At 39.7% G+C, this 72,089-nt stretch overlaps 2 protein-coding genes and 1 long non-coding RNA gene across 7 annotated transcripts in view; 1 reads left to right on the plus strand and 2 right to left on the minus strand.

The window, feature by feature from the left end:
* Window positions 1-4,861: 4,861 nt before the first annotated feature.
* GPAM (glycerol-3-phosphate acyltransferase, mitochondrial) lies at window positions 4,862-33,619 on the minus strand. 5 transcript variants are annotated; one of them, XM_068198041.1, is made up of 21 exons: window positions 33,429-33,619; window positions 31,897-32,004; window positions 29,884-30,006; window positions 26,885-26,958; window positions 23,906-24,019; window positions 22,527-22,676; window positions 21,708-21,804; window positions 20,587-20,723; window positions 19,228-19,327; window positions 18,307-18,519; window positions 17,813-17,926; window positions 15,789-15,874; window positions 14,738-14,853; window positions 13,874-13,944; window positions 12,491-12,755; window positions 11,843-11,985; window positions 10,190-10,267; window positions 9,279-9,419; window positions 8,344-8,533; window positions 8,188-8,246; window positions 4,862-7,009 (listed from the first exon to the last, which is right to left on the minus strand). In XM_068198041.1, the coding sequence occupies exons 2-21, from the start codon at window positions 31,939-31,941 to the stop codon at window positions 6,893-6,895; spliced, it is 2,433 nt and encodes an 810-aa protein (XP_068054142.1). In that variant the 5' UTR covers window positions 31,942-32,004; window positions 33,429-33,619; the 3' UTR covers window positions 4,862-6,892. The 5 variants fall into 5 exon arrangements, with proteins under 5 accessions (XP_068054142.1, XP_068054138.1, XP_068054140.1 ...); XM_068198037.1 differs by having other exon boundaries at window positions 31,874-32,004; window positions 33,429-33,617; XM_068198039.1 differs by having other exon boundaries at window positions 9,279-9,416; window positions 31,874-32,004; window positions 33,429-33,616.
* A 12,816-nt stretch (window positions 33,620-46,435) lies between these two features.
* LOC137478301 (uncharacterized) lies at window positions 46,436-64,212 on the minus strand. The gene is made up of 4 exons (XR_011001497.1): window positions 62,511-64,212; window positions 61,542-62,375; window positions 50,659-50,742; window positions 46,436-46,554 (listed from the first exon to the last, which is right to left on the minus strand). It is a non-coding gene; the product is annotated as an uncharacterized lncRNA (long non-coding RNA).
* Window positions 62,202-72,089, plus strand: part of TECTB (tectorin beta) — a 12,547-nt gene continuing 2,659 nt past the window's right edge. Inside the window, exons 1-9 of the mRNA XM_068198043.1 lie at window positions 62,202-62,366; window positions 65,535-65,705; window positions 66,579-66,667; window positions 68,436-68,626; window positions 69,035-69,177; window positions 69,258-69,330; window positions 70,599-70,702; window positions 70,782-70,865; window positions 71,065-71,227. Coding sequence (XP_068054144.1) covers window positions 66,592-66,667; window positions 68,436-68,626; window positions 69,035-69,177; window positions 69,258-69,330; window positions 70,599-70,702; window positions 70,782-70,865; window positions 71,065-71,227 — 834 coding nt within the window. The 5' untranslated portion in view covers window positions 62,202-62,366; window positions 65,535-65,705; window positions 66,579-66,591. The remainder of the gene's footprint in view (window positions 62,367-65,534; window positions 65,706-66,578; window positions 66,668-68,435; window positions 68,627-69,034; window positions 69,178-69,257; window positions 69,331-70,598; window positions 70,703-70,781; window positions 70,866-71,064; window positions 71,228-72,089) is intronic.

Consider the following 72,089-nt stretch of genomic DNA (forward strand, 5'->3'; position numbering starts at 1 on the left):
ATTTATTTTAGGGGATTAAAAAACATTTTTCCAAGGATACACTAAGGAAACTGGAGGCTATAAATGGCCATCCAGCCAGCAAGACAAAGTGAGAGATTTGCAGGCAAAGGTGCTGAACTATGGTAATTTAGTTAAATGAAGGGGAAATATAAACACAGAAAAAGGCTTTTGCTGCCTTCCGACAGGTAGTAGTTTAATTGGCCTTCTCCATCCTGCAGAGACAAGAGGAAGTCTGATTTCAAAAGAGCTGAACACCAGGTTAAAATTAGGCTTCAGCTAAATTTTAAAAAAAGTACATAAACACAGCCATAAGGTGAACCCCTGAAACTGTCCACAGATATGCAAAATGTTTAACTGGGAACAAAACCTCAGCCCTTCCTCAGTCTCATCAGCAGAGGGACACCAAGTCAAAGGTGTGACACTGGTTTTACAGACACGCCGCAGTGAGCAGTTAACAAACCATCCCAGGTACCAATTACACAGCACAGAGCTCTCTCAAAGAGGCTGCTTAAGTACTTTTGGGAGGATCCTGGAAACTCTTCCAATGAAAATGCATTAAAAGAGTGCCATTGTCAATTCTGTGGCATTTATAAATGTTGTTTTCTTTGTGTAGATACAATCATTAGGGCCTGAACTCCTGAGATAATGCAATAGTCAAACCAGCAGTAAACCCAAAGCTCAGGAAATATCACTTGGCTTTCAGTATTTCCAAAGCAGTACCAGAGTTAAACTGTAAACTGTTAACAGATTACAGGGTTAATTTTTAATTTATTATTGTTATCTGCCAGGAACACTCTGGAAGATGAAAATGCCAGGGGCAGGATTCCTTGCCCCTTTTCCAGTCACCAGGGATTTTACTACTGGCTGAGGTAGGAGACTCCTACACTTCTCTCTATGAAAAGGCTCACAGAGCACAGTAAGATAATGTGATGTCTGATTTCTTCTCCAGTCCTTTCCTGCTCCCTGCAGGCACTCCATCTGTTTTTTGACCAGTAGAAACACTAAGAAAAGATTTTTACAGAACAACCTTAATAAAACCCTCATATATTTTACTCCTCGATTACAGGGACAAGAAGAATAATTCATACTACAGCTACTCCTGGTCTCAAACACAAAGAATCAGCCTGACCACCAGCCAAAGCAGCCTGACCAAACTGTTTCTGTACAAACCCATTTCTACTTTGCCCAGGAAAGATGCCCAGACCTGGAAGGCAGAGCTTCACCTGTCTGTTCTTCTGACCACCACACAGCAAGGTCCAACCAACAGGGACAGGGACCCAGTGTTTCCCAGGAAAAGGAAACAGCAGCCCTCCCAGGCCATCTATCTCAGCACCTGGCTCACAGTAAAAAATTTTTACATGATCTACCCTGGTTCTTTTCAGTGCAACTGAAGACTAAATTCACCCATATTTTATGCAATCTGGGTACTCCCATAGCCACGGTATAATCCAAACACTTTTCTTCTCTGTGCAGAGGGCTGAAGTGAAGACCTTTTTTTTCCCCTTCCATCTTGCCTGTAGCATCCTTCAAACAGAGCATGGTATCCCAGCTGAGACCTTATGGACAGCAAAGTTTTGCCCTGTATTTGTCATTCATGTGCAGGAATAAGGGTATCATTACATGACACCTGCCCTTTCCATGGCAGCAGGACCCTTCTCAGTAACTTTCTGCTTGTGGACTGCCAGTAAAGTGGAGTTTTCTCTAAAGAACTGCTACGCAGCTGGTTTATTTTCTCTCCTGTGCCTGTACATCAGCTGGTCCTTTCTCAGATGTAATGCACTGTACTTCCCTGGCTGGAATGGCTTTCTTCTTTCTGCTTTCAGATCTTTCCAAAACTTATCTTTAACCCTGGGATCATGATGTCCTCCACTGGACTACCTGGCTGTCCCAGATCTTATTGCCTACAAATGTAAAGAGCAAATTCTCTTCCATTCCTAAGGTCATTAATGAAGATACTGAACAGACAAGACTCAGAACAGATCTAAAATCATGTCCACTCCTAACAGTAATCCTTCAACTCCAAAATTCTTTCATTCTGGCTGTGATTTGTGTTTCAAGGAGAGGAAAAAATCCACTTCATATCTGTACACATGCAGTTCCTCAAATTACTTCCTAATGAAAATAGAAAACAGCGTCAGAAGTGATGTGTCAAAGGCCATGCATGGGTTCAGTGAATCTTTGAGCCCAATTTACATCATCTGATCTCCATATCTGGGTTTCCTCACATCTCAGGGACTGTCACTCTGGAAAACATTTGGGATCAAGACATTGAAAATACTATCAGTTTAACAACCAACGTAATTACTGTGCTGGAGAACATTTTCATGCAAATTACTCACAGCAATTACGCTATGTGTCTTTTACTGAAATTTTGCACTGCGTAATTACATGCACATAGATTTATATAACTAATAGTTACTCAGCAATTAATTAAATAGCTTTTGTTTCTCTAACTGCCAATGCTTTACGACAGATGAAAGCTGAAAATCTTTTTGGGTTTATGGTCTCTCAGGCCTAAGCTCTGGTACAACACACAGTGATGAACATTTCCTACACGTTTCTTTAGAAAAGACAGAGTCGCTTATTCTAAAGATAGCATCAACTATGATAATACCTTTTGGATAATTACATTAACAGGTTGGCCAACTTACAGGAGAATAAATAAGGATAATAATTCTCACCCAGCAGTGCAAAACACAGGGAACATCTATAAATAAAGACCGAAAAGAAAATGTTTCAAGCAGCAACTCGATCAATGTGGATCTTACCTTGAAAACACAGGGCTACTGAAAACATGATGTACCATAAGAGAACAAAGCAGAGAGCTCAAAGCAATGATCCTTCTAAATAAGCCTGACAAGCTTTTATTATAGAAAAACTGAATTAAGCAAAAACTAGAGATAAGTGCTGTATCTGACACTTGGGATTTCAAAATACTGAGAAATAGGAAGACATTTACAGAAATGATATATAAGGTCATCCCCAACAAGAATTGGGTTTAATTCAAGATACTGACAATAATTGAATTCTAAATTTCCTGCTTCAGCCTAGAGTTGTCAATTAATTGAGCCTTGCTTGCATGTGAACATTGCTAGAGGCCCCTTACAGAATCAGCTGATTATAGCTTTTTTTTTTTCCTGAAGAGTGAAGCGGCATCCCTCCTTCTCAATTTAGGTAATGATCATCTATGCAGGTTTTATTATATTAAAGCCCCATTCCAATTAATTCACATTTGCCAGATGCTGCCACAATTGCTGACAGATGTTTCTTACACTCCAGGTCAGCCTGAAATCAGCATAAGAAGTTTGCAGCATCAGAGCCATCCCAGGCTCCTGAATGACACACAAACACCCCCATGAGGAGAAAGGAACTGTGAAAGAACTCCAGGTGCAACAACCTTGTGGGGATGGGAGAACAGAGAGGCAAAATGGCATCTCCACTGTGCAACAAAACAGTGGCTTAGGAGTTGGGATGTTACTTCAACCTGCTTTTTAAGTGCCTCTGCACCAGCTCATACACTGGTAGAGATAATTTTATTATCTCATCTACGATGAGATATTTTAATGGTTTAATTTCAGAAACTACCTGCAGTGGGACAAAGTTATTGAATGAATTATCCCAGCAAGTTATTTAAAAAAACCACAACAACAACAAAAAAAAAATCAAAAGAACACTAGAAGAGCTTGTTAAATGTCATATTAGCAAACAGTTTAATTTATTAAAATGACTCCAGTACACCTCTGTGCTTCTACAACAAACACGCATTACACATAACAGGTAAAACACAGTAACATTCTCCAGTCAGCAGTTCCCGGCTCATCAGCACAGAAACACAAAAACAACAGTATCTCACATCACCTCCCAGCTCAACCTTCTTCCACATGGTGCTTGGGGCACTTCTCTGAGGAGCAGGCAGGCAGCTGAACGCAAGTGTGTGTCTATGCTTCCTGATCAGAGGTGGTGAGTGCAGCCCTGTGCTGCCCAGGGCACAGAGCCAACGCGCTGCCCAGACTGTGCACACAGGCAGTGAACTCATGGAACACGGGGAGTGCAGCCCCACATTTCCATCTCTCTAAAAACAGGACATCTACAGGATGGGCGTGGAGAGGTTAAATTTCTCACAGCATGAAAAGACACTGGCCCAAAAAGATTTGCACACCTGAGTATTATGTTCATAAGAGTTACGAGACTCATGTAAGTCTTTATAAAGTCTTAAAATACAGTTGTGGTAATTCAGGGCCAGTCCTTTCTCTTTTACTGGTTAACTTCACTGAAATCAACTCAACCTGGAATTCTAACAGCAAAGCAAACATGAAAAGTTAATAAGATCAGAAGACACTGAAGGTGTAAATACAGTGCAAGTGTTGGTTTTAGTCTTTTTGACTGTTACAGCCTGATAATTTTACATTCTGTGCTTTAATTTCAGGGAAAAGCATAGATGTTGTGTGTCAGAACATACATACTAGCAAATATACATGTATACATCATACACACTTGCTGCAGAATGCAAGGGCTTCCAGTGGCATATGATTCATAGTACCAATCTATGACATGCAGGTTTTTTTTTTCATACGAAACCAAAACAGTTTTAGAGGTGCCCCTCCCCCTGCATATATAAGTATCCATTAATGTGTATGCACATGCATTATTACCCACTCATTGATTTATGTTAACCAGATTTATTTTTTAAATTTCTTTCAACGTAAGCTATAAATTATTTTAGTTGCAACACCTAGCCAGAACACTCCAGTGACCACAGTACTCCTGGGTTTTATGGTAACTAATACCTCCATTGGCAAAACATTCTTAATAAAATGACTCAAGTTTTGTTTGCTTCATATTGCTTCATTTAAAAAAAAAAAAAGTATAAACTTTGCTGTTAGTACACTTCAGATTTGCTGAAGTGCAGTAAACTATAAGAGCTCGTTATTCAGAAGCACCTAGACTTTTTTTGATATTAAATGGAAGCCATCAGCAACAAATATTGTATGGAGAATTCATTAGGTGGATGAACAGTGCACATCAGTGAGTATGAGATGAAACTGTTTTCTAAACAGCTGGTAGCCTTCACAAAACAAATTATGTGTGATGTAGTCAGTCCTGCTGAGACAGCAGAAGGACATAACAAGTGACTCAAGGGTCAGTGTTTATCCATATTAATGTAGCTTTGGTTCAGAAATTCTTTAAGTGTTGTAGAGCACCTGGTTTAGTGACAAAACACATGCATCTCACAGTGCTAACAGTATAATGCTAATAAACTATAAACTGCAGCTTTCAAATATGAATAGCATTTAGTAAAAAAATTTACAGAAATATTCTTGTTGACAAATGTGCAGTACAAATGTAAGCTCCTTGGCCACAAACTCTAATTGTGTGCATCAGTTTTGTGCTGGCATAACAGTGCAAGTGCTGAGATTCCAGTATGATTTTCCGTGTTTATGTTAAGCAACAGAGATTACATGATGAAGTTTGGGGGATTTTCTGCTCACAAGGCCAGGATGTGAGAATCAAGCAAAGCAATGCAGCAAAGGAAATATTTAATTTCCCTCATCTAGAAGGCATAAAGGAGGGAAAACACATTTCACAAGCAAACCAGCTTCACATACTACCAAGTTATTGCTTCAGCTAAATCAGCTGTACTAAAATACAGGACTAGAAGTTGCAATCTAATCTGCCCTCACATGAAGAGAAGATGAAATCTACAGTGCAAGTCCTCCATGAAAAAGGATCAAATTGCAACACCAGAGTCCTGTTTCATAGGACAGAATTTATTCATCATTCAGTTTTGCCTGTGAATTAATTTTATTTGTAAATCAGTTAGATCACAGTCTAAAATACATTGTTTATATTTCTGTATTTCTAGAGGTACTACTTCATGCCAATTCAGGTCTGCTCAACAACAGAATATAATACGAACACTTGTTTCCAAAGAATTGACAAAATTATTGCTGAAATTTTTAGGGTCAAAATTAAAACTTATTTCACCAAATCAAGTCTTTACTCCACTTAAAAAAATCTGACATCCTACTAATTAAAAAAAAAAACAACAAAACAGAAACAAAACAAAAAAAACCCCCTGAACTTATTAGGGTTTTTTCAATTAAATAATAATCTAAGATTTTACAAGATATTCACATTCAGGCAACTGTCTCCTGACTTACCTGGCTGAATGACAGATGCTACAATAAAAGCAAGAATACTACTCTCACATTCTTCCTGACAGCAGTGATTAGTGCAGTTTACCACTGCACTACACAGTTTTAATAGTGCAAGGTGTGCCTGCTGACATTTCTCACAATCACCTGCCACATGATCGTTATTCTCAGATGTCTGTACCTGCAATTTTCATTAGAATTTTGGCATTTATGTTAACACTTATGAAAAACTATGGCTTTATCCATGAAGTATATAGCCTACCTAAGCAAAATTTTTGAACCATTTATTAAAACAATAAAACAGAATTGGAATGCAAGTTACTCGGTCAAGCCATAAGCTGTGTTGCCACTAAACTCAAGATCTCAGGGCTAGCTACAGAACACCAATATGTGTACTTGTGCATCTGTTACAGTCTTTAGAAGTTTATTTAAAATATAACACTGATAAAACTTTTTTTTACATCTAAGTCTGATAATTTATCTTATTTTTTGCAACATGTTAAATTACTTGTATCGAAAGTGTCATCTGAGTATCGCGGTATTACAACAGGACTGGGACTGTAAGAAACCCTTAAATGCACACATAAGAAGGCACTTGTCTTCCAGTAGTTCAAGTCAGAGAAGGCCTTACCCAGACAGTGGCACCTTATACTTTGAAGGATTAGCAAATGTCCCCAGGCTTTGCCACAGTCTCAAAACCTGTCCTCGTGTCCCTGGACAAAGGTGCTGTGTGTGGTCTATAACACCATGAAGCTCATGACAAATTCCAGTAGTTTCTGCCTGTTGCTCTGAGGTAGGAATGTAGTGCCAAGCTCCAAAATGGTGTCTTTCCTTTGCTGAGTCTGCTTGAAAACCTGAAACACAGCATGAACACATGTAAGCATCACCACGTTAAAGGAATCTCCTTTCTTCTGAGATGAAAATGTAATGGTCTATACTAAGTTTTCTCTCGTTTAAAAGACTTCTTTCTTTTCATTTCTTGAAGGCTTAGATGGCAATGCCTTTAGGTATTATTACAATTCACTCAGTGTTGAAGCCCTTCAGGGGTTATGGAAGAAAAGAAATGGAGAAATAAGTACAGTGAGTGATAAACAGCCAAATCTTAACAGTGAGGAACAAAACAACCAATCAAAGGCATCCAATTGAAAGTGTAAACACTTTAAAAACAAGAATTCAGATGCTATGCTACAGAAGATGCTCAGGAAACATTATCTAGTTTCACTTTGCATTATAGCTTATCCTACTGTTGGAAAATGATGGATCCAGCTGTGCTTTCCTCACAGCTATTCAGAGTCTACAGAAAGATACCTTTACTAGGCCAACTATTGTTGGATTATTCAATATATCAGAATTTAAAGGCAAAGACTTCAAAACCCATACCCAGCAACATTTTTCCTAAATGTCAATACTTTCCAAATTATAATGCTGCAACTTATCTGGCATTCAGGAAGTCATGCCAGTCTGATGAAAGAAAAACACTTCACTTGCAAAATCTAGATGGGTGATTTATGATTTAAATACTAGTGGTAAAGTACAAAACTGAATGTTTATCTTAAAGAAGACCTGTATCCTCATGGTGAACACTGAAGGTGTATAAGGATGGTTCTTCTGGAGCATCAATCACCGCTAAGCCAAAATTCAATAACTAATGCTTTTCTAAAGATTTAAGTAGACTTCAAAATTAAATTTAGCTGTTACTGAGCACAGATCATGCTCTCAGCTTTTCAATATGTTTCAACAGGGACACAGAGTAGAACAGAGGGACTTCATTTGCTGTGAATAAAAATGTCTAGTCACCCATCCATCCAGACAGGCCTTCCCAGAGACAAGAAGTGCCCTTTTCTACAGCTTGTGGTCTCTGTTACAGCCCTCAGCCAAAAGGAAACCAAAATGCTGCAAACCCACAATACATTTTCACAGATACAATCACTGATTTTAAAATAACACTGAACAGATTTCTTGAAATGTCCAAATTGTGCTCATTATTGAAATGAAACTTAACAGTTGCCAGCTCTGAGCACCAAACACTTACTCCAATTTCCTTGAAGACTTTCACTGCATTTTTCACATGACTGTAGGTGGCACTCTCAGCTGCAAGAGAGAAAACCCAGAGATAAACAAACTGAAATTCAATTTGGGCTACCTTGTGGTAGAAAGAACAGAATGAATCAAACCCAGTTTAACGTACCATACACAGCAACATTCCTCTCTGTCCTGCTTATTAAGTGCCTGTGTAGCTTCTGAATATATTCAGACTCTAAAACAGGACCACTAAAATTGTGCACAAAGATGACAGCAGAGCTGTATGCCTCCAGTAATGGTGCCAGTAACCTCTGCAGGAAGGTGATGTATTGCTGGTGCTCTTGAGACTGGCTCACCTAAGAAAAGGCAATAAAAGGTTCAGTGACAGAGTGGAAACCAGAACGACCTGCAAGGCATAACATGTCCAAACAGCAACCAAAATAAAAACAAAAGCACAAAAACCTATACAAAAAGAAGTGTGGGGCCACAGCACAATAGGGGAGCATAGCAAAAAGAGAGGTTTATCACGAGGGACAAAACAGGCAGTGAACATCAGAGACCAATGCTATTTTTTCCTCCTCCAGAGTATTACTATTTTCCCAAGGTAAAATTAAAGACATCATGCTGTTCTGCAGCCAACAGAAGGGCTGCCCTACATTCACAGAGACAGACAGACGTTTTCAAGTGTTAACAAGATATCCTAAAGAGTGTTTGTGTCAGCTCTGAGAAAACTAGTAATATCTAAAGTCAACATAAGCAATCTATGAAGCGAAACATAGGCTGAATATAAACACCAGCTGGATGTGCCCCTTTCAGACTGCATTTAAAGAATAAAACCAAGGTACTTGAGTCTTTATCAGTTTTCAGGACTCTAAACATTGCTCTTCCACCTCCCTGTAAAGATTGTTTATGTTTCTTCAGCTATTTTCCTTATGTGAAGGAGACAAATGGACTGTACAAAAATATTAACATTGCAAACCAACAAAACCTCACCCCCCACCTCCACCCCGCAAAAAATGATCATTACCTGTCCTGAATAAACAAAGTCATTTATATCTCTCACAAGAGGGTTCAACATTAGTAGCCTAAGGAAAATATTACCTTCAGGTAGCAATCTCTCTGCTCCTCTCCAAAATCACTGTCTTCATCTTCCTCATCACTTCTCCAAGATAATGGCTCAGGGAGTTTTTTATTCCACTGCTGTTCTGTAAGACTGGGGCTAACATCCTCCTGATCATCCTGCTTAAATTTCAAAAACAAGGTGGTAAATAGGTAAAACTCCAAATCCAGGCAAGCAATAGGTTTATTTTATAATCTCATCTGACTTAATGCATTTATCAACCAATATTTAATGGATGCAGGTGAGACTTAATTATAGGTACCATTGAGAAAAGGAGAGAGAAGAGACATTTGGTGAAAAAGACTGGGCTTTTTTCTTGCTTCCTTCTGGGTGCCCACGTTTGTTTACTGTGCACAAAAAGAAGTTTATGAAGCAAAGATATGCTGAATCAGCTGCCACTCCTAAGATTTTCTTTGCACTGTGCACCTCTGGCAAACTGCACCATACAGCGACTCCCCTACAGCCCTGAAACTGCAAGCTGAGGAGTTTTACAGTAATTCTGAGATAAATACAAAGGAAATTAAAGAATGACTAAAGGTCTGGACTCCTGACTCCTGCAGAGTAGAAAGTAAAAAAATCCACGTAACTATGCTACGTTTGAAACAGCTTCAACAATAAAATAAATCCCAAGTTTCAAGACAGTACAAAAATACATGTCTTCCTTAGTAGCTTTACTGGTAAAATGAAATTACAAAAAGAGTCATGAAGCATCACAGGCTGACTGTACCCAACTGTCTGGTGCTTAGGAACAGAGGAATGAAGCAGTCTCAGTCCTGGGCACGTTGTTACAAGCTTTCAGTAACAACATATACTTAGAACAAGTCTCACAGCTAAGGAGCACAAACCACCCGTAGTACAGTACACCACTCCTACAGCATCTCTGCCTCTTTACCTCAGCCACCAGGAGAATGCCATACTGGATCAGCCTTTCCACAGACTCATGGCAAACTTGATAAACCACCTGGCAAGGCTGCACAACACAAAAGGAATGCAGTGAAAAAGTCACATCCATTACACCATTACAGCAATGTCATTCCCCGTTCAGTATGAATGTTTTAGATACAGCAGTATTATTTCTTTTATGCAAACTGTTAAACTTTTATCAGCATAATCCCACTGCACCACTCTTGTGTTTATCCTGGCAGACATTAAAAAAATTATAGTGAAATAGGATATTTAAAACATGTGCAAGATTTTTCCAAAATGCATTACCACTGGTAGAAAGCCACATTAAATATTATCCCTTTTTAACAGCCTCCAACCTAATTTTAGTTTGTTAACAGTTCCAGAACAAAATCATCATAAAATCAAAATTATTGAAACTCATAAAAGTGATCTATTTGGAATTTAAAGGAAACTACACTTCCAAGAAACTCTCTTACGTGTTTTGAAACTGAATTTAAAGAATCCAACTTCTTTTACATAATATAATAAATAAATATATAATATATATATTATATTTATTTATAATACATATATTATAATTATATATTATAATATGTGTTGTATTATATACAACATATTATAATCTATAAAATATTATATTATAATATTATAATATATTATAGATTATAATAGATATATAGATAGATTATAATAGATATATATTATAGATTATAATATATTATATTATAATATTATATTTTTATATAATAAATAAATACGTACGTAAATAATAATTTAGGAAATATTTTCTTAGTTAAAAAATAATAATCAATTATTAACTCTGAAAGCAGACGGATATTATTACTAAAGAACTCCAGTATATGAGCTAACATTACTACCCAGACAAAAGTACTAAATTTGGCTTACGCTTCCATAAAAACGCACACATCAAATATGAGTACAAATGTAAGAACTAATTGAAGAATCTCTAGAATTTTAAGTAACTTCTACACATAAGAAAAAATAACATCTAGCACTTAAAACTGGAAGTACGCAGTGTCTGAAAAGTGAGATAACATCAGCTCTTGTCAGTGTTTTGTAACAACAAAAACTCAAGTCAGGCCATGTTTAAAATTTCCACTAAGTACTAGGTATGGCACAACACGAGTACTGCACTCCTATGGAAATAAGGAATATTTTTAGAATATGGAGCCTTACTTCCCAACACAATTTCAGTTGTCTGTGCAAACTCATAGGAGCTGGGTACTTACAATGACTTCTGTTTCTTTAGGTAAAAAAAAAAAAAAATAGTTTGGGCAGAATGCAAATACAGCTGTGATGATCTAAGACAGGAATAACACAAAATCTATTAGAGAAGCTGCTCTTTCAGCTTCCCACAACTCGAGGTGGGCTTCTTAACACTGCCTTTCTCAGAAAAGGCCTAAACACAGCAGAAATGTCCCCGGCCCAGCCCAGCGTGAGCCACTTCAGCACTTGCAGGAGCAGCAGGTGGCACTCAGTGTGTGACAGCCATTGATACCCATCACCATCACACTGCACTGACAGTGAACAGACCAGAGCTGTGACACTTGTAGAAAGCATCCTGTAATTTTAAAGTAACAAGCAGAAGAAAAACTGGACAATTAATGCAATTACTTACCAAAGACACAGTGAATTCATGAGAAAGCAAGTAGCACAAGCTGGCGGCTTTTCGGACCAGGTGTTCTTGACTGATTAAACTGGGAGAAGCACCACTGGTGCCATTTCTGTACCTCCTGCTCTGAATCGCGTGAAGACTGCAGGCTGGAGCAGAAACAAACACAGGCAAAGTTTAATTTTCCTAAGAGCTTTATGGCAAAGGAAACATCAAACTTCTGTTTTGTCCACTTCTGGGGCTAAAAGCAGTCAAACATTACACACATGCCATTCAAGAATAAAGACAGACTTAACCACTCTTTTGTGTCCAGTAATGTCAGATCAAAAGAAAATCTCATAAAAATACTGCTCACCAAAACAAAGGCTTTGCCATGTTGGCTCAGAACTCTGATAGTGCCTTGCCTATGGCAGTGACCAATATACAAATACTTCCAAGAAAGATAAAGGATGAGGGGAAAAAAGAATGGGAACATTACTCAAACAAAATACAAGTTTGCTTTAAAACTGTTTGTTAAGGTAAACATGAGTTGAAACAGGAAGTGAAAAACTGTATTACAGTAAATAACACAAGAAACTGATGGGGACTTTTGTGCAGATACTTTGACTTCAAGGATTACAAGAAAGTCTTCCCCTGATAACCCCCAAAACATACCAATAACAGCCTCTTTAATGAATACATGAAGTATTCCATTGCTGTAGAAGTTGAGCTCAAAGACAGCAGGTATTGTGATGCTGGGCGTGACAAAGAACTCATTGTTTCTGCTCGTGTTTGTGATATTTACACAGTTCCCCAACAAGTGGATGGCATGCATAACAACATCATCTGAGTTCCCTGAAAATCCCAAGTCAAAGTCACGGGCAAGGACCTCCTCCTTCATAGAGAAGAAATCTTCTACCAGTCTGGAAAGATCAGTTCCCTACAAATAAACACAGAATCACACCGTTAAAACAATCTTTCTGCACAGGAATCTATCAGTAAACCCCATAATCAGGTATATATCAAACACAATACACTAACCGCCAATAATCCAAAGCACGACAGTCTTATCAGAAAAAGTGATTTTCACTGAGGCTTTGATGAAGTAGTTCCACATGTTTTGAACTATATGCAATTATATTTTACAGCCATGGAACTATTTGGGATTGCAAGGTTTTTCTTTGCTTCTTGGTTTATTTCACAGCCACACCTGAATACCTCAAGATACCTCAAGAACATGTCAGAAGCACTATATTTCCATTACCTATGATATAAAGTGAATGATCAATTAGCTGGGAATATCACACTTAATAGAAGGGAACAATTGGTGTGGAACATGAGGAAAAGTGTTTCTTCAGGCACCTCCTTTTCCTGTTTTCTGCCAAAAGGGAGTCAGATCACATTGTAAAATGCTTCTTTGATTCCACTATTTTAGGAAATTGGAAAGACTGGACTGATGAGAATGGTAACACTTCCTTCACAAGCAGGACTAGACAAGTGACCAATATTTTTCCATTTGTTCTCAATTTGTGTGCAATAAAAGCTTCAGATTTTAAGGACTTTTAGAAAAAATACAAAACAAACTCGTAGGAGGAAAAAAAAAAATTCTCCAACTTTCATGCACAAGACTTCAGGTAAACATTAGTATCATTCTACCATTGTGATATAGCATTTTAGTACTGAGGAACAGTAAAATCAGTTTGGAAATTAATGGTACAGTTTCTAGAGTATTCAGTAGTGAATGTGTTTTGAGATCTAAAAAACAACCCTAATACAATAAATGAAACCCATGCAATCTTTAAAAAAAGCATAACATTTTGAATTACAAAGATCTATTTCCACATGAGCATTTATTATCATCCCATCAATAATGGCTTGTGTTCAAGCACCCACTGCTAACTAAAATATCAGCACTCAGACTACCTGAAATCCACTTTAATTTAAATGCATCTTTTTTTAAATCAGTATCATGCAATAGTAAAATCCATACTTTCTTTAAAAAATAAGTTAACAAGGCCAAAGCAATGTTTGGCTATTTAAGCAACACAGAAGCCTTACCTGCCTGTGTCTGTACAGCAACAAACAGGCAACAATGTGGGTAGACATCACAGCACAGGACTTGTCAGCAGCTAGAGGTGAACAAGATAAACTTGCTGAGCATCTGAGACATTCCAAACATCATTACAAATGAAAGAGTACCCACTATTTAAAAAATAGTAACATTGATGTGGGCACAGAACTGTAACCACCAAATGAAATACAAAGTGTATTATGTCTGTCCAGAAACAATATTAAAGTAATCAAATTAAAGTAACTGGGACTAAGAAGGCCAAATAAAGCTTAGATATTTACCAAGGTAAGTACTGTTTCCTGTGTATCTCTGGTACCACAAACCACAGACCTACTGACTGAAGCATATAGCACATAACCTATAAAACCTGGCAACACTGATCTGTGCAGCTAGATGAGTTCATGTATGATCTTAAATAATGCCATTAAGACACTCCAATGGCTCCTTACATGAAGAGATAAGCAATGAGTGTATCAATAAGAAAATCAAGCACTTCAAAGTACAGAAAGTTTAGTGTACTAGTCCAACTAATAGAATAAAAATTTACTTGATCAGAAAAAGAGTTTATTAAATTTTGAAGAGAACGGAGGGAGACAAAAGATGGAGAATCGTCAAGATTATGTAATCTTGACAATGAAATGATCACCTGAATGGAGACAATTAGGAAGTGTGACATTACCAGACAGAAAATTCATGCTGTCAGCAAAACCAAACAGGCAGCTGACAGCAACCTGCTCCAGTGGAAGGTGTCACTGCCCATGGCAGGGGGGTCGAAATGAGATGATCTTCAAGGTCCCTTCCTATCCACACCACTCTGTGATTTTGTGGTAGTGACACTCTTCAACACTTACTGAACAAAACGTGCTCAGCCAAGTTGGCTATCAGCTCTCTTCTGAAGGGTTCACTGGTGATATCCCTGGAGTTGGGCAGCGAGGCTTCTGCACCTCCATCCACAGTATCGTTAGGTCTGAATACAGAATAAAATTTAACATGATGACATTTAGATTCTGATCAAAATGTAAAATAATATAAACTGATTTTTTTATGTACACTTAACTGAACCACAGCACAAAATACCATTACAGTCTGGTAAGGGCTGAAAATGTTATCACCAAAAAGCTCTACCAACTTTTCCTGATTTTTTTCTTTGCACTGCACAACAATAAGACTACTAGAAGAAAAACTGCAAGCTCTTTCTATGGCTACTCATGACTTGGCTCTAACACCAATTGCTCTTTTTCCTTCAATGAATATGGACAACAGTAGAAAAAACAAATTTGCCTAAAAGACAGAGCCCAGTTTCTCTACAAACTAGAAACGGTCTTTTGTACGGACTCACAACTTTCTAAAGGTACAGGACTGACATTGCCCCCACCAGGACCACAGAGGTTTGTATAACTCCTGAAAAAAACAGCTAAAATTTGTATCTATGTAACAAATGCAGAACTAACCCTTGAGCAGTTTTGCAGCTCTGACAGTCACCTCCTTGAAAATAAGGGGTACTCACTCAAAGGTCCTATTTGCTTTGAAACTATTCCAAAAACCTTGTAAAATGTTTATGAGGTTTAAAAACAAATCCTTTACTTTTCCCTAAGCATGTAATTTTCCCCCCTAAAATATTCCATAACATTTATAAACAAACCAGCAGAGGTTACTGAAAAAAACAAAGGAAAAAAGTCTACTTGAATTTATTTGAACAGAGCTCATCAGGAAGAATGTAACTCTTTTAATAAATTGCAGTTAGAATTGCCTAAGTTTTGCAGTTTTCTATAAACAATTAGATTATCCATGGGGAGTTCAAGCACTGCTTGGAATGTAATGCAGAACACTAAAAAGATAAACAAACAAACAAATCCCAACTTGTCCTCCCTTTTCAACAGCACCCAAAAAAAAAATCTCTACCTTGATGGAAGTATAGCTGGTAACAAAGCTTGTTCCAAAGAAAAAGGAGCAGGCACAGGTTTTTGGCTTTGGCTGTTTACATATTCCTGTTAAAAAAAAGGCTCATTAATTTTGTACTTTTTCTCCCTTATTCTTGCATTCAGCTGATAATGCTATTACAGGAAAAAGGCATTATTCAAAAATGCAACTGACTAAAAATAGCTCCCACTAAAAAGCAGTAGTAAGGTCAGAGATATTAAAAGTTTTCAACAGCTTATTCACTTTTGACTTTATATGCAAAAAGTAGACTTCCCACAGCAAGCAATCTGTACTTCATAAAAAAACTTGCAATGAAAACAACACATAACCTCTGTCATCATCCTGCTGTGAACAACTCCTTTGAGATGAGTTCTACAATTAAATTAATAAGAACTGCCTCATTAACATGAATGAGAGCAAAACCTAGCACCCATTCAGAACCAGCATGGAAACTGTAATTATTGCTTACTCCTGCCTTCCTCAAATGCCAGGAGAGAGAACTTCTAAGGGAAAACACTGCTGTACAAAACTCCAGTTGCAAGACACAAACTAAAGCCCCCAGGAAGCAGGCAGGGTACTGCATGCTTGGAATTCCTGAATCCCAAATTTCTCAAAAGCCAAACTCCTCTCCTCATAGGTTAAAATTTACACTATTCTGTTTTCAGGACGCTGTGTTCCCTCAGTTTCTGTAAAGAATGGGAAACTAAAGAGCCACTTAACCTGCTGGTCAGGAAAACAGCTCTCTCCCAGGAAAGCTGCTTAAAAGACTTCACAGCCTCTTTCACTCTCTCTTCTGCTTCCAAGCCTGTGCTCATAGAGCTGCCGATGCTCAAAATTAACCCCCAAAGCTCATCTGCTTTAGAAAAACCTGCAGTGACACAACTACAGTTACACTTCTGCAAATGTGAGCTAAGGCACACTTTAACAATTTATGTCATTTGTCACTATTCTAGAGTACAATAAGGAACACAGGTACAAACGAGACCTGACAGAGGCTGCTGGGAAGGTACAGAGTGATTAGCATTTCACTAGATTAAGAGGGCAGATAACCCTCTTTTCCTTACACTGATCCAGGAAGAGTTGTTAACTCCCTACCAAGAATAGCCCAAGCCTTCTCCTTCTCCATCTCCTCCCTACTACACTAATTATAATGCAATGCAGCTGGTCACAATAATTTCATGCTGTGGTAACTGAACCCTCCAAAGCTCTCCAACCCTACTGCTTTTTCTGAGAGAAGTAGGGCAGAAAGAAGAACATCTAATTAATTTGAATAATGTTCTAGTAAGTTACTGTTACAGAGCTTAATCTTATTAAAGTCACACTAAAAATAAGGTATACTGTGGCAAAATACAGATTAGTGAAATGTAGATTAGTACCAGCAGATTCTGCAAAGAGATCTGAGAAAATTCAGATAAAGGCAGATACTGCCACACTACCCCATTCTCTGAGAAACTACAGAACAGTAGAGAGTGAAGTACTGTAGGTAACAGTTGTGAACCAATAATGAATGATGATTTTCAAAGAAAATACAGATTTTAATTATGTATTACCCATGACACTTTTATAGCTACTAATTTGCTTAGCAATTTTAAAAATCCAGCGAGATAAATGCCCTTCCTCAACCATTGCAGATGTCATTAAATTAAACTGGAAAACAGTATTCAGCTTCCTTCAAATCCATATGTCTCTACAAGGTAAAGAAATACTAGACAGTATAAGGATCATTTTAAAGATTGCTTGTTAAACAAAGAACCCCACCAGTAAGAATACTTACACTGTTTCAAAACCAATATATCAACTCTGAGACTATTTCAGCTTAAAACAAAAGTGTCCAAAGATTCAAACATTCATCAAAAACAGGGATACTTTTGTCCTGCTAGAATGGACTGCAGCAGATAATGCTAGTGATGATAACCAACAATGAGAAAATCAAAATAAATGTGTCCCACTATTGAAACACCAAAAATGTTAAACCTTCAAAAAGACATTCAAGATATCAAACTTACTTTTAAGGAAAATGGTTGTGCAAAATCTACTCTGACACACCCATAATTCTTCCGCAGCATTCTGAAGACTCCTCTAGCTATACTCCAAAGACTTTCATTCTTCTTAGGCTTGCCCTAGAAAACGTAAGTGGTTGTTTTGCTTTTCTTCCACTTTGCAATTAAAAGGTTATGTTTAAAATTAAAATGCATGCAACAGCAGACAAAGCAAGCCCAAAGCTTTTGACACACCTTATAACTTCAAGTTCATCTAGAGAACTATTTTTCTCTGTAGATATCCCCTTGAACATATTACTTGTCATGTCATGAATTTGCATTTAGAAGTGTGTCACCTGTACCTCAGCACTCCCAGTCACAGACATTTTGTGATTCATGGCTCGACAGGAACCCTGAGTCCATGGAACAGAGGACTAGCACAGCCTTTAACTGTGTAACACGTTTTCCTGCACATAAGCAGAAAATCCCCCAGGCAAAACAAGTTGTTTGATTGCTCTTACCAGCTGTTCACTGTTATAGTGACCTTCAATTATGCGATCATAGGAGATTCCCACAGGTATAATTAGGACATCAGGAGTAGCATTTGAGAAGAGAGCATCCACCACCACAGACAGAAGACCCGCTCTAGCTCCAGATGTCTTTCCACTTCGAGACCGTGTGCCTTCCAAGAATATTTCTAGAAACTGCTGCTGCCTCAACAATTCTTCTATGTGCTGAATACAAAAAGATTGGAAAAGAGAAAAAATAAGTATCTAATGATATTGGCATACATATATAGAGTAACATACAATTTTATTCAGATATATTGTGGGCAACTATTTCCTTTTAAAAGCATTGGAAGATCATGACTTGGCATGAGTACTTGTGGAAAAAAACCCAGTAATTAATTAATGCCTGACACAAGCCCAGACCTATGTGCAACTGAATTTGCATGAATATACAAGCAGTATAATGACATTTGTTCAAAAAGCATCTCTAGCAATGGTTGATGCAGTTGATTCACATTCATTTCCTTCTGGTTCCCCAGCACACCCCATCTTCCAAGATGCAAATACAGCTACTACACTGAATGGCACAAAGGATTACATTAACCCATCATGAACAGAGACTTCCATTGTGTTAAGTGAATCAGTGTAGAGATGCCTCACAACAAAAGACATCAGTGAAGCAAGCATAAGTTAACTCAGAGAGCATTAATTCCACATTCTTTAATAAGGATTATGCAAGGTGGTTATCTGCTCATCCTCAAAAGGGCTGAGCATGCAGTTTTCTTTATTCTATAGATTCAAACCTTCATACAAAAATGAATCCCCTTTTGCAGTATAAAACTTAAGACAAATTCAAAGAGCGATGGAACCCACATTCCCACTTGCCACCTAAGTGAAACACTGCCTACAGAAAGAAAGACAAGAAATACACACCACATAGAGCAAAGCTCTGTACAGGAAATCCTTACGACCATCAGGGTTCTGATCCAACTTCCGACGGATGAAAAATCCTCCCAGCTTGCGGATCAATGTGCTACACACCAAAGGAGGATTATACTCATTGGTTTCAGTTTGCAGGAAACTACTACATCTCCAACAAATAATTCCTTGCATACAACAGGGATTCAAGTAACTGAAATTCTTAAAGACTAAACTGTATTACACACATGATGGGACTACACAAATATTTCTCTGTTTCACTTAGGAATAGGCTTCTTTGCACTGTCTTGCTCCATTTCACTGCCTTGACAGGCCACTGACCAGAAGATTCTTGCACACTGAGATACTGGTGACCCATGTATGAGTTCACCTGAGCTGGCTCCAGTCTGTGCTGTGCTGCACAGACTGCATGGCCTGCATGCCCATGGTGTGTTGCACACTCCTCCCAGCTGCAGAATCAACTCAGCCAGCTGATTTTAACAGGGAAATCTGCAGGCAGCTCCCCCTTGGCACCAGCAATTACACCACCTGCATAGTCCCACATTTATCCCAGAGAATAATGAATAGGGCTGTTTTCTTGAAAAAAAATCCTTTACTGCCTCAAAAGACCAAACAGGAGTAACCCGTTCTGCAGACAGGATGCTATGCAGGGAAGATGGGCCTGCTGAATGCTGCAGAACTCAGGGTGCCCAGTGCCTAAAGTAATGTTAGATTATCTATGCTAAACTTTCTTTATTCTGCTGGCACTGAGAACTAGCATTTTAAATGTTAATTTATATGAATGCCTTTTTCACTAGGATAATTACAGACCAGCACCTACTGGTGTAAAACAACCTTGAAGTCAAGGCATTCCCCTTCTTTCCTGATCATTTCCTATAATATCCAGTCATTCTTTAGATACCAAATATGCCCAAATTCTGTCTCAGTGGCAAAATATTACCTAAAATACCTCAGGTTCTTCAGCCACCAGAAATATAATTTAAACACAGCTCAAGTGGAATACTTTTCCACAAAGTATTATTCACCCAGTACTGTTGCTGCCCGTTAGCCAGCTCACTAAATTGCATGAAGAGCTGTACATTCACAACTCTTCCTCCTGTATCATCTTTCCTTAGTCATCTAACCACTCTGAGACTCCAAAAAGGAATATCCTTTCTCCTTACCCTACATTAAGGTTGTAACAGAGCTTCTCTGAAGGATGTTGTGATGCTCCCTCTCTAAACACATCATAGGAACCAAAGAAGTTCTGCATGATGGCCCAATTACAGTCAGATAATTTTACACTTACACACTTTGTGCAGTTAGTCAGATCCCACCACCTCAGTCTTTCTTCAAATAAGGAGAGGTTATTACCTGAAGATAGGGATGTTGAGATTGTTCCCTGCAGCTATGTAGGGTGCTTTGATGTTATGGCAGAAAAGAATGAATGTAAGAAGCAGATAGTCAATGTGGGATTTGTGAACAGGCAAAAAGATAAGAGGCAAATTCATCTATGGTGGGGAGAGAAGGAAAAAAGAAACAGGTCAGTTGGTAAGAAACATGGAATATTACTCCTTTTCTTAAATCCACTGTTGAGATTGCTAGCATCATCTTATCTCAGCTGATGGTATTTTCCAGTTACTATAACTGAGTTTCTTTACTCCTGGTTTTCCTTCTGCTGGGACAATGAGAACATTTTAGTCAACTTGTCTTTAGCCTTAGTTTTCATGGACTGTAGTTTTCAATTGTATCCATTACATTAACAATTATTAATACTCCCAGTTTCTTCAGACTCATAGTATTGAGACACCAATCAAACAATTAAAGGGATGTGGAACATCTTCACTGTCACCAAAGTACTGGTATAGAAGTACCAGATAGATATTACCAAGGAGTTATGAATAGTGGGTTTCCCAAACACAATATTCAAAAAACCCAGAAAAGAACAGGACCTTTTTTGGTTTATTTATCTAATCAATATTGCTAAGGTAAATCCTGCAAGGAGAGTTAATTCATTTGAGTGTAAAGAAAATTGTAGCATTCAGGAGTTTGTTTGACCAATTTCAATAAATATTGAAAATCTGGAAATAGATTACTAGTAAGAAATGGGAAAATGTTTTACTTAAAAGTTTTTATGCCAAATCAAAGTAAAAGTGAATAATCCTGACTTGATCTAATTTATTGCTGGCTGCCTCAGCTCAAAAAGCGGAAATGACGTCAGATGCAAGGTTATGTGAGATAATCATTCAGCCTAATAGTTAAAATTTGATCCTGAATCAAAGGTAAACCCAAAGTTCACATAGTATTTCAGGTCACACAACTCTAGGAGCATATATTTAATTATGAACACTATTTCACAGTGTTGTTACTGTAGTTCAGATATAATACAGTTCTACCTACAATTGCATTTCATACAGACTTAGCAGAACTCCTGTAAGTATTATTAGAAATTACTTCAGAAATCTACCTCACTGGATTCTCCCACCTTCCCTTACCTCTGTTGCTGCTTTGACCATTTCTATTTGACCTCTGTGGATCTGGATATTCCAAAAGAAGCTGTTAAACAACTTCAATAACACCCAGCCAGTCAACCTAAGGAAAAAAAAACTCAAAAAGCTTAATTTATTTCTGCCTCTGTTTTGTATTGCTTCTGTATGACTAAAGGCAAAGACGGTCAACCTGATAACTTATATTCAAACAAAATTATTATAAAATAAACAATTTATTTATTAAAAATTTATAAACTATAAATTACTATAAAATCCAATTGCTAAACAAGGTTTTGCCTATGGCTAGTTGCCACATTTCAGCCTCCTGCAGTTATGACACAAATCTTGTATCAACCTCAGTGAAGGCTGTGAACTAGGAACATGACAGAGACAAAATCATCCTTAGCAGTAAATGTAGACACCACAGGAGAAGATTTTATCTAAAATAAGGCTCTCTCTGAGATACTTATATCTACAAATTATATTATTGAACAGGCTAATAGAAAAATTATCTTTCAGTCTATGAAATAGACTAATAGGCTAATGGAAAAATATATTTCAGTCTATGATGCTGCGGATGGCTGTTCTTGCCCATATGAGCCTGAAACAACAAATGATGCCAATACTGATCTAAGCATTAGCACCAAATGGGAGAAAAGGAGAAGTTTGTACTTAATCTTATCATAAGATATATTCTTTGGAAAGGCAGAGGATTTCTGCTGCATCTGAAAATGTAGAATAATTACTATTTTTGTTGGTATTATGCAGAAAGAGCTTGTCCACTCCTTCCACTCACTGACACTATCGATGAGACATTTTTCTTACCTGATTAAAGCAGGCGACACATTTGCTACCATTTCCTGGAGAATTTTCCTAGCTTTTTTCTTCACTTTGTTGATAGCTTTAGGATCCGTCTGAACAAAACTGCCTGGAGTAGCTGGTTCAGAAGCTTCATCTACAATGGCCTTCTGGACTCTAGCATTAAAAAATAAAGTTTATGAGACAACCTCACAACAGAAGAGTCCAAAACACAAACAACAACTCGGAATGAGCTACATATTTACTACAGGAGTAACTTGCAAACAAAAAAAGCATCCACACTGAACTATTGTGTACTCCAAATGCATTAAACTTGATTCAGTTTTATAAGCTCTAATTTAAGAGGCAGGTGATGATTGAATAGGCTCAAAGGTGACTACATGAAACAGTACATAAACAATTCACAGGTACTAATATTAAGTGACTGCCAATTTTCTGAAATGGTTAGTAAAGTTAAAAACTCAGGGGGAACAGGTGCAGTCTTATTTTTGTTAATGTTTCTTTTTCCTGCCACAGCAATTTCACATACCTCATTACACAGATTTATGCAGTTGCTATTTTGAACATCTGGATTATTTTTGCCCTTGAATTCTCAGTTTTACCAAGTCTAACTAAATTTTATAAGGGCTATTTTCCCCCTTTAAAACATACCCAAGAGACAGTAAGTGGCTTTAACACACCCTGACTGTAGCACAACACAGTCTGCTTTACTTTTCAAAAGCAACACTATCATCTTCAGATGTGACTCAAGCTTTAAAAATTCAGAATTAAGAATGTTAATGTAGGCAGTGTGCGCCCTCTGACAAAAGTAGCCTCAAGGAGTGAGCATGCGGTTGAATTTCTTTGTGTCCAAGGAAAACTGATACCTGAACAGCTGATCAGGATCTCAAGATGCCATTTAAAATGAGGCATATAAAACAGAAAACAAGCTCCACAAAGTTAAGGCTGGGTACTCCATACTACAGCCTTTTTTCACTTTTTGCTGCACTCTCCAGGTGTAAACTCAGGGTACTCCAAAATGCTGCTTTCCTAGTATTTCTGAAATACTGACAATTTCTGATGACTCTAGTATGACTTCAGTGGGAATGACTTATATGAATTAGATAAACAGAAGTTTGAAGAGCTGTCATGTAGCAATTTATTTTTCTGTGTACTGTCTGCTGTTCCCCCACTACACACCATTAATTTAGAGACTTGTAATCCTTAAACCCTCTCTTTTACTATTCCAACAGAAATTGCAAGCTACATTCCTGAAAGTCTGTACTAAAGATATTGCATCTTCTAGTTTCTTAAATATTCTGATTTACAAAATTCGCAGTTTCTAAATTAAGGCATATTTTAATGTACTAGAAATTTTAAAAATAGTTAATTTTGTGTTATCTTACCTGCTGCTGTTCAGCACATTTTCTGTCAGATTCTTGGCAAACATACCCTTATGAACATCCCTTTCTTGCACAAAAAGGACGTAGCAAAAGCGTCTCGCAAGCCACCCTCTGTACCTACAAAAACATGAAGGGTATTTCAGTGTGATCCTCAAATATTTTGCTTCCAAAAACAATACCTTTAAATACAAGTAAAAACACAATTAAGAAGCAGAAGTAAGTAAGATTTTATAAATGGCTGTCTAAAAGCTTCCATATCTTCTAGTAAATTGCCAATATCTTCACGTTATGGATGAAACAACTGATGCATAGTACAAAACATCTGAGCCAACATCTGCACCCCTTCAACTCAGGGTCACATTGGCCTGAAAACACCCACAGAATCACAGGAACATAGCAAACAAACCAGCATATACATTTTGCCTGTCCCCTGGAACCAACTTGCCAGCTCAGCGAGGCCAAAAAAGTGATAGTGCTGATTTCCAATTTGGTGCCCCTTTCCACCAAGGAAAGTAAATGCCCAGCTAAGAGGTTTGTCAACTTCTTCAAGGAACACCAAGCCCTCTTGGGAAAGCTGCTCACGTAAGCACAGGGTAAACACTCACAAACACTTTTGAAAATATGTTTGCATTAACCATCAAAACTAAACCCACTTTTTTAGTTAGCTTTCCTTTCTTTACAGTGTTTTCAAGCACCCAGCCCTATGTGTCTTCTCCATACTTTCTCCTAGCAAAGTTTTAGCAAGAGATAACCACAAAATAATCAGTAAATCTCACTACAAATTCAAGTGTCTAGGGTAACTTACGCAGACAGTCTCTTCTTTTTTAAATAACCCTGTCCTCTACTCTCTCAGTCATACAAGCAGAAATCACCTGAGAAAATGTTATTTGAAATATCAAATATCACAGAAGATTCCTGAGACACAGAAATGGCTTACACCCCATCCCCCACAGTGGATATTCATCACTATTCCTCTCCTCACCTCCCTCATTTACTGGACCAGAGTGGACAAGCCACCACTTACACAAACCAAGCACCTAGGACCCCCAAACAGCAGAGCTGATGTGGTGGGGCAGAATTAACAGCTGGATGAAAAATTTAATTCTGGCAATTTCTAAGCCCAGAGCAGTATTATGCAGAACCCCTGTCCTGAGGTCTGCTGGTGCAATGGCTGGCTGCTGCTCCAGTGAGTGTCCCAAACCGAACTGCGGGCAACAAAGCTCACGGTGGTTTCCATGCTGGAGCCCCGCCAACGTCTCACCCGCTGTCATCACTCGAGTTACTGATCTTGGCTGTTAAACCTTCCCAACACACTTCAGTAGATATATACATGTGTTAAAAACAGCAAGGGAAGATGAGACAGAACTTTTACACTGCAAAAGGCCAAAGCCCTAGAGTGCACTGCAATTAAGATGGGTGCACATGCACAAGCCATGGGCACAGAGTGGCATGGAATGATCACACAAATTTTCACACCAGCTATTCAGGCAGTCAGAGAAAAAGACTGGTGACTCTGTTTTAATTGCTTTTTTCCTTTATCCCCTTCTATTTGGAGTTTGAGAACTTTACTGATTTTTCTAGAAAGCAAAGGCAAGGATATGCTTTGTGACAACAATATTTTTTGGTATCTATGAACATATCAGAACAGCACACAGCTATTGCAGGGATCTGTCAAGGTATGAAGGCGGCTACATTCATTTTACAACTACAACATAATGTAGTTTAATTGGAAAAATCTGTTTTCTGATCATGAAGCAATAAGTGAAAACAAAAATTATACAGAATGGACCAGTCAAGACACATTTAAAACTGGCAGTTGTACCTCAGATAAAGGCTGTCAATACAGTTACAGCATGCTGGCAGTTAAAGAGAACCCCTCTTACTTTCTAAAGCCAGGAAACTGTGACTATGTAGCCCCATGAGACATCAGAACTTCATTAAAATTGTCCATTTTCACACTATAATGACACTATATTTCTCACTATTCTGAGATGCATTTATTTCAGAATAATTCATTAAGCCATATTTTTTTTCTCCTCATATTTCTAATTCAAATAACTTTGACCATTCAAAACCATTCAAGCATTAGACTTTTGAAACTGATTTTTTAAAAGTTAAACAGTATTTCTGTTATTTTTCTGTATTCTAAACTACAAGCTGAACTCTTAAAAACCCATAATTAATACAAATTTAATAAAGAACAGCTTCTAACATTAGCTTTCTCCCTCTCAAGCACACACAATGCTGCCTTTCTTTCACTCAGACACTTTGGCTCATTTCTTTCAGGCTGCTGGCCTCTCTTTGTTTGCTCTGACTCTACAACAAACACTGCAGGAACTACTTATGCTAATGATTACTGTAAGAAAAACTTAGCAAGCATTATTAACTTTCCAAAGAACAGAATATTTTTGTGCAATTCCAGTAGCTTCATCCCACAACACAAGATATGATTCTGACAGCACAAAGACACATCTTCATTTTTTAGATTATTTTTCATTTATACCACACTTTTCAGAAGCTGCACTCTGCCACTGAGGCAGAGAAGAGACAAGACATATTCAGGTTAATTGCCATAAGTGGTAATAGTCAACACCTAGATTGTGAGCCAGATCTGCTCAGTAAATTAAAGGGCAGCCTGAAGTCATTCTGCATAAGGGAATAAATCGGGTGCCCTCAATATTATGCTACAGACGCTGCAATTTGCATGAAAGGAGAAAGATTTTTTTTTTGTGAAAAAATTCTGAGTTTTTTGTGAAACAGGTTTGGCCCCTACACTCCTTGTCTATAACCCCAAAGGACTTTGCCCAGTTCCCAAATACACACAGCCAGATTTAACAAGCATGTTACTGAAGTCAGCACCAAATCTCCGCATTTTAGGACCACAATATATATCAACTCAGTCTAGATCATAATAAAGATTTCTCTGTCATAAAATCAGAGCACATTGAATTTTAAAAGCAAAAGAAACACTTGCTACAATACCTGGTATGTGTTTCATTGATATATATGACATTACGTAGACCCAAAGAAGGAATACTAGAATTGAAGAAGTTATCCTGTAAAACCAAGGAAAAAAAAATTGATGGATTATTTCATTACACAAAAATAGCTTTGTCTGTTACATTCATCATAATATTTAAGATAATGCAATGTTTTTCATTTGTCCTGTAATCAAAGCCAAAACCAGAGAAGTGTTGAACCTGCCTATACAGTACACAAACTTCTAAAATGAAAATAGAAATTCTAATCACTATTCCCAAGTCCAATACTCTCACAGCATTCTCTAGGCTTTACTGTGTGGTTGCACTGGTTACGCTCTTCAAGCCACAACATTTCAGCAGATTCTCATGTAATATAAAGCAGGACTTGTCATAATACAGAATTCACCTTTTCTTTATTAAGCCACACTGGGCATTAGTGTAACCACGAGCATTTGATGCTCAGTCTATAGCATCCGATTTGCCAGCAGAACAAGCATCATGTAACAACAGCCCAAGGGTCAGGATATCCATCTATGGTTAGGTGGCAAATCTCCACATTCCTGCTCTGCCTGAACAACAAACTCAGTCCAGCCTTGTAGAGCCTTGTTACAGACTCCACATGCCAAGGTATTAACTGGGCTGAGTTTAGGAGCACTTTCACAACAAATATTCCTCAGCAGGAAGACTTAAATTCTACTCTTCCATAGTCAATGTGAATACCTTGACTAAGATGCTGATTTCTTTCTACCTAAATGATATATATTTATAAAACTGGTACCTTGCCAGCAGTGAACTACAGCTAAAACTACTGGAACTGTGCATGTCAAAGAAGACAAAAAAAAGACAGCAAAGGAGAAAGATGGTCACCAGGAAAAGCAGAGCTGCAAAACAACCTCACCACCAATTCTGCAATGGGAGTAAGAGTCATCTGTTTGTATTTTGTTTAGGACACACCATTTGCCACAAAATTTAAATATATGACTGTCCTATGTTATTTGCAAATCAGGTAGAAATTATGTGCTACAGTGAAAGCAGAGTCTTCTGTTCCCTGCTACAGCACAAGTGTGCTGTACAATAAACCAATTGTTGCTCTAAGGTCTTAAGATGTTAAGCTAATTTCTGGTGATTTTTTGTGGATCTTATAAGCTGATGACATGTTCTGATAAAGAGAAGCAAAATTACTTTTTCTTGGTCTCCCAAACAATCAGCAACAAAGTTAAGTACCACTGAATGCCAGTCTATACCTGCCTATACCAGTGCTCTAAGTGTCAGGTTAAACCTCACTATGAAACTCATCCTCCAGCAGTACTGTCATACTTTAGCTTTTCCTTATTTAACTCCTCTCCAATCCGGTGTCAGGCAGAGCATGTGGTTCTGTGAAACCAACTGAGCCAATACAGGATCTCCCTGCTGGCACAGAGAAGAAGCCCAGCTCCCACCACCACATCCTGGCCTTTCCTGCTTACCTCTATGCCTTACCTCTTAACTTAGAGCACCTCTAGCATTCATTACACCCTTTAATGTTCCAACTTCATGCAGACAAGACAAAAAGCTAAGACAGACTAAATGAATAAAGCAGGTAGTTTTCTGCTTGGTTCGTGAACTTGATCAGCACTCAAGAGAGCAGGAAGGAAAACAAGAGGGAGAAGCAAGACTTTCCACTCTCAGCATTGGCAAGTCGTTAGTATGGTCAGCACACTTAAAGAAATTTGCCTCATTTATTTATTTTTCTTAAGAAAAAAAATGGAAAAGGCAGCTCCAAAAAAGCATTTGGAATCTAATGAGATGCTTATCTTTGTTACTGTCTGTGCAAGGATGGTATTTTTTCCTTATAGCAGAAGGCAACAAAGGGCTTAAAAGGTCATGCTCCTTTCTTAACTGGGATCTCAGTATAGTTAATGAGTCTGTTATTAAATGGACAAAATACAGAACAATATTTTTATTTTTAAAGCATAATTCCCAGTTTGAGAGGACCAGCCTAATTATTAACAGACTAATTACTAAATGTATAAAGCCCTAAGATGAGGATTCATACACACCTTTTTGTAAGTCAAAACACTTGACTTGTCTGCTTGAAGTAGTCTCAGTTTATCTAATTGTTTGTCTTGTTGCTCATATCATACACAGCCTTCACAGTACATTTGGATTTCTATACCACATTTGTATATCATTGCTGCAATTTTCTGATGTGGCAGAGAAACAGAGAGTAATAACTTCTCTCTGGTCAAAGAGGGAAGCAAATTTTCCCTCTAGCCCAGCCAATGAAGGTGTAACTAAATGCAACCTAAAGCCCAGGGTGCACACATAGCAAATTACATGATGAACTGGTTGCAAACTGTATTGTGCCATTTATCAGCATTTTGCATCCTGAGCTTACAGAAAGCCTGCCCAATGCCTTTCAATAAAGTTCACATTTTAAATCAGCTTGCGCAACCTCTCTAGAGCCACCATCCTGACACTGTTCCCAGCAGACAAATATCCCCACTATCGCAACTGGCAGTCCTTGTTTCCAGTCTGGGCAGAGAGGCAAGGAATCAGCCAGGTGTAGAAAACGAACTTGTTCTTCCAAGTACAGGACTCAGCAAGTTGGAAAGGAAGCATACTGCTTAGCTTCCAAACTGTATTTATTCTGTGGATAGAGAATTAAAGTGTCCTAAAAGCAAACTTTCACACTTTTATATGCTCCAAATTCCCATTATTAATTTAACACACCAGATAATTTTGCTATCCCATTTCCTAGTAATAATTCTGAGGAGCTGGAGAGTTTTGTGCAAGGAGTCTGCACTGAGAGGTGGGAGACTAAGCATCAAAACAGGTGTGTACCATCCTTTAATTCCACAACAAATGAAATGTAACCACAAACAACAGTGAAAAACTATAGCACTTAATGAAGTAAAAAACATTGTGACCTTAATTCTGAAAGTAAGGAAACTACTGCAACTTCATTACACTGCAACTATGCATTATTGTCAAACATAATCCATTCCATAATCTTCTTACCCGGCTCTGAGGAGTGCATACATAGCAACATCGTCCCACAAACGGCCTTTTCCTGCTCAGCAGAGCCTCCTTCCATCTTAAAGTGGCAGATCGGAACAGAGTGGGACGAGAGTTACACTCTCCCTGCAGAACAAAACACCACTGTGTAAATATGCAGAAATATGTGTTCTGCTGTGTATGGGAAAGCTTGGAGGAAGAGGAGCTGCCAGACACACACAAAAAATTACCCCTCAATTACGTAAAGCACAATTTTTTCCAACATTTTTCTAAAATTTAAAGAAATAAAAGCAAAATCTCAGTGTTGTATTTATGTAAGCACTGCTGCATGGGACACACAAAATTTTAAAAGGAATGATAACTGTAATTAGAAAACACAAAAGAAACTGCTGAGAAAATTGAAAGAGATTAACAGTATACCACATTCTCAATAATGTAAAGGTGCTTGCAATATGAACAAGGTATTTTAAAATTCAACTGAATATCACCCTGTAAAACTGCAAGAAGACTCAGTGTATCCAAACTATTAACTCCAGGGACTCTGTAGGCACTTTCAGCAGTTTCATGCAGAGTGATATGAAAAAGGAACCCCTGTGCCTTCTCCAAAGTTACACTGTCTATCTGAAGATTACAGAACAAAAAAATGCAAAAATTGTAGTTAAATATATTTTCAAAGACCTTGATTATTTACATTAAAGTCTACCGAATTATTGCTTGCCTGAGAATGAGAACTGAGTTGCCATTTTTAAACCACATATTTTATTGAGAAGAAACTTACTTCCAGTATTAAAAGAGAAGTTACAGAAACAAACCAAACCCAAAATGTTGCTTAAAATAGAACTTTTAAGTGGCAGAGCAGCAGGATAGAACCAAGACTGGAAGACACAAATACAGATCACCACATACTCAGCCCAGTGAGAAACTCCCAAAATGTCAAAAGCCATGCTGAAGATGCTTAAAAACTAAACAGTGCATGTATCACATTTGGCAAGTAGCACAAACAGCAAATATTCCAAGGCTAACTCTTCCATCTGAAATAAACAAGTATCAAGATGCTAAGCCTGCCATAATCCCTCCTCTACCACCTCCTTTAATGCTAACTCCAAACAAACTTTGTAACAATGCCATCTTCCTTCTGCTTGCCTCCAACCCCTGATGCACGTCTCCAGCATTTTCTTACAAAACCTCTTTTCTATCTCTTGTGACTTGCCTGCCCTTATTCCACTTTCTCACAGATCTCTTGGTTACTGCAGCTTGCTGTTCCATGGAACTTAGATCTAGCTAGATAGAAATCCCAGCTGCCAAGACATCTGCCCTTTCCCTCAACTCTGACCATGTTTCCAATTCTTCTCCAGTATCAAGTTCAAGCTCCTCCTCTCCACAGGTCCTCCTGACCTATGCTGCTAAACTATCTACCACCACCCAAGTCCCCATGTGGCTCTTTTGGCTCCACCCAGACCACTCTGCTCACCGCCTCCTTTGTCCCCTCCAAATCCCAAGACTCACTCAATGGAGGACACAGACTTTTAATAGGCTCCTTATTTATATCCACCAATTTTTTTCTGCCTCCTGGACTGCACTCCAGCTCCAGCTTCAATGCTTATATGACTGCAACTTCAGCATCAAGCTCCTTTTCACGTGTACACTTCAAACCACAACACCCAGAAGAGCAACAAGCTTTCCATTTGACTTTCTATTTGACTTTGGCTACTCCAGAATGGGATTCTGTACATTTACTGCTACATCACACCAGACGACTGTAAGACTATCAATAGAGTTTGACAGGATTTTTCTTTTCTAGCAACATTATTCTTTGGCACAGAATTGAACTGTTGGTTCCTCCTCATGTTTCAAGTTAAATTAAAACCAAACTGTATCATGCATGACAGACATAATTCCTTATCTTCACTCTTCATAACAATAAAAAGTCCACCTTCAACTTGAAGAAATAGTAAGATAAATAGGGCCAGTAACATTCCCAATTTTTACTTACCCACTCTTCAGTTGAATGCTTACATCTACTGATGCTGCAGTCTGCTGAGGTGGACAAATAGGAAACATCTATTGTTCCAAGGGACAAAGCAGTTTCATCCATGACACAGAAATGGAACTGAAGATCACAAACTGTAAAATAATATGTGCATATATATATTCTTTTTATCTTCATATATATATATATTCATATAGTAATTAGTATATTCATGTATTTATATGCATGCAGAGAAACACACACCTAATTTCAGTGATGGGCATCTTGCAATAAATTAGCAAACTGGTATTTTTTCACCCTTCAGTAAAAGTTCAGTTCCAAAGATGCTTCCTTGCAGCTAGAAATCGGCATGATTTTAATATGCTAAAAACCCCAGCACATTTGACTTCCAAAAACGCAGCACACCAACCAGCTTCCTGCATGCTTTTCTCTCCATGCTCTTCTTCCCATAACAGGTCACTATAGTCCCCTTGTAATTTTCCACTGTTCTTTACTGCATGGTTTAAACCCTGAAGCCATAAGGATACGCATGTCAGACACTTTCATTAGTTTACTATTCTCTTGCACTCTGACCTTGCTGTTTCATAATTTGCTTCTCAAGGACACCTATGATCTACAAAACTATCATTAATGTTCTCACCTAATCCTATCACAGAGTATATTTGATGTGTCTGGTCTAGCTGTAGTCAAACCAGTTTGCAAACTCCTCAGGAAGAAGGAGTGCTCTACAAAAAAGCACATCTCTAAATGTGAACACACTGCTGACATGTGACATTTCAGTTTTGTGGGATTAAAGAGCAATAAGGAAATCTTAACCCGATTAATTATTTTGAAACTGAAGTTTTGTAGCTCAAATAATGAGCATAGTAAATAATTCTCCCTTGGCCAAAGAAAAAAGGAACAGCAAACATACTAAAATAACTTAGTGTTATACAGTGTATTTTCAAAAGACTACAAATTAAACTGGTTTGTTATTGAGAGCCACTGAAATAGGAATCCCAGCATTTTCACCAACAGAAACTGTAAAGAGGCAATACCTCCTCTTCTGTCTGTCACTGCAAAGAAACTTATATCATGGCCAAGCTGTGGGCCATCAGGAATGAGATTGTTCCCACACAGATTGCTAAACTGACATCTGCAACAGCAAGATCTAAAACTTTAGTCCAACCTTTTTGCCTTTCCTAGTGGCCTCCCCAAGTTGCCACAAACCCATCCCGTAGTAAGTGCACACAGAGAGCTTCCACTAATAAGTGGAGTCCCAGCCAGTAGAACCATGCAGACCATGCATATCCTTGTACAGCACAAGTACCTAAGTCATCCCTTTATCTTTGCTGGCTGTTACATTCAATACGCCTTTTATTTAAATTAGTTCTCGGGCAAATTACTATCCAACCCTCCCAATAAATACAAAAAAATGCCTAGAAACCTCAAACGCTGGAATCGAAATGCGTCCCGCTCAAGGTGACCTTGGCTGCACCGGTATACACAAAAGATGAACTTCAAAAAATACGCAATTAGAAGCCCGTTGGAGCAGCAGCAGCAGCCGCCGCATACCTACCTGTGAGCCAACCCGCCCCCCGAGCGCCCGCTCCCCGCTGCGGCGCTGGCGCTGTTCACCTGCCGGCCACCGCCATCCCCGCGGGCTCCAGCAGCGCTCCGGGCTCACCAGGGCTCCCTCGGCAGCGCTCCGGGCTGCAGCCCCGCCGCTCACCAGACCTGCTATAAATAAAACCGCGGCGCTCAGCGCGGCGGGGGAGCGCAGCGCCCCGGGCACCGCCGCTGCCAAGGGGCCGCCCCGCGCCTCCCCGGCCGCCGCGAGGGGCGGGCGCCGGCCGCGGGCAGCCGCCAGCACCGGCCCGCGGAGCCCCGCGGGGGCGGCCGAGGCTCCCCTCGCCCACCTGGCCCCGCGCCCGCCGCCCGGCCCGCGCCGCCCCTCAGCCGGCCCGCACCGCCGCTCCGCTGCTGCCGCCGCCGCTGCCGCTGCCGCCGCTCCGCCGGCTGCTCCGCGCTGCTCCGCGCTGCCCCGGCCGCGCCGCGCCGCCCCTCCCGCCCCTCCCGCCACGCGGCAGCCGCTGCGCTGCCCCGCCCCGCCGCCGGGGGCAGCACCGCCCGCGCGGCCCGGCCCGCGCCGCCTCCGGCCGCCGCCCGGCCCCTGCGCGCCGGCCCCTGCGCGCCGCCCCCTCCGCTCCGAACCGCTCCGCTCCGCTCCCCTCCGCTCCGAACCGCGCCGCTCCGCACCGCCGGCCCCGGGCCCGCGCTCACCGCCGGCTCCGCTGCTGCCCCAGCCCTCCCGCCGGCGCCGCGCCTGACGCGACTTCCTGAGCGCCCGGCCCGCAGCGCGGCCCTGCCCGGCCCCGGGCCCTGCCGCTGCCCTCCGCCCTCACAGCCCTCGCACCACCGCCGTGCCCAGCCCTGCCCGCGGCCGCTCCGGCCGCCCCGGCCCTGGTGCAGCCGCCGCACGGTTCAACAGCCGCTTCCTCCGCCCCCCTCCCAGCCCAGAGAGAGCAGCGACTCACGGCTGTTTAGCTCTCAAATCTCAGCTACTGAGCAGGAAAACGCTGGACAAGTGATGTGAAGTTGTGTTTAAATGGGTTTGCAGCGATTCAGAGTTGCCGCTGAGAGCAGTCGCGGAAATTTCGGGACAGGTATCGATCTGCCTGCCCGGCCTTGCAGCAGTGCCAGTTTGCCTTTTACTGAGCGCAAAAGTAAATGTTGATTGAGATTGCTGCATGTAACCAGACAAGGGCGACAGTATTTTTTGGCTTTGGCATTCCTGGGCTATTTAAAGGGAGTTTCTCTGTGGCTTGAGTTACAGCCCAGCAGGAAGGCTCGTGCCTACATTTCTTTGAATGTCCAAATCACAGCAGTGCAATACAGGAATCAAGTGACAAAAGATACCGTTTATACTAATGCAGATACTCTACTTACATATTTAAGTAGCACAAGATGTTAGTTTTCCCCTTAAGGTTTTGTTTTGAAATTATTACAAATGAGAATTGTAAGAATTAGAACTGCCTTTCACACGTGAAAGAAAATGCCTAAGATGCGATAGAGATCTAACTGCTGCATGCACAGAACTGCCCTAGTTCCCACAACTGAGTGCCTCCAGGGAATACCACTGGAGTATTAGAGCTGATAGTTTACCAAGAGCATTCTGCAGTTTGTGGGTCAGAAGGGATTTTGAGTCCGAATTTTCCTCCTTTAGCAAGGAAAAATACTTTTTTTCTGTTGCAATATGGATGTTGGAATAAAAGACACCTACTTTTCAAATTAAAAAACACAGTAAGATATGAGCTAGAAATGTACAACTATGAAATGTACAAATATGAAATTTACAACTCATATAAAGTTTGTATTTCTGGGCAATAAGCAGTCCAGCATTTGTGTCTTTGATCTGGTGACCAGCAGCAGGGCCACATCCCACACTCAGGGTTGCGTGGTATTTGACCCAGGGCTGTTGGAAGCATCGAAAGGGGAAGCTCTGAGCTCTGCTCAGTAAAGTGAAATCCAGTGTTACATCCTGTGTTTTTGTAACTCTCTTTGTATAAAGAGAAGCAAAGTCCACAGAAGCAAAGTCCCAATAAAATGCTGCAGCCCACATTCTGATCATTGCTTCCAGCGTGAGTCTATGTGCAATGAGGGGAGTCAGAATTTGAATCATCTTAGAAATGGCATCGGAGGAGATGATTCAAGAGCTGGATTGCATGAAAACTGAATATAACAGAGATGGCAATGAACACTTATATATCGACTCTAGGAAAATGCAGGAAACATAAGGCCTGTAAAATTCTTACTGATGTTGAATAATTTAATTGTTTCACTGCATTTGTGTTGTTATTTGGGAGCTTCTTCGTAGGTACTTTATAAAAGACCCTCAATACTGCTTATACACAACCTTCTCCAGGTGTGGAATCACACTGATTCTTTTCCCTTTCCACTCATAAAAATAGGGGATCAGTGATGGGAATTGTTTTCAGTGTGCTATGGTGTAACTCAGAGCAACCTCTCAACCACTGAGTGTAAAGCCAGCTTGTCTGCTCTGCTTTCCCTCTATAAAAGATGAACTATAGTATATTTAAAACCGAACATGGAGCTTTTGGCATGTTTTTTCATTGTACACTTTTACACTGGTATATTTTTTCTAGTTGCAAAAGAGTTATTACTGTGATATAAGTAACACAAAAATCAGAAGAAAACCCTCAATGGCTTTGTCGTAATTTTGTGCAGTCTCTAGAGTCTGATTTTAGTATCATTTATGAGAAAACTGCTTAGGCTCTTCTTTAGACTGTTTTGAAAAGGATAGTAAATAGATACAGTGTTTTACTTAAACATAGTGATTCTGTGTAATAATGAAAGAATGTTTCTTGTATGATTGTAGAGCAATTTTCCCATTTTTCTAACCTTAAAAAATTCTTGGCTTATTGTAAAATAAATCCAGAGATAATTTCATCACTCATTTGAAAAGGATCCTGAATTAGTCTAATGGGAATTGCAGCTTAGCAAGATCTTTTTACACTTGTATAAATCCTCAGGCTTAGTAGTAAAATCTCATTTCAGTATTGAAAGCTTAATGGTGATGTTGTGTTGCCATGGAATCAAGCAAATGGGAAAAATTTTGGAATGCTCCGAAGAAACAGACTTTCAGAGCTGCATGTGCTCCAAAAAGCCCAAATACTGCTGGGTTTTCTCTTCCAGAAAAGGGAGATTCTATCCTGCTTCCATTGAAACCAATGGGAGGCTTGCCACTGATCTCAGTAGGAGCAGGAGCATGCCTGAGTTTTGCAATCCTTCTTTTTAAAGTCCTTAAACTGAAGTGTTTGCCGTGCCAATGAGTCCAGGGAGGTGATTTGCATATGATGGCAAATGAGCCCTGGCTTTGTGTGAATAAGCTGCTGACCACATTCGTGCATAGCAGCCTGCAGAGGAGAAAGAGCTGGCAGGACTCTTTTTTCCTAAAATAATGATTAGTCCTTCCTATGTTTAAATTCCTCATGAAGCTTCCAGCCGAGTTCAACAAAGTACCTGTTTGCTGGACAATTCTGTGCAGAGGAGGAGGGAGCAGGGACAAGGGGACTTGTTTTTACATCGACTCTACGCTGGGTCTGTTCTCTGAGCTCATTTTCAGCGATTCCCATGATGTCACTTTTAGTAATGGAGACATGTTTACAAAGGAGTACTCAGCATCCTCTTTAAAAAGAAACTTTCAACTTGGGGAGCATTACAAAAGTTAGGAAACCGAAAACTGTGTGAGGAGGGAGTAAAGGTCCAGACAAAGGTTCTTTGTTTGCAGTGACCGAACTTGACCTCACATGACTATGAACAATAATGAATATGCAGTTTGGCAGTGGCAGAACTCAGTGTCAGCAGTATTGCCTTTGGTATACAATATATTAAGAGCATCTGAGAGTGGCAAGTGGCCACAAAATGAGCTGATAAGATTGTATGTAAAAATGGTTCGGGTATACTTTATATCTCCTTTCAAGACAAATGATTTTTTTCTTTTCTATTTCATCCCCCTTATCTTGAGAACAAATACAAAATTCATTAGTACAGTGACTCTCTCCTATGAAATATATTGTATTTCTGTAATTTTGAAAAGATAAGGGCATTTTAGCCCAAGCTGCTTCTAGCTTTTCCCTTGAGCTTGTTACTCACGTTACAAAAAAGGCTTTTGTTCTAACAGAAAGATCCAGTATAACTAACTGGGTTAAAACCAGTATAACTAACTTTTACACTTCCAAACTTAGCACCATTTTTCTATCAAGAAATTACACACATGCTTGCGTTTTGTACAAATCAGAAAATCCTAACTCTCCAAAGGGATTTCCCAGCATTTTAAATGTAGCAATGCAGAATGGCAGAATTTGGAACAAGATTCTCCCACAGTCGTGCCTTGAGCAATTATCTGCCATAACAATGCAGGCTTCCCCCTGCCTGCTGTGAGCAAGGGGGATGTGTTATAAGGGTGGTTACACTTTTTCACTTTTGTTTCTTGAGGGTATTTGCAAAGCTGACATTTTATCCAAGAGCTGATTTTATGTAAAAAACAACAGATGAAGCAACTAATTTACTGCATATAGGCCCTAAATACTGTTGGATATTCCAAATTATTATCCACTTGTAAATCATTAAAAATTGGTATGTGTGGGGGACTCTGGTGTTTAAAGGATACATTGCATTTGCAGGTACTTCAAGTTTCACTAATAACTTTATTGCCAAGCCAAATAAATTTGTACTTGTCAATTTCTCTGCAAAAAGCAGACTTTCTTCTCATCTAGTTCTGTCTCCAGGAATCCAGAACTGCTTTCTACCCTTCCAAAACCAAGGAATATAATAAAAATAGAGAAATCTAAGAGCTAAGGGCAGTATGGGCCATTTTGAAAAAAATGGCATCTCATAGAAATATCACAAAATCATGATCTTATCAAATTTGCTGTGACTTATCCTTGTGTCACAGAACTGTGAATTTTTCTAGAATAGCACAACCCCAAATTAATATGAGGTTCTAGGCAAGTGTTTCATCAGTATCTCAAAAGGAAGCACTTTTCACTGCTCAGGTTTGCTCTATTGTGCAGCTGTTGGTTTTAGAAGGACTTGTCACACCTTGTAAAGTACTTGTAAGTAGATATTAGAAGTTGGGATCACAGACAGCTCTTTCAACAACAGTGCACAAGAGGCTTTGCAACAGATTGTGTGACCCAGGTGTTGATCACATAATATCCCACCCCTCCCCTCATTTTCAGGTATTTGGGACCACAATCAAGGCACTGCTGGGGGGACACTGAAAGAGTCTTAATGTTTTTGCAGTGAAAGACATAAGACCTGATGGGACATTTCTACAGAATTTTGGAGACATCTTCTGAAACAACTTGGGAGAGTTATGAAAGTGTCTGGGCATCAATTCTGCTCTGATGCAATGGTCCTGATGCAGTCTGCCATATATTCCAATGAAAGCTTTACACTTCCAATCCCTTATGTGATTATCTCATATAGATGAACAGAGAGACACCTACAAAGGGCAACACTCCCTGCTCCCCAGTTTATCCAAGCAAACAAAACAGATTTGCTGATTTTGGCTTAGCAAAAAGCACAAAGGAACTAAAAATCCCCGTAGATGTCTAGATATATTTCCTTTGTGTGAGTCAGTCGCATTAAAAAATAGAAGCTCTCCAGGCTTTAGTTTACCATAGATATACATAACTAATTTTGTGTGACTGATATTTTATCTATGAACACAATCAACAAAAAGTAAACTATAAATGTTGTCTCAGCACAACAAAATTAACTGAGAACCCTGACAAAAATCATTCTTTTGCTTTTGGCCTTCTCTCTGCACTAATCTGCCTACACCAATTGTTACATTCCAATTCTGACACTCAAATCATGTTCAGCAATTTTCCCACAGTGTGTTTCCCAAACAAAGGCATTTTTCCCACTCCCACTTATGTGTCTCTTGCATCTGGGAACTGCGGAAAAATGTCCTTAAGTCCTAAGATCCAGCCAACCACTGAACTTGTATTACAGTGATAGGTTTCAAAAACTGTGGGTAATCATTTGACCAAAACTATACCAACTGACCCAGCAAAAGTATACTTTTTCAGTTACTAAATTACAGATATTCAACTCACATCATGATAAAATCTTACACAGTTTTTTTTTTCACTGTTTGAAGCATAACCTAATACTTTCCTAAGTACGTTATGCCTTCATGAGAACAGGAATCTTTTTATTTGTATACCCTAAACTCTTAAATTGCCTAGTTATTGCAGGATATTCACCTGAAGTGGCAGAGGCCTTGAAAAGGGTATAATCTCTTTCTAGAAGATGATGTCTTTACAGGTCCTATCTTTCCCCTTTATAAAACAACAGAACATATTACTAACTTGGTATTGCACACATGACCAGCCACTACTCAAGGAAAATTACATGGGTCACAGCATGACAGGCTGGATGCATAAAGCTGCTTGTGGACTAAGTTGCCCCACATCTCTTTCAGATTTAGGATAATGAAGGGTCATACATGCCGACTTTATTCTTACTACACTTTCCCCTTTCCTAATTTCCACAGGATGAATAAAGCAAGAGTGGTTTCTGGAGGGTTCTGGTTTATTTTACCTAGAAAGAGAGACTAAATATTTCCAGAAGCAAAGTACCCCAGGCTGTAGGACAGGGATGTTTTGAGCCAGGTCTTTTGAGGGAAGAAGTGACTGGTGCCTTTGTCATCAACTTAATGTCATCAACTTAACCTGAGGTACAAGTGAAGATTATATCAGATTTTGGCTTTAAAAGCCCTGTCTTTCAGAGACACTAAGTTACAAAGAAAAAACATTTCATCCAGCATAAAAAAAGTGAGCAAAATTGAGCACCTGTTTAGCAGCATCATTTACTGAAAGCATCACAGCAGTTCAGGTAAACTAGAATTGGTGTTAACAGGCAATAAAACTCAGGCTGACAGACAAGAAGAGGAGCCTCCTGAAGCCACAGTGTCTTATTTCTTCTGAGGAAAAAGATTAGCAAACTGCAGATAACCACCTCTGCATTTTGCGACTGAACTTTTTAATTAATGGTATGGCTTGACTATACTGGTATAATTGAATCATAGAATCTTAAGGGTTAGGAAGGAACCTTAAAGGTTATCTAGTCCCAAGAACCCCTACCATGGGCAGGGACATGTCCCAGTAGAGCAAATTGCTCAAGGCCTTATCCAACCTGGCCTTGAACACTTCCAGGATTGGGGCAACCAAAACCTCCCTTGGCATCCTGTTCCAGTATCTCACTACCCTCCCAGTGAAGAACTTTTTCCTAATATCTAGCCAAAGTTTCCCCTCTATCAGTTTGTAAATATGATAATGATAATAATAACAATAATAATAAGTGAAAAATGTTATCTTTATATTATGAAATACAAAAAGTAATGAGCAGACCACTGCACTTTGAATGTGCATTCAGAAATCTGCATTAGTGGTCAAAATATACTGGGCATGCATTTGCCTATGGCTCTTCCTTGCAAAAAGTTTTCTTCTCATCCTGAGCTACTGCAGTGTCTCTGAGATTAAACTGAGCTTCCCCAGTCAGCTAGGTTGTGTTTCACCACCAGCTTTTTTCACAAAAGAACTTTCTGTGCATTTTCACCTGTGACATTGCTCAGATACATTTTTGTGAATAGGTAGTATTTAGTATTTCTTACATGACGTGTGCTTAGAACGTGCTAAATAAGTTAATGCATAAAAAATACTTGGGAAGCACCAGCCAGATCGGAAACTGGAGAAGGCTCCTGTGCACTTAACAAGTTATTTCTGGAAGAGTCTTTCAAGAGAAGTATGTTGCAAATATCAGCCCCAGGTCCAACCTACATTATGGCATCATCTGACATTTTTGACCATTCCTCATTCAGTTTCAGCTCTTCTGGTAGATCATTATTATGTATGGACCAGGAGGTACCATCAGTAATCCCAGACAGTATGATGAAACATGAAGTGAAATTTCATATCTTGTTTATTCAAGCAATACCTACTACTAAAAATAACTTTGTTACTATATTTTAACTAATATTTCAAGGACTGGCATAGATACCTTATCTGCTTCTGATCAGCCCTCAAAATAAGAGCCAATATATTTTGAAATATTATTTATTTTCTAATCTAGGCATTTTAAAATCTTGTAAAAAGGCAGATATGGAGAAAAAGTCATCCATGTCTGTACTTAGAATATTTGGAAGCAGAACAATGCAAAATTAAAGAGCCTGTGTGCCATTTTGCAGCTTTGTGGTCATTAGCTTGATCTACTGTGTCTTTGCTTCTCTGCTTTTTCTATTCCTCTGGGGACCCCTATGTAGATGTTTCCTGACCATAGATATATGTGATATCCCTGTGGTCAGTTAATATTCAGGATTTTAAGAGGCTGCATGCAAAGTAAGGAGTGCATTTTCAGAGGACCACACTAGAAAATACATTGTGGTGGAGCCCTCCAGTGAAGAAGTGCCTTAAATGTAACTTGTGTTTGCTATGGGAATTCAAATGAATAATTTAGAAAGGTGTTAAATTAAGGATAGAGAAGGAAAGGAGGTAATATTACAGCTAAAACATTTTAAATTCCAACTGTGTCTACAATCCTTCTGATTTAAACTTTCATTTTTGCTAAACTGAGATTCCTTTTCTCATCTCCATTCTCTTACATTAATTCCATTTTACACTACATTCTGTATTTAGTGCAGTACCCAAGATATCTTTAGAGTCTTTTTCCTTAGTACAGGTCCCGACTTAGCCTAATTAAAATTAAACACAAGAAAATGGGCTAAAACAGTGAACTTAGTATAAAACAAATTTAAAACTCCCTCTTTTGAATGTTGTATGAACGTTGTATGTCTTCTGATCTCTTCTCTATCTACATGTGATTTGTATTTCAGGTCACACAGCCTGAGATCCTTGGGTTAAAATCATAGCATGGCAAAAACCAATAGCAAATCTCCCCCCCTGACCAGGAAAGCTGCATCGCAGTGGTGTATGGCACAAATATCACAAAACTTATATACTCTATTACAGGACAACCACAGGCGCTTTCTGAGCCCTACTTGAGCTTATACTCCACATTTCTGTATTAACCAAACATGTAACTTACGCAGGGAGCACTTAATTAATGTAAAATTAATTCAGCCGAGAGTAACCTTTGAAAGCACGCTCCCACTATCAGCTGTGCTTTGTGCAGGACACCTCACAGAGCTGCAATCTATGCATCCTTACGTAACAGGCATTAAGAAGCAGTTACACAACTTAATGCAAACACCACCGGCAGATGAAAATCCATGGCACACACAGGATCTTGAGTAATCGTCAAAGCAGTGCCAGAAAGTAAATTCTACCTGCAGAACACAGTTTTTTATGTTGAATCCATTTCCTGGGATGCTTTATAGTTCTCTTGCTGGTAGCCTTAATAGTCTGCCACAAAGTGGATTTTCATTGTCAAGTTTTTTTTTCCTTCAAAACTTGTTAATACAAACTTTGACCAATGCTGCCAGGGAATGTGTGTGCAATTCAACTCATATCTTTACTGACTGCAATAATAAACTTTTGGTCTAAAACAAACAGTTCATTAGCAAACAGATACATTTTTGCACTGAGGTTACTTGGGCCTCTCTCCACCTGTCATCCCATTTTTCACTCACTGTTCACTTAGAGTTTGATGTCTGAGTATGTCTTCATGATGCCAGGGCACTGCAACTTTCTCAAATTCAGTACAGCGGTAGAACATACTCCATTTTTTTAGTGCACCAAGTTTACTAATGTCCTTTAATTAAAACTGTTAATTCAGGCAATACTTTAACCTCAGAGGTTAATTTAGGTTACAGGGTGTGCCTAGAGTCAGGCAGTTGTGGCTATCCACACCTCTGTTCTAAACTGAAGAAATGGTATCTGTTATCTTTGCACTACCTTCAGAAGATTTTCTAAAGTTGATGTAATTTCTTGATAAATAGGTTTCATTTTTAATGAAAGGAGCATTCCAAGCCCCACTTTAGATACTTCATAGTGCAGAAGTGGAAGTGCTATACAAAGTATTATATGGGATAGACTCTTGTCCCTTTTACATCAGTATAGATTGGGATGGCTCCAGATTTCCACTGGTATAACAAAGCAGATTTTTTTTTCCCCAGCCAAGAGGAACAGGGATGGCAAGACATAACTATGTGGTCAGAAATTCTATGTGGAAGATGAGTAGTTTATCACAGTTTAACTAGGTGACATCTTCCAAAAACACTCAAGCATTTAAAACACCATCAGGCCTCAGATAAGACACAGGTGATGCTTTTTAGTCTAAGGCATTGCTTGCTTCCTTGACTGATGTGTTCATAGTGGATAAAGAGGTGATGTTTTTGAATCAAATATATTTAAACTGAAATAAAATAATAATACTGAATAACTAAGGCAGACAGGATTGGACTGCATTAAGGGGGATAGGAGTGCTGAAAGAAGTTTGGGGTTTACCTTTTTCACAGCCTGATAAAAATCCACCCATCCAACTTTTCTTCTAACCCACCAGTTCATTTGCCCTGTCAAGTATACTGTTTTAGTCTTCCATCTCTCCAAACACAGTCATTTGGAAATGCTGAACTAAATACATTCAGTCCCTGAAAAGCCTATCCAACAAACCCAAAGACCAGGTTTAAGAGTCACCTGAAGACCTGAGCCTTCCTTGTTCACCTTTTCCATATTATTCCCACCTCTCAAGAAAACACACCATTCCTTTGGGATTTTTTGGTTAAAACATGCTGGTGGCAAAATATATCCCGCTCATCAGGGAGGTGTGCATTGATCTAGAGAGGGGAAATGATCCACCTGAAAGAGAAGTCCTCATCAGCCATCACACTGGTCCAACTGCAGTGGCAGTGGAAGGGTGTGAGGAATAACTGAGGGAGGGGCAGGAGCTGTGCAGAGCAGCAGAGCCATTAGAAGTGTCTGAGCTGTGCTCTGACAGTCACATCCCATTGCTTGTGAGGAGTAGCATTGTTTCGGGTTATTGAAAGAGAGCATAAACATGGGGGAGGGAGAGCCCCAGAATGAAAAGAGACTTCATGGAGAATGATGTCAAATTGCTGCTTTAAAAAGTACATCTTTTACATGATTATCCAGGTTGGGGCTTAATTTTGTTTTTGGGAGTAAAAAGGGGGAAATAGCTTAAATACTAACATACCTTTTCTCTCATTTAAATTCCCAATTAAAAAAAAAAATAAAACCAGTTTGTTTGCATGATAACAATCCCATTTACCAGAATACATTTGTATTAATTCCCCAATTAAAACTAAATTGCATTTGTCAGAGCCCTTTAGGCCACAGTAATGTCAATGGGATTAATCACCAAAGCATTCTTTTCTTGATCAAGGTGTTTTCCTGAAGTATTGCTACAAGGTACATCCAATTCAGCCATGGTTGGAACACTGTAATTGTGCTTGACAGGAACATCATTCTTGCCTTAATGAAATAGGTTTCCAAAGTGGTTTCTACCACCTACAGTTTGGAAACCAGTGTGCTGCCATATAGGATGGCTTCTTTCCTTGCCTACTATTGGCAAACTGCCATTTTATCTCTATAAGCTCAGTTAAACCTCTACTTATGAACTAGAGGATCTATGAGTACAGAAAAAATCTGGGAAAAGTGATGAAGTACTTATGTATCATCTTCTGACCTTCATATCTTAATTTTTTAAGTGTTTCTTTGTACTGGTTATTCCAGAACTGTCATCTACAACGTCCTAATTGTATTGTTTTAACTAAGCGGTACATACAAACATCATTCCACAGACTTATTTTTAATCAGGGATTTCTTGTGCTTAATTAAAAAAATAGCAAAGAAGGAATACATAAAAAGATAACTGTGAAACAGGCAGTGATTGATAAAGAAATTAGGTTGCTGTGGTTCACATATTGCTCCATTCTAAGACACCTGAGAAATGTTTATTTTCCAGCCTGCAAGTATCCTGAACACTGTATGGAACCTCTAATTGCATTTTCTTTTATGCAAAAAATATAGCAAAATAACCAGTGCATTACCATGGGCCTGCCAACCCAGCCACATATGTGGTCATGTGAAAGGACATATATAAAATCTACCTGGATAAAGAATGATTCATCCACAGAGAGGAGGCACCCAGGAGAGGTGCCAGGGATGATCTCTGTCCCCTGCTATTTTATCTGTCTTGCTGAGGCAGTTACAGCTCCCATTACTGTGATGCCAGAATATATAAGGACAGCTGTTCTTACAACACTCAAATGAGATGGACAGATAGCATGGGTTATCCTGGGTCAGACATTTGATGAAAATCATTGCATAAGCTTCACATGCTCTTGATGGGTAGAAGGTGTTTATTGACCATTCCTATATAAATCATCATCTAACCTCATTCCCAAAGCATCCAATTGTTTCTCAAGCATTCATGCTAAAATAGTCAAGAAGTCCCATCGTGGAAGTGTTACTGAACATGAACCAATGGCTGAAATTACTTGTAGCAATTTCTTTCAGTACACAACAACTGCTCTGATGGTTGTCAAGATAAATATATTCCATAACAAGGCTTCTAAATGTCTATTTCAGTCAATCATTTTAATCACAGAGTGCTGAGTAAGACTGTATTTGCCCCATTGTCCATGTGGTCATAAAATTTCTAATTAGATGAAGATGTTGTTAAGCTATTCATGCCTCTAGGTTTTCACAGTTTGATTATCAGATCATTCTTTAAGGCAACATTATACCTGAAACTGATTTGGAAGCAAAACATCCCTGTTTACATGCATGAAAAAATTATCCCCAAACTATAAATATATGAATATGGCCTTGTTAATTTACTGAAGCTGGCAGTGACATTTCTGCATGGGACACTGGCATGTTGCCATCTACTCTGAGTGATGTAAGTTGAGTTTGATGACTGGATGTCACCTGGTAGCTTCTCCTGTAGAGGTACCCATTGCTGCTGGGCTGAGTAACACAGAACTCCATAAATTCTATACAGGTGCTTTACCACAAGTGGAGGAATAATGATCTTTATGCAATTGTTTATGATTCCCAGGCAGAAATTTTTAGTATTTTTATAATTATCTTTATCTGTAAAATGGCAGAATACTTACCAAGCTGGTAGGATGTTGGGTAGGATAATTAACTGTTATTTGGAGCTGCTCTTAGACTGATGGATGTTAAGTCCTGCAAGAGAGAGAAATATGTGATCCACTGACACTTGATTAACACACACCTATGTCATCACCTCTGCAGCCTTTACAGCAAGAAACAAGCAAGGCTGGATTGCTCAATTAATAACAGGTTTGGATAACACCTGTCAATGAAAAGTAATGTGTCCCATATGTTGACATATTTTCCATTAAAACACCTCATTTTACAGTCCCATCCAAACATTTTTCATCCAGTACCGTCTTTCTAACACAGTGGATTACTATATTGCCCATCTTTTGGAAGCTGGACTAGATGACCTCTAAAGGTCCCTTCCAACCTGCACTATTTTCTGGTGCCAATTCAAGATCATGCTCAATAAGCTTAAGCAGCATTAATTTGCTTCAGACTTCATGACAATGTTTTTAAAATAATTTCACTAAGACAACTTAATTTTTTTTTACTCTTGATTCTTAAGCCACAAGGATATGTTGTAGCTACCTAGACAAAATCCTCATGACAGAAAACCTACAACCAATAAAGGTACCAAGGAAAAAGCATAAAAGAACAAATGTCAAGAAGTTCCAGAGCAACAAATGTGCCAAAGACACATTCTGCAGCAGCAACATTGCAGCAGTATAGTGAAGGATGTTTTCAGCATGTATTTAATACATTTTAACTTTTACTGGTGACAATTCAAGGTTAATGAACATCAGAGGGGTTGGACTGGAACTGATTTCAGCAGTGCTGGAGAGTTTCACACAATGCACCCGTTCAGGTGACTTTGGAAAGCCTTTCATATCTTCATGCTGAAATATCTTGGCTATTTCATCTGTAACCAATATGAGCTTTAAGACTAATTTAATGCATAAACCTTAATATGGTGCAGTCAGATGTAGCAGCCAAATCAAAAGTGTTTTTAACAGGTTTTAGTAGTGTTTTGCACTATCATTGGTTGGATATTTTTGCATGAAAGAATGGATGGAATTATTACATAAAGTTAATCTTTATGGGGAATTTTAGTTGTTAATCATCTCGCATTTAATCTAAAAATAAGAACAATTTTGTCCCAATCTCTTGCTGAAAAATGAAAATGTCAGCTTAGAAATACTGCAACACTTATGGAGAAAGAGTATGAGCTCACAGTTTAATAGTGATAGCTTGATATCAACAATATCATTGTGTTTCAGGAGAGATGCAGTCCAAAGGCAGCATCCTGCCTTCATTCTCCTCTTCATGCCAGGACCCTTGTCAAGGTTATGTGTTCTGCAACATCTGCCCTGGTATAATGCACCTTGAAAGATTTTGTCTGAAATAGGAGTCCATGCACCTAAATGCATCTCCCCAGGTCTCTGCAGTGATATTTCTGAATAGAAAAGCTTTTCAGTTTTCTCTGTTTGAAATCTGTGGATGAGTCTGTGATCACAGACAAACTTTTCTCTGTTCTGTTTACATGGACACCATTGCACACACTCACAGCAATATTTCCCATGAGTTTGGACATGCAGGGCTGTTTGAGGCAGAAAAGCACTAATAGATTATATTAATACAAATTAAAGTCCTGACCCTCAAACACTTGTTGAGCTGAATGGTTCCCTGTCAGGAGAGGAATTTCAGTGATGCCGAAGAGGCCTGTAACATATGTATTACTCACAGGGGCCATGGTGCAAGGCTGGAAGTCCACTTCCCGCTCATTATGCATGTGTGGCTTGAGCTGTCCTAATGGCAGGCTCGCACAGATACACACATTTTAGCTATCCAACAGTGGGGGTAACAAAAACCTACAGCCATTCAGCACCGGTGTCACAGCAATGTACTGCAGCAGACACCTCTCCACAGCAACTGGGATGAGCTGGTGCCTGCTGCTGTGCCGTACTGCAAACCAGCACTTTCCATGGAGAGGAAACAAAGCAGAATGAAAGCTATGAGGAGTTCTCACATTTTTACATCAGCATGCCTTAGCGTTCATAAAACGCCTTCGAAATTTCCATTTCAACCCTTGGATATTCATTTTGGAAAGAATAAGATTGAAAATGCAATGGCAATAAAAGACAAGTTAGAAGGATAGACACAGCTCACTCCAAATCAGAAGATTCATTATTTAGTCTTCTTAAATGTATCCCTATAAGAAATTATATTATTATATACTATTACCTAGGAAAATCCAGTTGCTGATATATGTAGTAGATACTCAGATGAGTGAAAACAGACGTGGTGCTAATCAGGTGGGAAAGTCTGAAATAGCAACACAGAAAACCATTGTGGGTTCTTCATCTAGAGGAGTTAACCATCTGGGGCAGAATTGCATACGTTGTCACCGCAGTTGTAGCCCCAGCTCTAGCCTGAAAGGAGCTGTGATTCTGCCTCCCTGGCCATCTGTGAGACCTACAAGGTCTGCAAGGTAGCAGGTGGTGCTCTAGTACAGTCAGAAGGGGTGATAATTTGGAGGTTTTTTAAAAAAAAAAGCATTATTAGCACAAAACTGGAGTGGACTTACAGGTCTCAATGATATAAATTATTTGCCACACCTTGCTCTTTCATCTGCTTTGTCTGTGCCTCCTACAACCTAGAAAAATTGTCCTAAGTCCTGCTGAGTTCTGCTAATCCTGAGGGATTACTGAAAGGCTAAGGAAAAGTTGAACTGGACTGAAGGACCAACACAATGGATGAGCTTCACCCAGCTAAGCCTAGATATTTATATCTGTCTCTCACACTAGGAAGAAACATTCATTTGTAGGGCACAGGCCTTCTGATCCCAGAGCAGATGCCTCAAGCATCCAGATGCATCACTCATAACAGGCTTTGAAGGACCCAGGTTCTCTGCACTGAATATAAAATTTGACTATTCCAAACATAGACAAACCATTGACTTCTAGTCATGCCAAACCCCAGCCCAGGTGACCACCTTGACAGTCTGGTATTAAAGCAAATCAATGAGGAGTTTATCTAGATGCATAGGACCGATAGGAAACTCTGAGATATTTGTAGTTACCCAGTGCTACAGCTCAAGGAAGTCAAAGCCTGGACTTTGAAATATAAACAACTTCAGATTGATCATCAAACGCTTTAACCAGCTCACATCTCTGCCAGCAGAACCTTGCAGCTCCATCTTCCCTGCAGGGTTGCTTCTGTCCTTGGAGAAGGCATTAATCCTCCCAATGAGGATCTCCAAGGATCTCACTGTGATGGAGCTAATTATAGGTAATCTGCTGATGTACAATTAAATATGCTCACCAGCACAATTTGTGGGGTGCATAGTATGCTTTGCTATGCCAAGTAAAAGGATCTGAGAGTGGACAGGAATAAATACCAGCTTGTACTGCAGGAGATTAGTGATCTGAAGCACCTGCTGTGTGACAGAGACATCCAAGTTTAGATGCCAGTTCAAACAAAGTCCTTTAAACAAGGATGCTTTGTCATGCAGTGTTAGGAAATACAATTCTTCCTTAATCAAAATTAAACAATCACTTTTGAATATTTGCTTTTTACTAGAGACCAGAGGAGGAGTAAGCAAAACTGCTAATCCACCCAATGTGTTACAAATATTGTAAGAAGAGACAATTCTCCTGGTAAGAGGACTGAAAGCTAAAAATATAAGCAGAGGCTGAAGGGCAGCCAAAAGCACAGGGTGATATTCCATATCTGTGGTCACACAGCTGGCCTGTGCCCAGGGCCACTAGAGGTTGTAGGGAAAAAAAGGGTTGCATGGAATGATGTCCTTCACTGTCTTAAGTTAGCATGAAGCCAAAGTTCACCATCAGTGCAAGGGCACAGCTGGCAGAATCTGCTGCTAAATGACTGATCCCACCAGCAACAACTGAGGACTGATGGAACCACCGGTGGGAGTGGATTTGGAGCAGTGTCCTGTTGGATCAAAAAGCTGTTTTACAGAAACCATTGCATAAATCAGGAGTGACCCTTAGGAGAGATCCAAGGGAAAGCACCGGTCCTTCCTAAACTGGACACACAGATCCGGAAAGGGGCAAAGGGGCTGTGTACTCCCTCAAAGTTCCCCAAGTTCTTGCAGTCTGAATACAAGGAGTTGTAAAAAACAGAAGCATGTTCTACATAATATGACAGAGTCTTTCTGTCTTCCACACCTAACAAAACCAATACAAAAAACAATACAAACAAACATACCTTAGCTGAAGAACCTTGGTGGGAAAGTCAAGGGGAAATTACGTCCTCCTAAAAGTATCTGAAACTGTCAAAGATACCCAGAGGCTGAAAATACATGAGAGACCCTCAGTGAGCACTGGGAGTTTCAGAAAAAAAGTCCAAAATACTTTGTTCAAGTCATTTCTTCAAAGTTAGGATCAAAAAATGAAGCAGCCAAATTAAAAATGAAAAAACAAACCAAAACATCAAAATACTACTAATAGAATATGAAAAATCCAAGGAAACTCCACAGTGTATGTGATTCCCTGTGCAGGGCTAGCACCTAGCATCTACCTACTTGAACATAACAAGATTTATTCCTATCCATGGACTACAGAATGTATTTATGTTTGCAATTGATGTATTGCACAATGTAATGAATAGCAAAGTAATAACAGACAATAAGTCAGTTTCCTTGGCACCAGGTTCTGGATAGTACTAATCTGCAAATAGCACGTGACTCATTGGCAATTCCCTTTCATATGCCAATTTAAAGGGAATTATATAGAAGTTCACATTCTGCCCATACAGACATCTACATCATGTTCAGGTAACCAGTTTATGCAGGTGTTGGCTGTGATGTGTATTGTCTACTAACTAGAGTCTTGAGCCAAAGATTATTAACCAAAAGCAGTTACCAGAGAAGGATGAGCATGGCTTAAGTAAAACCATATCTTTAGGTCATTACATCTAAGAAAAACAGTCATCACATAAAAGCAGACTATAACCTTTAGGTGAATTAGCAGCTACCTGTTTTACAGGTGGGAGAGAATGAATTTTTTCCAAAAAGAAGGTAGCAGGCAATTTGTTTTGGAAAGGCTGAATGCCCTCAGTGTTAAGATCCTAAGACTTAAGCTACCACAGTGGGTTGTTTCAAGAACAGCACAAGACATTCCAACACATCACAGGATTCCTGGCCTCTACGCATTCAATCAAGAAATATCTCTGTTCCAAGCCTTGCTTTTCATTACTCTTTGTAAGAACAACACAGGGAGTAGAAATTTAGCACAGGAGAGGCAGCTGGTGGATGAAACACACTTCCAGACACTGCCTAGTTAATTACAGCTGTGGAATCATACTCAATTGTAGTGTGAGCCAAATAGATTCCAGGTTTTTTTAATTACTTGTTGCTATATTAATGTTACTTCTATATTGGTTAGAAAAGCTGTGACTCAGAAAAGAGCCTCCACAAGAATGACAAGTATTTCAAACTGCAAAGAAATGCACTGGTCTTTCCTGATGCACATCCACCAAGTTGGTAAGGTGGTGAAAATAAAAGGGAATCTTAGAGCAGATAAAACAATATTCTACTTAACTCATGTATGTTATTAAATACCTATTAAGACATGAGTAGCAGAGAATCTTGCGGAGGGGAAAAATTGCTGAAGTCAGATCTGCCATGCAAGTGGTTCAGAAAGACCAGACCCTTCTAAGCTGGGAACTGGAGTGAGTAAACCACAGCATCTCTGCATGGCTGAGCCCAGGTGGGGCTTAGCTAAGTGTGTATCACTCTCACAGCTCAGCACAGACACACACCAGGCTGCACCTCTGGCTCTGCTCAGGACAACACGTCTGCACAGCAATGCACACACTGAAGAAGAGCCTGTACCCCCTCTGTGGTCTGCCCTAAGAGCAGATGCCCCCTGCTTTGTGCTCACTTGGCTTCCCATCTTATTTCTTTTTGCTCATTCACTTATCTGGTTGCATTTCTTTTGCCTTTCGATGTTTTTCAAAATCCAATGAATGCTATGCAAAAGCTGTGTTAGTGCAATGTCTACCCAGCAGGGTCAGGAAGATGGCAAAAGCTATCTGGCATACAAGGATGAGGGGGAAGTGCAAACAAGAGCAGTTATGTCAGACTCTTTCAGAAGCATAGCCAAAGGCAGGGTCAGAGAGACCAGAACAATTAAAACCACTCAAGTCCAATACTGAGCACTGCAGTAAGGCTCAAGAAATACTCATGTAAATCATTCCGAATCTCAGGAGACTAAAAATGTATTTAAATTTTCCCTTGCATTGTGTAAGAAAAGGATTTTCACCTGAGAAGCAGATATTTCTAGAGAAGACTTTTGACCACAAAACACTGTATCTCCTAAAGGTATCTCTCATTTTAGGGCAGAAATAAAAGCAGGATGCAGGGGCTGAGTATTCTTCCGATCCCTATCAGCTGCTCGTTAGCTATTTAGAAATTCATTAACTTCCAAAAGAGACCTCGGCCCTAATTAGTGCCTGGACTGATCAGCCTGCCCCTTTCTTCTTCACCTCTGCCTCTCAGAGCCTTCTATAATGATTAAAGGAAACCATACTTCTTCTGTATAATTTTTAAAATGGTATTTTTTGAGCTATCAAGATCGGCACACAACTGTTGAATTCAGTTCTGTCTTGGAATTTACCAGACCACTCCAAAATTCTCCAGCTTCCTTTGGCACCCTAGTTCTTCATGCATATGTGTATGCATCTTAAATCCTTCACTAAACCAGGCTCTGTTATTTCCTTTCCTTGGCCTTTCATGCAACAGAATATGTTTTAACTGTGACTGAAGTCCCACCAAGGCCATTCAATCAACAGTAATGTTGGTGCTAATCCTGCAGTCTTTTTAACACTATCAATAAGAGGGAAATGAATAAAAATGGACTAATTTCATCTTCCAAAATTATAATGTGTTCTGCATGTAGCTATGTACCCTCCATCACAATGACAAAAAGAACTTATCAATATAATAGAAAAAGAAGAGAACTCTTCACTTTAATTTCTGTCTAAATGGATGCAGTTAACACTCTCAAGTTCCATAATATGAGCACTAAAAGATAAACTGGAAAAAAGAAAAATGAGAAAAGTTACAATTGCAAAGCACAAGCAGAGTCTTACTTGGGGTCTTATGCAGTTTAATGTCTCTGGCCAATACATGCGAATTATTTTTTATTTCTTGAATTTCTTCCAGTTTCTCAGAAATGTATTTCACATTCATCATGTCTGCAGAAGAAAATAAAGGCTGCCATGCCCTGAAACTGGTCATTTTGGATGACTGGACATTGGGTCCTCTACTGCACAGCCTCAAGTGCACTCACAGTCCTCTTCCCAGGTAACTGTGATAGTCCTTATTCACCAAAATTAGAGGAAGCAGTGTCCTTGCACATGGACTATCAAAATAGCCAGTACAAGGGCTATAAAGTAGTAATACTACCCTAACAACTCTCTAATTAATATAATTAATGTAAATGTTACCTAAAGGCTCTTATCTTATTGTAGCTATGCACACAGGAAGGCAAACTGAAGCTATCATAATACATTATCATAATTATATATTAATGATAACCCTAGATTTCTTTTTCCAAAACAATGTTTGGAAAACATCATCACTCCAGCAACAGAAATTGCAGCAAGAGTGAGGATAGTAAGCTCCTGAAGGGTATCCTACTAGTAGCAATTAAATTATATTAAATTAAATTGCAATCAAAAGATTTGTCAGCCTGGTAAAAATAATAAAATATTTCAACAGAACAGGATGCCATTCCACACAAGGTATTTCTTGACATTATATCTAAGAGAGCCATCAAGCTAGGAGTCCATTTAAAGTAACAGTCAGTGACCTGTTAAAAATGTTCTTGCTCTGGCATCCTTACCTTGAGTAGTCACATATTTACCAAGCTTGAGCTGAAGGTATGTCAAAACACTGATTAAATATTTCCTGAATTCTATTGCTGTTTTCCTTAGGATTCCATATATGTGTGTATCCTGACCACATTTGCCTATTTTCTACTTTACATTCTCGTACACAAATTTCCAGTTTTCTATTCACTTTGTATTAACCAGTCCTTTGTATTCAAACACAATTTTATGCACACAATCAGGCATTTTCAATTTCTTAAAGAGCAATCTTTAAAAAGAAACACACTAAATAAGTGTGTTTTTCCTAAGTAAAAATTTCAGTCTATATTACTCTTGGGAGAAAAGGCTTCTGCTTCACAGAATTATATGACAGAGAAGGATTTCCCAAACAAGAAGTGCTTTCAGATTCGTAAGCACAACTGATCAAATACCTGACTTTCAAACCTGAAGAGCACTGCAGCATTTCCACATTCATTCTCTATAGAATTTGGTTGAAAATTTGAAACAATTAATTCTATGGACATATGGATATATCCTAAAGATATACTTTCCTGATGGGATGGAGAATGATCTTCTTACCAGTTCCCATTTTTAAGTAACTTAAGGGCAACAGAGTGAACTCGCTTTTCAGAGTGTATACTGCTTTTCCAAATATCTGCCAATATTCTCAGGGCAATAACTCTAAGCTGCCCTCAGTAGTGCTGGAGGCTCCTGTGCTTGCAGGATAAAGACCAACCTGAAGAACACATGGTGGGCTCAACAGCCTCGATGTAAAGTAGTGTCACTGCAGAGAAAGTAGTGTCATTGGAAAAGGTATTTGGTGACAGATAGGAGTTAATTTTTAAAAGGCTTTTGTGCATGAAACTCAAAATTCAATAGATGTATTTGGCAAATACAGAGGAAGAAGCTTTTCCAGTGCTAATAATAGTGGAGAAAAGTCCACCAGTTTTGCAATCCTGAAAATAAGTAGATTTAGATTCCTAACTAACTTATTTTTAAAAATATGAGCTAGGCATCTAAATCTCTTAGATCAATTTTTAAAAGGTATTTAGGTGCCAAGTCCCCTAGACTTAAGATGTTTGCTTATAAACAGGAAGTTCTGCAGAGAATATCCCATCATTAAAAAATAAAAAAAGCATACTGGCCAAGCAGAAAATTCACAATAGTCAAGCACTTAAATAAATCATCAGCATGATTGATCTCAGTGACCTTTAATCCCAATGGCTCCTTTCCCAAGCCATCCAGGACATTCTGTCCAGTATGTTACATCTAAAAGATAATAGCCATTGTAGATAAGATGGTTATATACAGCATTTAGATACAAATACCAGGGCTTGTCCCTTCACCTGAACTACATTGCCCACTAGTCAGGATGCCCCCAACTTTGGCATGGACAGGCAAATAAGAGATAAGAGAACCAGAGGAACTGCCCCTCCTGTGTGCAAAATGAGGGGAAAGGGCAGTCCACACCTCAGGGAAGGCAGGGGCAGGTTCCCTTTGCACAGTGAGCTTCAGAAACCTCCCTGAGGAAGACAGAGAAAAGAAATATCAAGGTACAGTTTCCCTCTTCATGCTTTGAGCTTCTGGGGCCAGGCTGTACCTGGCCTCCTCACTTCACTTCAAGAGAGCCTGGTTAGACTGAGACTAAAGGGTCCAGGCTGGCCCTTCCTTCTCTTCCTTCTCTTTGGATAGACATTATTGAAATAGCTTTAAAAGGTGCAAACCCATGCATGTATAACCTGAGATCACAGCAACAGCCCGCTGCCAAGGAATCGTGTTAGCTGACCACCACTCTCTGCCCAACACCAGCTCCTCCCTGAAGAGCCATTTCTGGCCCGTGTCATACTGCTGGTGAGAGAAGAGGTGAAAAGCCAGCAGGAAACCACTATGGAAACCCTGCACAAAGCAAAGGACTGTTGGAAGGAAAGATGTACAACCAAAATTTCACACACAAGCATATTTAAGTAGCATAGGCAATGTCATGAAATGAAGGAGATTGATGGAGCAGCAGTGTTTGCTGAGCTCACTGGGAGGGGTAAGGGCACAGAGAGGTGGTGGGACAGGAAACATGGAAGGAGGTGGGAAGGTGAGAATACCAGAAGGTAACATTACATAGTAACACCTTCAGACATTGTGGGTTTAGTGGCATATTGGACAGACCATAAGGGTTGCAACCACATGAGGAAAATGAAGACTGGGAAGTGGAGAAATGAACTGGTACAGGAATTCACAAAGCTGACTGAAAGGCTTGAGGTCACCCTGCAGCTGGGGATCTCAGCTGAGTTGGCTCCTGACAGGAGGTGCAGAATGAAAGAAATAGACAGCATTTGTTGTCCTAAAGAGGAATTTCTTTCCAAATTACTTGTTACTAGACACAAGATTAAGGCTTGGAAGAGAAGTTAAAAAGGTCTAGATGATCGAATTTATTTCATTCACATCTGCTAATCCTGAGTGATATAAGCTTTGATCTATTCTATTTTTACTTATCTGTTAATAAATTATCTACATTATTAGTTAATGAATGTATTGACAAATATACAAGAAAATTATGTTTGCTCTCATATCATTGCTTGCTTGCCATATTGAAACAGCAACACTAAATAATAATTATTATAGACAATGAAAATAATCAGAACAGGCCAAGGAAGCGTCCAAAAGATGGAGCACCATTCGAGGAGGGTGAGATGTCTTTACCAGATTTCATGAGTCACTTTGCCTTTCTGTGCCACGTGTCTGTTTATAGTACTTCACTAACACCATCTCCTGGCCAGTTGGTGTCTGGACTAAAATCTTTATGAAGGTCTCAGAGGGCCTGAAATGAATGATATTTCAAACATAGGAAATAGCATTGTTGCCATATCTTCTCTACATTCATATCAACTGATTTCACCTATGCCAAAATAATACCATACCCACCTCCAGAATTAGATGTAGAGAGTGGGCATTCCAACTACATTCTTTTTTCCCAAAGGGTTTCCAGGAAGATGTATCAGAATACTCTGAAATCAGTTTACATTTTCAGAACTGACTATTGATTTAGGTACACTTTGTTTTGGAGCCCACTGAGAAAAACCAAAACTGATATTAAGAAAAAGGCTGTGAAAACAGACCCTTTCCTAGTATTTAAAGTTCAGCACTTTAAGCCTTACACACTTTCTGAAACATCAATAATGTATCTTACCAACCTATTGCTGTAAAAGATTCAGTATTCCCTGCTCTTTTTATTATTCTTTTTTAAGATATCAAGACCATCCAGAGATGCAAAGAGTAACTCTTCAACTTCATGTGCTTTTGGTATATCCAAGCAGTCAGCAGTTCAAGGTCTGTCTATTTACTGAATTTATCCAGTTGTTTTCAAGCATTTAAAACAAGGATTTGACATCTTCTTGATCTTTCAAAATCTTGCATATCTGTAGATGCCCAGAATACATGTAAAGGCATTACCTTGGAGATTGCTCAGGGTTTATTGCTCCTGTGTATCAATTGGGCCAGACACCTTTCATTCCCAAATCACTTAAGAACTGACTCACAGCTCAAGGAGGTTTGGCTTTCATGATCATATTTCCAGAAAAGAAATCATCAGAATCAGTAACTTGAATTTTTATATTTAAATTAATTCAGGAACATAAGGTCAACTTCTAATTTTAGCTAATCTCAGAATAAACAAACAGCAGCAGAGCTTCCCGCATCATTAACAGCATAATCAATCTGGAGTCTTGAGCACAGTCTGTCCTGGAGGATTGAGTACTTGGAGCTGTAGTGGGTTACTGAGGAGAACAACTCTATGAATCCCTTGGAAGGCAATCACATTATTGTATTCCTGAGGGATTTTCATGAAAGGGAACTACAGTGTCATACTTTCTGGAATAGCTTGTAGGAAATACTACATGAATGCCATTGGTAACAAAATTGCAAACATTTTTTAGATGGCCACAATGCTCTGTTCAGCCAGCTTAGATCAAAATGATGGTTTGCTGCAGACTATTTCGTCCAATTACATTACTGTAAGCTACATCAGAAGAGAGAAACTGTCACTTTAAAAGCTAGCAAATAGTACTTTTGCCCAGGATGGTTGGATTGATTTTGAGTGATCAATACAACACCAGCTACAGCTCAGCAGGAGAAAACACAAAGGTGTCAGCTTTCTCAAACCTGACTATGAGAGGGAGCCCATGAAAATCTCTGAAGAGTTGTACATGGGCAGTACCACACCCACCTCTTGCATTTGGTGTTTAAGTGAATTCTACAGGAAATAATTAAAATTTAAAATAATATAAATTTTTAATAATAATTAAAATTAATTATCCAGCCAATTAAAAAAGTAAGATCTGGATTTTATTTGGTATTGGTTGAGTCATAATGCAACAAGGAAATGAAAACCCAACTGAATGCCTGAAATCTTTAGATAATTGCTCTTCTCCGCTCCAATGCATGAAGCTGTTACATTTCTCTGCCACTATGAAACATGGTGAATCGAAAGAACCATCATCAATGGTGTGTTGGTGCAATTTGAAGAAAACAATACCCTTTAACTGATCTGAAAATTGGTCTCTTATCGGTGGGAAGTCTCAGAAAGTGACCTTTTTGGAGGCTGAATGCTAAAGAATGTGTCTTGACTAAGTGAGAAACTTTGTTTATGAGATCAGAAGAGGCAAATGCACTGAGACACTCAACTGGTAATCAATTGTGAGTCACCAAATCATTGTCAAAAAGCCATAAAGGCCAGTGGAAATGGTATGATAAGCAAGAGGGAGTTTACTACCTTAGGTGGCAAAAGAGCCTCTGGCATGTGAGTCCTCTGTTCCAGAAGACATGGAATCATTCCACAAACAATCATTCCACAGCTTCCCAGAAAGCTTTTCTCATTCACAGACAAACCCATCCAGAGTCTGCTTAGACACTTCCTGCTCCAAGCTGCTTACTCTTTCAGTGGCAAAGGAGAAGCAAGAGAAGGATGGGCAGCTCAAGCACCCTACACTGTGCTTTGCCATTCTGTGTCTCAGTTCCAGTATCTGCAAAACAGAGATAATGGTACTGAGATTGTGATAAGCATTATTATGATCAGTTTACAAGCACAGCACCAGCTAATTAATGCAGCTAAGTTTGATACATGTAGCTCTCAGAGCCACATAACTCTCTACATCGAACAGATCCCTTTCACAGCAAAAGAGACTGTCTCCAAGGATGATGCTATCAGACTGCCAAAAATCACAAACTTTCAAAAATTAGGACAACACTGGTATAATGGATACAGTGTGCTAAGAAAAGTAGGTCTAAGATTGAACTAGCAGGATTATGTAGCTTGGGAAACCAAAACTGTGATTTTAATCAGCAGCTGCCACTGATAGAAGTGCAAAGGTTTGTGTTTGATTTGAGACTGCAGTACTACAGATACTGAAAGTTTATTTCATAGGGGAAAGAAATGGATCTTAACTCCTCAAAGGATATGAATTTATGGTGAGCATTTCGAGAACATGATTTTTACCAGTCCTTCATGTGTGCATTCTTATCTGGATCCCACAAAGCAGGTTTATAATTCAGCTGGATCAGACTGTGGGGAAAAAAGGGAGCTGGAGAAGGGCTCTGCAGCTCAGGTAAGGGTAGAGGTGTTAAAGAGGGAGCAGAAGAACTCCTGGCTCCCAGGGCAATACAGATTGCAAGTCTGAGGAAAGGTTTCTGTAATTCAGCATTCCTCCTGCTTCTGAAATTTCTTTATCAGTTTGCCCCTTCATCTGTCTTTGCTTTGTTTTTTTCTTCCTTAACCATATTTTTTAAATGAGCAGCATACATTTAGGATTTAGGATCAGTTTCTCAGCAGTCAATGGAATTGCCACTGAGGGACCCCGAGGATAAATTTGCCTTTAGTATACTTTTTATGTTTCACTGCACTGCAGTCTTGGCTTTTTTTTTTTTTTTTCTTGGTCAGATTTTCAGTAGCAAGGCGTGCAGGCTGGGCGAGCATTATTTATGGCCAACACACATGGCAAGGAATCAGGCAGAAGATCAGGCATCTGCTGCAGACTCTTTTAAAGTTGTGGTGACATACTCCGACCCAAACTAAGAAATATATTTCAGCAACCTTCCCAGTACCAGTGGGATAATGCTCAGAAAAGAGCAAGAAGAGAATGGTCACTGTGTCAGAGCCAGCTGCCAAACTGCAAAGATTAAACAAATGAATGACACAAAGAGTCCATTCTTCCTTTTTTCTCACCTTCCTCTTAAAATCCTCCCCACACTGAGGTGAGATCCTCACCCACACTGCCAAGAGATCAAGACCTGTTGTTGAGATAACAAGAACTAAAAGGTTTACAAGATGTTATACAGGATGGCATGACTGAGATCCAAAAAGCACTTATATACCTCAGAAGCCATTTAGGCCAAATTCAGGTGATTACAGAATGCTATTCCACAGCAACAACCAGCCATTTCAAAATACTTAATCCCTGTGTTCTCAACAGAAAATCCCTGCAGTTCTGCTCTGACAGATCCCAGATGGGACAGCAGTTCTGGACACAGTGGAGCCCAAAAGCCACACCCTCTTCAAAGAACAGCTGGAGCAGACTGCTGGTCAGAGCCCTCACCCAGGATTACAGGAGACCCAGATGCAATTCTTGCTTGTTGAGATCAAAGCTATCTTTCCGCAGAAGTGCTCCAGCTTCTGCCTGGAAGCTGTCCTTGGGCACTCAGTGAGTAATTGGAGGGTGCTGGAGCAGGCTCAGGCATGTGTGCTGCTGAGTTTGCAGGGCTGCTGAGGCTCCCAAGGCAAGCAAAAATTAATGTCAAGCCAACCAGAGCAGCATGTCTGGCTGGTCTCCACTCAGATGCCCATGCCCACACACAGATATCCAGTGTCTTTTAAGATGTCCTGACTATCCTTGGCTTCCAATTCCTGCTCCAAAAGTGCCCGAGTGTCCCAGAGGTCCTGTGTCACAGGATATCTTGGGCACCTTACAGATATCTGTGCATGTATCTTGGCCACCTTACAGCACTTGTTAACGCAATACATGCCTCATTTAGACAAATTAATTAAGTACATGGCAAGTTTAGGCATCTCCAACTAGAGGCAAGGACAAGCGAGGTCTCACATGACCAGAATAAGTCATCAGTTCTGGTCTTGCATGACCTGTTTTACATGTCTCATACATTCATTAAATCATGCACCATGTCTTTATTAAGTCAAGCTCCAAATTCTTATCCTTCATAACTAGTTAGCTCCAAGACATCCCCTAAAAAATTACAACAAATAAAGCACTTACCCACACAAAGGCTTCAAGGAAACTCTGCTGGAAACTGATGTTCTGTTCCAGCAGTAGCAAACTGCAAAACAGGCAAGACTTTGCTGGAGAAGCATCCAAAGAACAATAAATATGCTGGCAAAGCTAAACAGCAATAGGATCAGGCATTCAAAAGAACATGAAATATTATTATTTACTTCAGCCACAATTTTGTGTTCAGCAAGATTTGCTGTTGTAAATATCTGTCTTGAACAGCAGAATTATCAAGGGAATGCTTCTTCAGCTGAGAGACTGTCCTCTCTCACACCCTAGGAGTGCATGTGCCAGCAGCAGCACTGTCTCACCAAGCTCATGGCTGCAGGTGATTGCTGAAAATTTATGATTCATTGTTGCGTAGTTACACAGACAGAGAGCTAACGCATGAGGAAGTCAAGAGCAGAAGACTGTCTCTTCCGGTGGCCTGAACGTCCATCTCGGGTTTTTATGTGACTCTTCCACAGTGACAGATTCCTCTGATTTCCCCTTCTTCTGATAGGTCTTGTGCAGTTACTGAAGAATATCAGCCACTTGGGGACTTGGGGTGCAGGAGATCTGTGGGTCCCAGGCTCTCTGTACATGCATGCATTGCTCTATAATCTGCTCACGAGGCTAAAACATTCATAGAATAGAATCGTAGAATCATTTAGGTTGGAAAAAAATCTTTAAGTCCAAGTGTGCTAACTGCCAAGACCACCACTAACCATTTCCTTTAGTGCCACATCTGCATGTACCTCCAGGGATGGTGACTCAGTCATGTGCTGAAGTGAGTGACCAGCCACGTGCCATGAGTAATAGACTGCTGGAAAGGTATTTACACTGTAAAAGGCAAAACAGTCCTAAATCCGTAAGGTATTTATGCCTTGAGGGAATAAATCTACACAGCACAGCTCAATCAGGCTTCAGGAAAATTTTATTGTACCAACACAGTGCTGCACTTCCAAGAGGATCTACTCAGATCAGGCCAAATATAAATACAGTTACTATGCCTCCAGACCTAGCATGGATGTCTCTATGCCTGTGGGATAAATATACCCCTTATCTCAGACAAAACTGACTATGCTAGGTTTTGGTGTGTGGAAACACCATCATTTATACATTGCAGCCTCTAGATGAGTGTCAGCTGATCTGCCTTCCCTTAGAATCAGCTGCCTGTCTCCACTGATCCTCGTTATCCCATAAGTCCTTCCATATAGCTAAGGGACTCTTCAGGATTATTGTTTTTTTCAAAACTGATGAAAATTGGATGTTGCAATATCCCTTGCAGGTTCAAACAGCAGAACCTCATTTGCTTCATATAAGAGCCAGACAGCTGATACTCACTCAGCTTTCCACCACAAAGTGAGGAACAAGGCTGGAGACACAAGCTGCCCTTGTAGGTGAAATTCACAATAAGGCCTTCATTTGCTCTTGGTTGAAATCTTTACAAATACTTAGGTTGCTGAGATTATTCAATGGTCTTGGAAAGACTCAGGGAACCACAACAATCCTCAATGGCCTGCTTTGCAAGTTAATGGCTTTCCTTTCTCTGTGTGTGCACTTACTGAGAGAAACCTAACCCTTCCCCAGCCTTCACCTTTGATCAGTGCAGGTATCAAATGCTGGTTGGCTTAGGTACATTTTGTGCTTGTTTCTCATGCAAATGCAAACTACTATACACCAGCTGGTACCACTGCCAAATTTGTTTCATGGTTTTCATTCTGTTTTCTACCTTTTGCCTAAAAGGAGTATTATGTACATGGAGATAAGTTTTCTGTGAGAAGATAGTGAGAGATTTATTTTCTCTTACAAATTATGGGATTAGATCCATTTTGGAGTAATTCCACTGAAACCTGTAGTGTTATACCAGTGATAATTTAATTAGAGTATTTGCTAAAAATCATCAGTAAAAAGCTATCTGTGTTTCTAGAGCTTTGTTAATGTTACGGTGAGGTGGATCACTTACATAATTTTTAGGCATTTACACTATGCCTTATCAAGGTTAGCCAAATAGCTTATGCTCCAAATCAGCCCTGTGTGTGCAGGCCTGGTAGGCCAAGTCCAACCCCAGGACTGAATCTGATTCTTTGAGTCTGAAGAATTAGCTTGTACACAGCCATGAGTCCTTTCTCATGCCCAAAGTCACAAGCTTTCTCCTGCAAGCCTCCCCTTGTTCCTGGGCTATATATTCTTGTCAACAGGGTTGATCATAAAGTCTTACGAGAAACTCTGGTTTCTTCTTCCAGACCAATACACACTCACACACAGAAAGACAAAAAATAGTGCATGTTGACACAGTGTATATTTAGATTTAGCCTTAGGAAATCAAAATTAGGCCTGAATCCCTGCAGGATCAGGGTGAGACTATAAAACAGACACCTGGAATTAGATCTTCCTTGCTTTAGGATTTCTGATGAGGATAATCTCTAGTTAGAGAGATCACACCAAATTATTTATGAGCTTTGGTTCTTGTTCAGTGGATTGTTCTTTAATTCAATTAGAATAACAACAAACCCTGCCCAGAGGACTTTATCCATTTGTCCATCTTTAAGTAATCTCATTTAAATCAGAATGTGATGGCTTGCAGGCTCACAAGAACAGTAACAGCAACTCCTTACAAAGCTTCATTCTTGGTTCAGACTTGATGTTTGAAGTTAAGCACCAACATCTATAGGCTTTTCAACCTTTTCTTAGGGCTTTGAATCAGTTTGCCAGAAGAAGTCACCCTGATCACTTAATTCTTCATGTCACTGCAGATTCACCTGCACACAACCATCACCAAACAGCCCTCAAAGTGCAGGTGTACCTGTGCTCCTGCTTTGCTCAGGTCTTCTGGCTTCAGACACTTCTTGTAGTAACTGCTGTCCTCAAGGTGTTCCTATAAATCTTACTCACAGGCCAGCTAAAAACTCCTTGTTGAGCATTTCAGGTTTAGGTCAGGGCCACCGTGCTCTTCCATTCCACTCTCTCCTTCAAAAACTCCAGACTATTGACAGCTGTTACAGCTTTATTACTGTGCCCCCCTATATGCCAAAAACGGCTTGAGAGAAGGACACCAAAGTCCTGCCGTGATGGGGCAGAAGGAGGCTCTGCACAAGAGGAGCTACCAGACCATCTGTGAGGAGCCCCACAGGGCTGGGTCCCACAGGCAAGGTCAGTGAGGCAAGGTCTGTGTTTAGTGACTCAAGACAGGTGTCAGAGCATGGGACTGGGTAGGGTTTGGGACACAGTCCCAAAGCTGAGGCTGGACCAGTTTCCATGGCAAGACTGTTTAAAGCCCATGTTCTGCATAAAATAGCAGTAGTGCACCCACTACTTTTTCTGGGCCTTTCACTATAAGCTGACACAAACAGAATGTAATGGGGCACCAGAAAATCCTGCCAAGTAGCCAAGACTTTCATAGACATCTTCATGACTGGTGGTCATACCAAGAGTGAATTTGTTTCAGTTTTCTGTGCAATGGTAAATTTTACACAATCTATAGTTTAATATTCTATGTATATTACACAATCTTACATGCATGTAGTATTATGTACTATTATTATGTAGTATAATGTGCTAAGGCTTATGGAAGAGCCTACCTAAACTCAGATTACCTGCCTGTGAGTTTTTAGAAAAAAAAAAGTAAAAAACCCAACTCCAAATGTAGTATATGATCTGTTGCCATTACTTTTGTCCACTTGTATGGCACAAAATCTTGACATTCTCAATAAACCATTTAAGACAAGCAGCTAATTCCTATAAATATATTTTCACTGAATTCTAGCAGGCAGTTGTAGCTTCACCTCTCCAGAAATTCTAGATTTTCCTAATAAACTCACAAACAAAAAAATTTTGTACCTTTAGCAGATTTCTGTTCACTTGTTTGCAAGATCTGTAAAAACCACTGTAGAAAGATTTGTAAAAGTCAAATAGCAGTAATGCAGACTCATCTAGGGGAAGATAACTGCTTTTCTATAACTCTTTTTTTTTTCCTCGCACACTGGACAATACTGGCAGGTTGAGATTTAACCAGAGATGGGCTCCTTTTACAAGATTGCTTATATAAAGCGAAGATAACACCAGCTGGGTTCATTTGAAAGAGGACATCTTGGAAAGAGCTGACAGCACTGCTTTTGGAATAAGACTGGAATGAAAATCTGAAATAATTAGCTCCTTCTTGTCTCGTAGGTATAACCTTTAATTTCTTGTAGAATACATAGGATGATAATTTGAAGGAATTGTCACTGATATGTACTTTAAGACCCTTTTATAAATATGTATTTTTAAGTAGAGGCTAAGTGAAAGTGTTGAAATTGATTTGTTTTGTTAGAACTACTGAATTGGAATGATTTTTCTTTTCCCCCGTAAATGACATTTCTTACTTCTGACTTAGTCTGCTTAGTGATGTGTGTATGAGGGCTGATACTGAAGAGTGTCTTCAAAGGGAAAATATGAGAACTGCAGTCCCAATCCCACAGGCTGTATATGGTTTCCCCTGTGGGAAACAGTTTTTAGGTTTGAAGCCTGAAATGTAAATGTAAAGAACCTCTATGGATGTTTTCCTAGAAACTCAACATTTAGCAGCAAAGGAGAAAATGCATAATTCACCAAAACTGAGCTACATGAAGTTAAGATTATATGCATCAGAATAGCCATCACCACAGAGAATAGTTTCAGCACTAAATTTTAAGCACATTATATATGTTCTTGTGTCATATTTATTCTAGTAATTTCTATTCCGTCTTTTTTAGTTTCATTTGGTTATGTTAACACTTTAGGTTTAGACTCTTTGCAAGAAAACAAACTAGAATAATTAGAAGGCACTACTAAACTGAAATAGTAAAATTGTCACAGTAGTGACCCAGTTATAGCAATGGTCTTTGAAAGATTTACCCTGTAGTTGAAATTACATTGGGTGACAGGATATCAGTAATGTTATTTTTTCTCTCTGCAAAAAGGACATTTTAGCAGTAGCTATTACAACCTCGGGACTGCAGACAATGCAATGTTTTTATTTCCACTTTTAAAGACATTTTCAGCTTTTATTTCCTGTGTCCTCAGATCATTGCAAGAAATGGTGACTCTTGCTATTTATCTGCTGGTCCTCTTGGCTCGAGCTCTTGCGGGGCCTTGCAGCCCAAATAAAGCAGGTAAAATAACTTATGTCTCCTAAGATCTTCTCCTGTAATTAAGCTGCCAAAGGGTTTTTTCATTCAAAATCAAAAGGTTTTCCTTCAGAAAGTTAAACCATGGATTCTGTAGAGCTAATCCTTACATTTCTTTTATTGACCTGCTTTGAGCTAGCACAGTAAAGAATGTTCCGAACAAGTCCTAACCCCACAAAGAATTAGGCATATAGTTAACTCTGAATAACCATAGTGCAAGAAAGTTAATCACAAAAGCATAAAATAGCAAAGGGAACAAAAACAATTAGAAATTTTCTGTAATAGTACAGATGCAGCAGATCTTTGCTGCCCAAACTGGGCTTTAGTCCCCCGGACTACAGTCAGATTGCCAGTGGTGATTGAATGTGCTGGGCTGAACCCCCGAACCGCACTGTTATATTAAAGCAAGAGAAATACAAAAATCATTGAAGGTAGGGATCTAATTGCACACTGATTAGTGCCTAGAAACTGAAGTGATCTGGTGCCAGACAGACCTGTAATGTAGATTTACAATTACAAAATGTGCTCTAAAAATGTGTTGGAATATGCCTCAATTTAGTGTTTGCTTTTTAGTGCATGACTGCTGTCAGATTGCTGTCAGTCATTTCATGGTATATCTAAAGTATTTGACCCTCTAGCCATTTATTTCAGTACCTTTATGTGCACAAGCAGTTTCTCTTAACTGCAGGAATTTTCATAGCTCTAAAGTTGCCAGTTATAAATCTGAGCATTAACAGAAGCAGAATCAGCTTGCATGTGATGAAGGTTTGTTTATCAGAAAAAAGCAAGTTGTTCAGATGTCTAGTTGACTTTCCCAGATTATTCCCTAGCAGACATGGAAAGGCTGCAAAATGAGGCTTTTAGCATAAAAAAATGAGAGTGGCAAGGACTTTAAAAGAAGTAACTGAATAATTCCAGGGAGGATGCCTTTTTTTCCTCACTGTAGTAATTTGAAGTCTTTCTCAATTTTCAGGTCACTAATGGTTAGTCAATATTTGCCTTTAAAATTTCCATCAGATGTTCAAATTAGCTCTGCCTGTGAAAAATATCCAATTCTGCTATCATGAAGCAATCAGTCTGCCTGTAATGATGTTCATCATTCATGTGTGTATTAGCAATCACCACGTTTGGAAACACACAGCACTGCTGTTAACAGGGCTGGAAGTTTGGGTCATTTTCTAATGTTGTTAACAGGCCCAGGTTCTTCAGTTCAGTTTTAAATCTTGGCTTTTGACTTGACAATTGGAAAAATTCAGTTTGTGCTGGCACTACAGTGCCAGTCCAAGAGAAAAGGCGGAATATCTATTGTGGCCAAGACCTATACACCATTACAAAAGAGTGCAGATCTACAAAGCCTACCAAACAACCTCACCAATATTATTTTTACAGAGTCAGCGGTGTTACAGAAGCCAGCTTTGCAGCATAAGTTAATGAGACATTTTCAGTGCAGTCCTTTTTTACTTCAGGTTTCTCAGCAGTGTCTCTGCTTTTCAATCAGCTATTCCAGAAAGATAAAAAATTTTCACAATGTTTTGTATTGATTAGAAGGCAAAGGCTAAACTCTTCCAAGGAAGACAGAATTTAAAAACCTAAAGGTCCATTTTGTGTAGCAAAAGCTGCTCTCATTAGGGGACCTTCCAGCACACACCCGTGTTCACAGAAGGTTAAGCCCAATGGAAAGTAAGTGGGCGGGCCCACCTCTATGAAAGGAAATTACTACTGAATAACTCCAGGTGTATCATTTTCCTTCCAGATGTAATTCTGGTATACTGCTATCCTAAAACCATCATTACCAGAATTCCAGAGTGTCCTTATGGATGGGAGGTTAATCAGCTGGCACTTGGAGGCATTTGCTACAATGGGATCCACGATTCAGGATATTACCAATTCACAATCCCAGACCTGTCACCTAAAAACAAATCATACTGTGGCACACAGTCAGAGGTAAGACTATGAAGGTCAGCATTTTTAACTCAAGAAATGGCTGCACTCACTTGAGAGAGTCCTATCCTCTTCAGCTTGAAGTAAGCTTTAGGTAAAAAATGGAAGAAGGAGGCAAACTGCAAAGTCAAGGAGAAGGAAGAATCACACAGCTGTGCTTTGCAGTTCCAGGCAAAATACTCACAGGCTTAGTGATATGAGTCTGCTGTTCACTTGCACCTGTATGACACAGAACTTATGTTTAGTAAGGCATATGAATAGGCAGCACAGCATATAAAGAGCTACCAAACCTACTAAACCATGTTTCCTTGGGGAGGCTGTTTTGACACCAGAATCTTCATGTTTCAAAGTACATTCCTGATGCCTCAAGGACTCGGTACTGCCCACATTTCTCTGTCTCACCATTCACAGTTCAAGAATCCCGTGTATCACTTCTATAACTCCATCGTCTCCAATGACTCCTCAGTGATTGTGAAGAGCCAGCCTGTGAATTACTCATTCACCTGCACATACAATGCCAACTACCTGGTGAACCAGGCTGCCTTTGACCAAAGGTACATCCTCTTCTGGGAGTGTGTCTCACCCTGTCCTCATCACCATGCCTCACTCATGCAGAATTTTGTCCTGTCCCCAGGGTGGCCACTGTCCATGTGAAGAACGGGAGCTCCGGCTCATTTGAAAGCCAACTGTCCCTCAACTTCTATTCTGTAAGTGCTCTTTGCCACTCACACCTTCACCTTTACCTTACAAAGGCTTCAGCTGAAGAGCTGGAAAAAACAGTGCGGCTGCTCCTGACGTTTATGTGTCATGGAGCACACTACTAGCCTGGAACAGATAATTGCAGTGGGATTGGCAGGGATTCTTCTTTCTGCTGATTAACAGGGATATACTTAAAAAGAACATGCCAACTGTTCTTTTAATCCCTCAAAATCAGATTTTTCTGCTGAGAGGTACATTTCTAACCTGGTGACAGGTTTTATAAGAAAAATCAAAACTTGTATGTAGTCCCACTGCAAGAGCAGCATGAATCTGCACATACTCCTGGCCTTGCACGGCTTCTATAGACACAGCAAAGCTCCTTGCATTTCTCTTGTAGCTTTCTCCCTGGTCCTCTCACTGACAGATATTTCACATACCCCACAGATCTTTAGGTCATGCTGTAATTTTGTTGCCAACAAAATATTGTCCCTTGATATCAGGCAAATCTTTTGAAGCATCCCTCTCCTCTCTATAGCTCCACTGCACTGCTGGAGCAGCCAGCTCCTAATCCTGGAATCTTTTATCCACAAAAGCACAGTCAAAAGCACCAAAACAGCCTCTCTATTTTAGCACAGCTAGAAAAAGCACAACTAGGAACATACTGTGTTAAAATTATAGGCCAGGTAAAAGAAGTATTTACCACTAGGTAAGCCAATGCTAGGGCTAAACCTGATATTCTTCTCTGGTGCTAGCTTACCCAACAAAAAGTATTGGGATTTAAGGTAGGCATTTCAGTGTATTTGTAACAAAAACTTTTTACCTGAGCACCACACCGCTCCATGTTCAGCAAGCTGGCTTTTTTCTTGTGATTTCTTCATTCCTTTTCTCCAACATGTGGCCATGTTCTGACTCCACTCCCATCGTACACACTCATCTCCACTCTCTCAGTCCCACCAGCTTTCTCCACCACCAGAAGCAGCAGCAGCAAGCTTGCTTCCCACGCATGCTGCATGGGAATACATGCAATACATGCTACAACCCAAACAGCAGCAAGTTCTGTCACTGATCATCATTATACGCCAAATATAAACAAAAATATTTTTAAACATCATCTTGGGTTTGCAATAGTCCTACTACCGGTGTAGAGTTTGGAGGTTGCAGGTTATAAGAACCCAGATTTCTGGGGTCAATCTCTCCAGTGGTGTCTGAATTTGAATCATGCCTTGCTTTGCATGTTACGAGTAATGTATGATGCCTTTGTCTTTGTCTTTCAAAGAATGCCAAGTTCTCAAGTATAAAGGAAGCCCCCTTTGTCGTTGAAACATCTGAAATTGGTTCTGACATATTTGCTGGAGTGGAAGCCAAGGGCTTAAGTGACAGGTAGGCAAGGGAAGGAGGAATGAGTAATAAATTGGCAATTGGGACATTCCTTGCTAATCTGGGGTTTATATCTCCCCAGGTTTAAAGTTGTTCTCAACAACTGCTGGGCAACTCCCTCCTCAGAGTATTTCTACCAGATCCACTGGCCTTTGATCACCAAGGGGTAGGTGCTGGTGGGACCCAGGGGAGCACCTCTACTCAACCCAGCCCTGAGGATGACTGGAAAGCTGGTTGTGGGGTATAAGGGAGCAAAGGAAAAGCTGGCCCCCAGCAAGGCAAATGCTTTCATCAGACTGTCACCTCAGGAGATGTTTCACTAGAGCCATGGGGGCTCTGACACTGCTTCTCCACACACAACACAGGTGTGCCACGGACTACTCCATCCTTGTGCACGAGAACGGGAAAACGAACCGGGCCACGTTCCAGTTCAACGCCTTCCGCTTCCGCAACATCCCCAAGCTGTCCAAGGTCTGGCTGCACTGCGAGACGCACGTCTGCGACAGCGAGAAGTTCTCCTGCCCCGTGGTAAGGCCTCTCTGCTGGGGAAACACACAGTGCCACGTTCAGACAGAGGACGGCCAGCCCTCCCCGAGGGTATGCCAGGTGCAGAGCCAGCGCCAGGGCTCTCAGCAGCTGGAGGCGCGGCACTGTGTGAACCCAGCTGTGCCCCCCGACCCCTGACATGCCACAGGCAACATTGGGAAACTTGTTTAAAACTATGAGAAATAAGGTAGCCATTGAAAAATTCAGCTCCTGTCAATATCCCAGACTACAGTCCTGTCTGACAAACAGCTACAGTTAAACACAAGCCTGGAAAAAAATGAGAAAGTTGAGCTTTTTTCATTTTACCAAGCATCTCAGTGTTAAGAGCACCCTGGGGGCAGTGGGAGAACCTGTCTCAAAGCTCCCAGTCCCCCTTCCCAAGCAAAGTCCTCTCTGCCATGCTGCAGTAAGTTATTGCTCTTACAGACATCCTACTCTGCATAAAATACATAAATTATCTCTGGAGCAGGAACTGAGGTAGAAGAATGGATCCTGTATCCTTAGATGGGAGTATGGTGAGGGTGCTCTACAGGCACATAATTTAACAAGGGCAGGTGCCCATAAAATGTCTTTCTTTAATGACTTCTCTCTCTACCCTTCACCAAGTCAGTGCTTTGCCATTCTTTCTCTCATGCAATGAAATTAAATTTTATTTAACCTGAAATGAAAACCCAAAATACTCCTTAGCCAACATGCTGTCATTTCAACAAAAAATGTTTCTTGCTGGAGAAGAGAAAGCATCACTCCTGGTGAGCCCAATTTTTCTTTCTAACCCTTTCTCAGTCCAGGAGAAAATTAAGGCAGCATTTTATATTATACAGCCTCAGTGCTAAGCAGGAGGAAC

This window comes from Anomalospiza imberbis, chromosome 8 (genome assembly GCF_031753505.1).
Source record: "Anomalospiza imberbis isolate Cuckoo-Finch-1a 21T00152 chromosome 8, ASM3175350v1, whole genome shotgun sequence".
Taxonomy (NCBI): domain Eukaryota; kingdom Metazoa; phylum Chordata; class Aves; order Passeriformes; family Viduidae; genus Anomalospiza; species Anomalospiza imberbis.

What these genes read in the sequence shown, in the direction of transcription:
- GPAM (XM_068198037.1), bottom strand. Translation starts at nt 31,975, where the DNA reads ATGGATGAAACTGCTTTGTCCCTTGGAACAATAGATGTTTCCTATTTG. An exon ending in AGCATTCAACTGAAGAGTGG is followed by an intron (nt 30,007 to 31,873) that starts GTAAGTAAAAAT and finishes TTTGTTCTGCAG; the next exon opens with GGAGAGTGTAACTCTCGTCC. An exon ending in ATCAATGAAACACATACCAG is followed by an intron (nt 24,020 to 26,884) that starts GTATTGTAGCAA and finishes ATGTTTTTGTAG; the next exon opens with GTACAGAGGGTGGCTTGCGA.